Source organism: Amborella trichopoda, chromosome 2 (assembly GCF_054954075.1).
Source record: "Amborella trichopoda isolate Santa Cruz 75 chromosome 2, AtrichopodaSantaCruz75HAP2 v2.0, whole genome shotgun sequence".
Lineage (NCBI taxonomy): Eukaryota > Viridiplantae > Streptophyta > Magnoliopsida > Amborellales > Amborellaceae > Amborella > Amborella trichopoda.
Genome location: NC_142337.1, coordinates 53,848,874 through 53,909,821, shown reverse-complemented (window position 1 = coordinate 53,909,821; position 60,948 = coordinate 53,848,874). Strand labels below are relative to the sequence as shown.

At 35.6% G+C, this 60,948-nt stretch overlaps 2 protein-coding genes and 2 long non-coding RNA genes across 7 annotated transcripts; all 4 read left to right on the top strand.

The window, feature by feature from the left end:
* The first annotated feature begins 9,277 nt into the window (after positions 1 to 9,277).
* HEB2 (condensin-2 complex subunit H2-like protein) lies at positions 9,278 to 33,074 on the top strand. 4 transcript variants are annotated; one of them, XM_088858562.1, is made up of 12 exons: positions 9,397 to 10,022; positions 10,138 to 10,237; positions 16,609 to 16,712; positions 16,792 to 16,931; positions 17,015 to 17,092; positions 17,174 to 17,423; positions 17,565 to 17,740; positions 17,830 to 18,003; positions 18,130 to 18,210; positions 31,719 to 31,820; positions 31,923 to 32,081; positions 32,488 to 33,074. In XM_088858562.1, exons 1-12 carry the CDS (start codon positions 9,863 to 9,865, stop codon positions 32,848 to 32,850), a joined length of 1,887 nt encoding a protein of 628 aa, XP_088714688.1. In that variant the 5' UTR covers positions 9,397 to 9,862; the 3' UTR covers positions 32,851 to 33,074. The 4 variants fall into 4 exon arrangements, with proteins under 4 accessions (XP_088714686.1, XP_088714688.1, XP_088714687.1 ...); XM_088858561.1 differs by having other exon boundaries at positions 16,606 to 16,712; XM_088858560.1 differs by having other exon boundaries at positions 9,278 to 10,022; positions 17,015 to 17,423.
* A 2,044-nt stretch (positions 33,075 to 35,118) lies between these two features.
* Positions 35,119 to 35,872, top strand: LOC148783350 (uncharacterized). The gene is made up of 2 exons (XR_016049605.1): positions 35,119 to 35,203; positions 35,303 to 35,872. It is a non-coding gene; the product is annotated as an uncharacterized LOC148783350 (long non-coding RNA).
* Positions 35,873 to 40,818: 4,946 nt separating this feature from the next.
* Positions 40,819 to 46,178, top strand: LOC148783349 (uncharacterized). The gene is made up of 2 exons (XR_016049604.1): positions 40,819 to 40,973; positions 44,589 to 46,178. It is a non-coding gene; the product is annotated as an uncharacterized LOC148783349 (long non-coding RNA).
* A 3,057-nt stretch (positions 46,179 to 49,235) lies between these two features.
* On the top strand, positions 49,236 to 51,930 carry LOC18431461 (condensin-2 complex subunit H2; the record flags this gene model as incomplete). Its single annotated transcript, XM_088859867.1, has 4 exons — positions 49,236 to 49,304; positions 50,566 to 50,667; positions 50,770 to 50,928; positions 51,334 to 51,930. Coding segments are annotated over 4 exons (717 nt in total), but the record flags the coding sequence as incomplete, so codon positions are not given.
* Between the last annotated feature and the right edge of the window lie 9,018 nt (positions 51,931 to 60,948).

The window sequence follows — 60,948 nt, the reverse complement described above, 5'->3', positions numbered from 1 at the left end:
AAGTCAAAAAGAAGATAGACTCATTAATATTAGATGAAACTATTAGAAATAAAATATATGATATTATACAGATATATCATGAAGATAGTTCTGAAATAAGTTTTTCAGAAAGTTCTAGTGACACTTCATTAATAGGAAATATAGAAGATGAGAATCTTATATGGACTAGTACTGAAGAATCTAACAAAGAAATGTGAGAATGCTCATGCAATATGCTATTTAAATAAGATAATTTAATATTAGACTTAATAGAAAAAATTACAGACCCAGATGAAATTTTCCATTATTAGATTGCGGATGAGTGCTTTTTAACTACCTATTACGTCTTTTGGACCTCAGCGGCTCTCCTGGCCTTAATGGTCTCTTGACTGGGTGTTTTTAGCCTCAACTCTCGGACCAACTTTCTTTAATGGGAAATTTAATTTACGCCAAGATCATCCCTTAATCTACTTTTATGCTAACAATTTAAAATATCCTAGATATACTAATATACTGATGATTAGAAATAATGAAAACGGAGATATGTCAACTAATAACCAAGTAGTATAAGAAGATTCATAAACTTTAATGCTAAACACAACTCTAAATTGCATTATCAAACATTCGCAATATCTATATGGACTGTATTACAAAAGGACAGTATGGACAAATACATATAACATACTGTATATGGATAGGCAAACTGTATAAGAGACAAACAGACTTTCTTACAAACACATGAAAAGAAATAAAAGAAAGAAAGAAGAGCTTACTGTTTACAAATGCAGTAACTGCAGAAAGCCTTCCACTGACTAGGACAATAACTTGGGAGATTATCCCAATTACAGTCACACATATATTTTATAAGGAGAGATAGAGAGAAGAAATTTTTAGAGGCTAGAGAAAGCCAGATGAGGATAAGGAAGAGCTTCGAGGAGAGACTTGAAGGATGCTCTATGTCGTAGCCAGGTCTGCTATTTATAGAGGGCGAACTTGAGCTAGGATTATTCTTCGGTTTGTTGCTTTTGCAGGTGTCTCGGATGCATGCCAAGTGGATGGTCTTCAAGAGGTAATTGTATGTCGGCAGCTAGGTGGAGTACAGATGGTCGGCTGGGATTAAAAGGGAATCTCCTTTTGCTAAAGGTACTCGACAGGTAGCATCTTCTTTTAAAAAGGAGGACAGGTGGAAAGAGGGAATCTTTTTTTTCATTAGCTTTTTCTTTTTACTGTAGCTGACGAGATATTTGGCGGCTATCGGCTTTGGTGGAATCCACGTGGCTTTGTAGTTGAGTGTCGGCAGGAATCTTTTATAGTAATTGGTCATTGTCTTGATATGATATATTGAAATTGATTGATATGACTTCTTTTGAATCTGTTAGGGTAATTGGACCGGGCCGGGTCAATACAGGGTGTGCTTCTGCAAACAGCCATGAGCAGATTGATCTTCAAATTGGTCTTCATTATGTTCAAGTTCTTCTGGTTCTGCTTCTTCATTATGTATTTGAGCAGTTTCTGCTTCTTCAGAAAAGATCTTTAGCAATTCTTTTTCTAGCTCTGCTTTATCAGCCTGAGGGTTTTTCTTTTTCATTATTGATATATATTCTGAGTGGCTATTTGAGTTTATATATGAAAATGAATTATATGCTAGATGTATTTGTTTTTATCAAAATATTATTAGGCTCAAGATGATGGCAGACAAAGACGTCCCACCATTTTATTGAAATTTGTTTACCCAGACATGGTATATATTGATAATTCTGAGTAATATTTGGTATTATAGTTTTGGATTTTTCTATATTAGTTTGAAATAAAATAGTTCTTCCTTTAGTATCCATTTGTACTACTTTAGGACATAAAGTATTCATAACTTTATAATATATTCTATTTATGATGGCTATATTTTGTGATCTTGGGATCATATCAAAACCTTGGGTTTTTACATTTAATGTTAAAACATTAAGAATATTAGGATCATTTAATGGTACCGAATAATTAGGAAAACAGTTAAATAACATGGATCCATTACATAGACTATATTCTAACATTCTTAGTAGTGAATCAGAAAACTTATTATGTCTAGTATCTCTAAGACATACTAAGATTGAATTATTAAGTCCTAGTCTTGTTAATGGTTTGATGGCTACTTGGATAAGTCCTATATGTAAGTGGTTATAATTTTTTGTCTTATGTGCTTGTATGGTCTGATTGGATAGTAATTGAAATTTTTTTGAGTACTTGTTACAAATAAAGATTGTTCTACTGTTTTAATAGCATAACTTATTTTTAAATTAAACGATCCTTCCTGATATATATGAGATATAAGTACCTTAGGTATATTCCAGTTCTGTAATTTATTTTCTATATCGTCAATAATAATTTCTTCCTTGTTTTTTATTCTAAGAATATTATTAGTTTGAGGTAATGCTTTGTTAGATAGATTCCTAATGAAATTTTCCATTATTAGGTTGTAGATGAGTGCTTTTTAACTACCTTATACGTCTTTTGGACTTCAGTGGCTCTCCTGGCCTTAACGGTCTCTTGACTGGGTGTTTTTAGCCTCAACTCTCGGACCAACTTTCTTTAATGGGAAATTTAATTTGGTTTATGCTTAATAGAGTATTTCTCAAATTAATAATTTCATTGGAATAATAACTTAGAAGTTTCTTATACGGGATTGGCTCTAGTACCAATTTACGCCAAGATCATCCCTTAATCTACTTTTATGCTAATAATCTAAAATATCCTAGATATACTAATATACTGATGATCTTGGCGTAAGTTAGTATCAGAGCCTGTTTCGAGGAGAAGCATCGCAAATCATTCTCTGATTTTTATACCATAAGGAGGGTTAAGATTGTTGCATAGATAATATCAGGCTATTGTATTTGGGTCATCAGTCATATGGATATCTTCTATTATTATGTCTACAATGAAATGTAGTATTTAAAATATCACTTTGAAACTTAGTAACACAATGAACTATGGCTAAAATTTCTTTTTTAACAGTGGAATAATTCTGTTGAGTAAAATTACATGTTTTAGATGTATATCTTACTAATTGTTCTTGGGAATTACGTCGTTTTTTTAAGGATTCCTCCTAATCCTATTTCTGATGCATCACACTCAATTATTTTAAAAGCATCTGGATCTGGAATTGAAAGATAGGGTAATTCCTTAGATTTAAGTTTAAGTTTTTTAACTGCTTCAGTATGAATATCAGTCCACTTGGGAGGATTCTTTTTTAGTCTATCATATAAGGGTTTTGCATCTATTGCTAGGTTTTTATAAAAATCTACTATATAATTAAGACATCCTAAAAATCTTTGTTGTTCTTTTTGTCTAATATAATATCTAGGAATTTATCAACAAATTGAATAGATCTATCTATGGGTATGATTGTTCCTTGAGATATATTGTGTCCTAAAAATCTAATTTTTGTTTGAAATAAACTCATCTTTTTTGCTGAAACAACTAGTCCTGTATGTTTAACAGCATTGATAAATACATTTATATGTTTTATATGTTGTGGTATATCTTCAGAAAAAATTAAGACATCATCAATGTCTACTATCATAAATTTTAAATAAGGATTAAAATCATCATTCATGATCCTTTGGAATTCAGATAGAGCAGTTTTTAATCCAAAGGGCATGACATTCCATTCATATTGTCCAAAAGGGACATTAAAAGCTGTTTTATATCTATCTTCCTCTTTTATTTGGATTTGTCAATATCCAGATTTTAAATCGAATTTTGAAAAAATATAAGCATTTAACAATCTATCTAATAAATCTTTTTTGTTTGCTATAGAATATCTAATCAATTGAAGTGCCTTATTTAATAGTTTATAATTTATTACAAGTCTTGGAACTCCTCGTTCTTGCTCTGCATTTTCATTAACATAAAAGGCAGCACAACTCCAAGGAGAGATACTTGGTCTAATTAATCCTTTGGTCATTAATCCATCTATTTATTGCGTGCAAAATTCTAATAATTTTGTATTTATTTGTATTGGCTTTGCTTTTGTAAAAATTTTATATTCATGAAAAGTGGATTCATATGGTAAATTTACTATATGCTTTTTTCTTTCCCAAAAAGCATTGAGTAATTCACTACATACTTCATTTTCTATTTGTTTTGTTAGTTTCTTTATTTGTTCTTTTATTTCAATACTTTGTAATTTTTCTTCTATTGATTTATATTTAATTTCTTCTTTTAAAGAACAAATAAAATTTTCCTTTTGTTTGATGTTATGTTTTACTCTGTTTATTTTTTTAAATTTTGGTTTATCCACAAATTCAAATATTATTGTTTCTCCTGCTATATTTGTTTCTATTCCCTTATTATTAATTATGATTGGGTATAAAAGAGTAAGAAAATGAATACCAAGTGTTACTGCTTGGCTTAGTCCTTTTACCATTATGAAATGAGTAGGAAAACAATGTCCATTATTGCATACAACAGAATTAGATAATTTATATTTGATAAATAGTCTACTTTCATCAGCAGTATTCAATATTTGAGTAGTTTTATCAAAATATTTTGTAGGTACTAATCCTTCATTGATACAGTTTAAATCTGCTCCATAATGTACTAATGCTAAGGATTGAAAATTATAATCATCATTAATTAAAATTTTTACTAGTACAAACCATTTTTGGATAATAATTTTATTTATTAAATTTACACTTTTATCATTTAATTCTTCTACTTTTGTTCTTGAGGATTCAGGTTTTTCTGTTTGACTTATTAATTGTTCAAATTCTATTTCATCAGTATCAGTTATATTTTTTGAGACTTCACTCTGTAGTTCTAATATTTTTATTCTATCTTTTAACTGTTGTATTTCTAATTTTACTTCATTTATTTCTTTTTTTAATTCTATTATTGTTGGTTCTTTTTGAACTATATCTTTCTTATTTATTCTTTTAATTATTTCAGCAAAATTGTATTCATCCGGAGTTTTTATCAAAGGTGCAGGTTTATTTTTTGCTTTAGTAATATTAATAAATTGAGTTATAGTTTCTCTTTTTTCTCATATTTATATTTTTTCTTTTTATAACTTTTATCTTTAGAATTCTCAATATTATAACCGAATTGTTCACAGAAATCTCCAAGCTCTTTCTTACCAGTCATTTTCTGTTTATCTAATTGTTTTTTAAGTTTTATGTTTGTGCATAAAGCTAATCCCTCTGCACATATTTCAGCAGATAGCTCGCCTAGTGTATAACCAAAACAAGGTATTATACCACCATGTTTACTTTTAAGTCTATTTTTTACTTTTTCAGCAAATAAGTACGGTAAACCAGCTATAAATTTTTCCTTCCAATGGTCTAATTGACTATCTTCTCTACTTAATAATCTTGAGAAAAATACATCCTTATACCATTTATAATGTGATAATGTTGAACATTTCAAATTGGATAATAAGTCTTCAGTTCATGCTTCAAGTAGGGCTGTACTCCCCAAAAAATGCAGAGTGATGGTATAAATAAATGTATTAACACCATCGCTTTCGGAATATAATATGTCTTGATTTTGTTCATTTTTAACAGTCCATTGTCTAGTAGTATTTAATATTTGATTTTTTGTATTTTCAGGTAAATAAAAATCCCACCAACCACGAAGCCAGCCAGTAAATCCACAAACTATGACTTTGGTGACTTCCTGATCATGATATCCATATATATATATGTATGTATGTATGTATGTATGTATGTATGCATACATATATACATACGTACATATAAACATATATATATATATATATATATATATATATATATATATATATATATATATATGTATATATATGTATATATATATATATATATATATATATATGTATATATATATATGTATATATATACATACATATATATATATATATATATATATATATATATATATATATATATATATATATATATATATATATATATACATACACACATATACATACATATATATATATATATATACATACATACATACATACATACATATATATATACATACATACATACATACATACATACATACATACATATATATATATATACACACACACACACACACACATATATATATATATATATATATATATATATATATATATATATATATATATATATATATATATATATATATATATATAGCATAATATTGTATTATTTATTTATTTTATTATATAATATATATATATATATATTTATATTTATATAAAATAATATGATATATTATACATTGCATATTTTTTATTATATAATATTGTAAATATCTATTATATAAATAAAATATAAAATATAATAAAGTATATTATATATTATACAATAAAGTATATTGTATATTAGACAATAAAATATGTACATTTTATATGGTGGGGAGGGTGGGGGGGGGGGGGGTCATAAAAAAAAAAGTTCCAAGTTTAAGTTCCAACCTTTGGGTTGGAACTTTTTTTTTAAAGCAAGATTGGAACTTGAACACTTCCTTGAAGTTTTGTTTGGAGTTCAATTTTTTTATCAAATATGAAACTTGAACAGTATTAAGAAGTTCTAAACTTCTAGAAAGACACTTCCTGTTATCAAACACGCTCTTATACTAACACTATTGTAAATATGGCTAACAATAGTTCATTCAATATACGACTTTCCTTCTTTAGAATAGATGCCTAAAGGCATGGTTGTAAAAATATCTTTAAAACGCAGTTTTTTGGTTGAAAAAATATTTAGCTGTATATATAATTTTGTAAAGGGTGTGGTTTCTATAGGGTTACAACCCTAAACAATCCAATTGAGCTGCACCTCCAAATTTGATCACAATATGTAATGTTGGTGTAAAAAAGTATTAAGATTTTCTTAAAATCTATTTTCGTATCTAATTATAAAATTTTAAACTCCAAAAATGGTTAAAATCAAGTAAGTCTATAAATAAATAAAAATCTTGAAAATGGTCGGTCTAGATAATGTGTTGCAATATGCAATATTTTTGGAACTCAAAATCTTTTTTTTTTTCATGTTCATACATCTCGATGTCGAGATGATCAATTAGAGTGTTTTTCAACATTAAAACAACAATTTTTGATGGAATTTTTTGGCGCATATGTAATTCTACATTTTAAGGTTGCAACTTTATATAGACTTTTTTCTTTTGTAAAAAAGTTATGAAAATATCTTCTTAAATTACATCATAGTCATTTAATTGCATCTATCTCTCTTGGTTAATTAGACAAAGTCCTGGTCCCCTCTCTCACTCTCCCTTTCCCTCTCCTTTTTTTTTTTTTGTGTTGACATTTGATCTTCTAGAGTAAAACTTAGTATTTATAATTTAGCATTCACTAATTTTTGTTTGTGGGATAAGTTTTAGGTTAAAATTCACAATGTATCAGTAATAATTAAGGAAAAAGTTAACAATAAAACATCGACCTTATACTATAAAAGTAAGTGCATCTCAAAAGTTCCCATTTGAAATCTTTCCAACTGATCGTCTCAACTTCGAGATATATAGTTACCTAAAAGTAATTCATCATGGAATGCAGTATTTGGTCGTTCATTTTTTTTAGATTTCCAAGTATTTATAGATCTAGATTTTTAAATTTTAAACAACGGCAACACTAGATTACTTGACAATTGTAGGAGTTTTATGTATCACTACAACATCTTCCCACAAGGTTTGGAGGTATGCCTTGCTCTATTTATGATTGACCACTCATATAAACCTCAGCCTTTAATTAATGAGAAAGTCTTCTATATGCCATTAGTTATAGGGAATTTGTATATGCCCTTCCTCTCCCATTCGTCAGATCTGAATGGATGGTTGAGATGTCCCAAATCACAATGTCACACCTGAACACTATTTTATTTTTTATTTTGTACAAATTAGATTGACATAAAATTTGGGCCGTCCAATCGTCTCATAGAATTGTACCTACAAAAAATGTAAAAATATATTCCTAAAAATTGAAGCGACCATAATACCCCTGAAAGTTTCAGGGGCAATTTGGTCAATTTATTTTTTTGAAAATATTTTTTCAATGCAGCCCATTGAGATGATGACATGTACCAAAATTCATATTAATATGTTTTGTAAAAAATAAATATATAACACTTTAAGACGTCAGATCTTAATCAACTGGTCAGGTATTTACTTGTGATGTTATGGGTAAAGGTATCCTAGCCATCCATTCAGACATGAGTGCTATGTGAGAGTAGGTGGCATATGAAAGGCTTTTCCTTAATTAATTATAGTATCAACATAATATTTAATTTATTTTACTTGTAATTCACTTTTTTTACTAATCCCGTCCATGTAAATTCACCGTAAAATAATACATATTCCAAGTGTAGTTTTTGAGGCCAAGATGAAATAAATCACATTTTCTTCCAAATTTTTTTGGCACTCATAGTTCGTTTTTATTGGAATTGTATACAAAGAGACCATTTATCTAATGTATACGGAGGTCACCATCATTTTTATCTCTTAAATTTTAAAATGGGTGGATGACACAAAATTTCAAAAAACATTTATCGGACTTCCTGACTCGCCTCAAATCAATGAGACTGATTGTTACCGCCCTTTACCAATAATCTCATTTTTTTTTTCACTATTTGTACGGCCCAGAACCGAATTCATACCCACGTTGTTCTCATTTTTGCCATTAGATGACACGTGTTTAGGCGGGCAAGCGCGCTCAAACTACCAGTGGAGGTTCCATACAGACTAGCTCACATGAAACGATTGACCTTTGATAATTACTAAAAAGTAATTCATGCGTCTGTGGACGCATTCTTACATTTGCATCCCTTAATGCATAAACCATCCATCCAAAGATGGATATAAATAATGGTCCCTCCAAAAAAAAAAAACACAAATAATCAATGATTCAAGTTCAAATATTTTATTCTAAAACATACCATTTTTATTTTTTATTTTTTTACATATTAATAATCTTCATATTAGGAATTATATTTGAACAATTGTTTCATGCAGGCTGGACCGCTTTTGTACAATATACAATCCAGAGGTATAAAGCATCCATCTTAAAGATGGATGCAAATAGGTAGTCCATCTAAAAATAATTGTAACTAACGGTCCAAATATTTTTTAATACAATTATTATTTTTAATTTTTAAAATTGATTTATTTTTTCACATTCATGATCTCCATGTGAAATATATATTCTCTAGAAATTAGAATCAAATTATATTTCAAAAATATATTTATTGTCAAGTCTATATTTCTATATGTCCAGGCTTGGCCGCATGGTAATATAGTCCATTATATATTCCTTAAAAATCAGAGTCAAATTTTTTTTAAAAAATATTGTTATTAAAAGGGGACGCATTTCTACATATGAGTGGCGCACACAAACCGTGTTGGATGGTCGTGACTCGAAGTTATTTGAAAATTGAAAGGCATTTGAATACTCACTGATGGTAAACTCGTAAATACGCAACTACTTTTCCGCAGTCCATGGCAGTCCAATGTCGAGTGTGAGGTAGAGCGGGAACAAGGCCAGAAAGCGGTTTATTTGAAAACACGGAGACACACGCTCTCTCTCTCTGTAGATTTTATCCTCTCTTCGTTGCTCCTGCAAGAGCTATTTCTCTCTGAGAAAGAGAAGAGGTGAGCGGTATTCCTTTTCCCGAGCTCTCAAGACCAATCAAATCTCAAAGGACTTTCGTTCCATGCACCTCGCCTGCTTTCTCGATCTAGAGTTTCCCCTCTGGCCAAGTGTTTTTTTTCTTCTAATGGTTCCATTGTCTATCTTCCAATGGATGATTTGCCCAAACAGTCCGACCTAGGTTTCCCCCTGGTACAGGGATTTGGACCTAGGGTTTTCTCTGTCCTCTGGTAATGGGCGTTTCAATTACAGTTGCTGAGAATGGACGAGAATGAGCGTAGGTTCCAGTTTTTGCAGCCTAATCGAGACTTGGAATCGAACTGGGCTCTTGATGTGGCAAAACAGCTTGAAGAATATTTGCTTGAGATCTGTTTGGGCCCTGATTTGGCCAATGGCCATGTTCCTATAAACTTTGCAGAAGGTTCTTCTCTCTTATCATTCACGTTTCTCCCTTTGAAATCTGTAATGCTTGTCCCTTTGTTCTTTTTTTGAATCCTTTGGGTTTTTGAGTGCTTATTGTTCTTGGTTTTTTGCAGCTGCTCTATTGCTTCAGGGTTCTATACAGATTTACAGTAGAAAGGTTGAATACCTATATTCTCTGGTCTTACATGCCTTAGAGTTTATCTCTCAGAAAAGGTTGGTTGAATTCCTTTGATCTTGGTCTCTACCTTTAGTTTGTTAGGTTGGTTATGTGCTTAGTGAGAACGAGTCTTCTTGTTGATGTTCATCTTATCACTGACTTTGCGAGTTCTATAGATACTCAAACGCAATGAACTGAATTTTGCATAATGTCTCCTAAGAACTTGCATTTTTTTAAAATTTAAAGTGTTTAATTACTCTATAGGATATCATATTGACAGACATTTTGTCATCTATTCATAACTTTTAGTTGGTGTATTTGTAACTTTGTTTTGGGATTCTGGTTGTGCTGAATTGCGTGTGTCTCTCTTCCTTGTCCTGTTAAACAGAGCCAAGTTTCAAGTTGTAACTTAGTAAAATGAAATAAAGTTAATAGATTATGGTTTGCATATGAATGCCAAATACCAAGTTAACAGTGCACTCGGTGGCTAATCTATATTTAGTTTTGATGGCCCAAACTCTCTAACCTTAGCGTTTAACACTCAGGCTTGAACCTAAGTCTCTGCAAGTTTATCTTAGGGCCACTTGTTATGAGAGCAACATTTTAAACACACATTGTTCAACATGGAACTTACAAAAATGTTCCCTGCACAACATATATGTACAATAAATAAGAGGCGGTGTGTCACCTCCAATTTTCATGCACAACATATATGTACAATAAATAAGAGGCGGTGTGTCACCTCCAATTTTCAAGAAGGCGGATACGACCGCCTAGGCGCCAAGGTGGGTGCCCAGATACCTGGGCGGCCCTAAGGGAAGGGGGTTGGGATGAGGCCATGTGCAATGTTAAAAAAAACGGATTCGGGTGTCTAGGCGGTTTGGGTGCCTAGCCGCCTAGGTGGGCGCCTAGGGACAAGGTGCCCTCACCAAAATCAAACCCCCACCCACCCACCCACCCACCCACCCACCCACCCTAAACATAAAAAACAGGGGAGTTCTTACAGCATGGTTTATAGCCTTAGGGAGTTTTTAGGGCAATTTTAGAGCCCCAAACTCCTCATGATCATGAAATAGGTGAAAACATAATAGGACAACAATACATTACTACAATGAGTACAATCACATTACATATTTACGGATGAAGCTATCATACGAGTCTCAAAGAGATTGTAACTTGTAAGTTGTAAGACATTAAAATGCTTGAAATCTCAAATGTCATTGTAGGAAACTAGAAGTCCATACTAGAATCAAATCAACGCTACAGTTATACACAAGTCAACAAGGCAAAATCAAAAACGAATACATCAAGTCATCATTCATTAACCAAACAACTCTATGGCATCAGCGGCGTCACCACTCAGGGTGTTCAATTGGATCGTGAGGAGCATCTGATGATGGTATTGTTACCATGCCATCGACATCAGAGTCATTGCCCTCCTCAACATATTGAGCGTCATCCCTCGTCTCCTCTGAATCTACTTTTTCCTCTTCATTATCATCTCTTAATGTCAATGCCCTCTTCCTCTTCTTCGTCATTGCCTTCTCCTTCTCGTTCCCCTTCCCCTTCCTTTGGCTCTGACTCTAAGTTTGAGCACGAGTGGTGTGCGCAAGGGGTATTGTTGTCCCAGCATCCTCACGAACCTGGCCCCAGGTCAAGCCTCTCCAGGGAAAACCTCATCATCACTGGCATCGACCATCCACTCGCATGTGTCATCAATATCAAAAGCTTCAATAGCCTCCCTTTGATTGTGTTCTAGCTGATGATGGTGCTCTTGTAACTTCTGATTATACTGAACAAAGACTAGGTCGTTCAGTCGTTTTTGCTCTAGTCTGTTCCTCTTCTTTGTATGCACCTAATAGAAAAAAAATTCACTTAGTTACTAACTTACTAACTACTAACTAGTCTACTAGTAAGTATGCATGACATTAACTTAATAAGTAATATTACCATTTCAAAGGTGCTGAAGTTGCGTTCACATCCAGAAGAGCTGCAAGTCAGATTCAGTATTTTCATGGCCATCTGTCTCAAATGAAGGGTGCTTCCACCATGGCCCATCCACCATGCACCTATTTCTTGTAAATGTAAAATTATGAATATAGTAATTTAGTAAATTAGGTAACTGGCCATCTGGTTAATTGAAATTAAATACTCAAATTATAAAATCAAATTGAAGAAGTTCTAAACTTACCAAGAGAGATCTTGGATCTTTGCTTGATTGCCACCTCCTTACCAAGAGATCTAGTAGCGAGCTTATACAAATCTAACTCCATCATTGCCTTATCCTGCATGTCAGGATCAGGGTTGAGCTTCACATTGCACTGGTTGAAAGCATCCCTGAACTTAGGCCTGCTATGTACTTCAACATCGGTATAAAAGTGAGCAGTTGAGGTAGTATCTTGCTAAGTGTAGGGGCCTAACAAGCAAGGAGTTCCATTTGTCTTTAATAATCTTCAAAAACGGCCCATTCCTCTTTTCATCCCCCAACCATCTCTTTATTTCTTCCTTCGCATCCTGCATGGCTTTATAGATGTGCCCCATAGTAGGTTTCTTCTCAGCATCAACCAACTTGAGAACCTTTACCAAAGGGTGAAAGACTAACAAGGCATAATGGACATGGTTCCAAAATCTTGAGTCCATGATAATGTAAACAACTCTTCCATCAGCTTTCTTGCACCACTTGGACTTGGTCCAATCCTCAAATACAAACATGGACCTCAATTTGCCCTTTTGTTCATATAAAGATTGCAAGGATAAGTACGAGGTGGCAAATCTAGTCACCCCAGGCCTCACCAACTCTCAGTCCTCAGTAAACTTTCTCATCATGGCTAAGACCTGACCAACGTAGAATTTCGTAAGTTAAGTAAATTACCCTCAATAAATCAATGCATTAAAAATACTCAAAATAAGTAACAAATAACTAAAAAAACTAGTATAGTACTAAAATGTATACCTGAGTATGACTGTACAAATAAACTGTGACTTTCTTTGCCTTTCGATGGTTGTCTTGAATGTCTTCCTCTTACCAATGACTTCGAGCATGAGGTCTATGCAATGTGCTGCACAAGGGGACTAGAAAATATGTGGCCTCTTATCCATCATAATCTAGCGGCCGCTATATTAGTAGAGTACATATTGGTCACAACTTGGACCACTTTATCCTCCCCTATCTCTTCTATACATTGGTCCACCAAATTAAAAATGAACTGTGCATCATGGGACTTGTCTGAAGCATCAATAAACGTCTTGAACATTGTCCCTAATGGACAATTCACCAATCAAATTCATGATGTTTCTATGTCTCTTATCACTCCGGCCATCGGTCATTACTGTGCAACCATATACACCCCACGCATCAGTGTGGGTCTTCAAGTAGTTGTTCATTGGCTCCACTTCTTTCATGAGTACTGGTCCTTTAAGCTCATAAGCAGTTGGAGCACTCAACCCTGGTCGAAACTGGCCCACTGCTCTCAACATAGCTTGGAAGCTACTCAAGTTAGCGGCATTAAAATAAATGCCTGCTTGGAACATCCACATCCCCAGAAATTGGATTACCCTTTCTTTTTGGTCCTTCTTCATAGCTGTCTCTAAGCTTGTCTAACACCTTTCTCGTGGTAGTACCTCAGGATCAGGGTGAGTTAAGAAAACATACATAGGCTCCCTTGTTCTTGGCTTACTAGAAAAGCCAACCTCAGTGTAGATGTCTTCTTCCTCTCTTTGATCTCCACTTATATTTACAGCCCCTACGTATTGATCTCGTGTTAATGTCACCTCATGTTTTTTGGCTCTCACCCCCTCCAAGTTCTCTAGCATCTGTCTCTTGACCTCAGCAGGTACTAGAGTGCATGACTCCACATCCCCTTTAATACCGGCTAAATGCTTCTTCAATCAGTTGATGCCGTCATTATAACAGTTTTTGCAAAACTTACACTCGATTTTATTCTTGTCAAGAGGATTTGGACAAGTTCCATACTTCCAACCTAGATTAGTTGGTCTACTTGATGCATTAGAAGCCATTATCCTCAATGAATAATAATTGATCGAGTATCAATCAATGTAATTAGTCAATCACCTAATCAACAAACTTGTAAAATACATAAGATTAAAGAATTAAGTCACTAAGACACTAACTATTACTTTACAATAAGACTTAAATGAATAGTTGAATATATAAGACATTTTAAGGCTTTAGTTTCACTTTCACATAAGACTTAACCCATTAAGATATCATATACTCAATTATTTATCAAATAAACTAAAACAAAAAAAATAGAATATCAAAATAAGACACAATGTACAAAAAAAGGAATCAATTATTTATAAAAGAATGCGATATATGCTCAATTTCATAGTCCAAGTGAGAAAAAAATCAATAAATCACCAAGAAAAGCAATTTTTTAACTACAAATATGTAAATATATCTTAAAAAAACAAAAAGTAAAAGAAAAAACACATGATTCATAACATAATATGTTGTAGCAAAATAAAATTAAAACCCTCTTTCAAATATGACAATACTTTAAAAATATCAAAATCAAATCGATGTCGGTGCAAACCTCGTCTATTGGGTCACCAAAAGTTCTCAAAATCAACTATTAGAAGCTCCAAATCCACTCACAAACTATTGCCTGTTTTGGGAAGAAATCGAAAAAATAAAAAAATTTATCGATCTTTTAGTAAATCACAAAAGAGTGGTTTGTGAGGGATTTTTCTCACCCTAAAGGCCACAAATTTTCTATTGGGGGCTTAAAATACTTCCTCACCCGAGGGTTTTTTTCCGCCGTTCGCAAGTTGTCGCGAGGTGCCGCCTAGGCGGGCGCCCAAACAATAGTGCCCAGGCGGGCTCCTAGAAGCAAAACGCATAATGCCCTTGCCTAGATTGTGCTTAGGCGTTTTTAAATTTTTTTAGCCTAGGCAGTCGGGCGGCGAATTTTCGAACATTGGCCATATGTTGTTTTGTGTGTGTGTGTCACTGTTTCAAAAAAGCGGACCACCCAGCGCCTGGGTAGCCGCTTAGGCGGATATCCCTGGGTGCCGCCTGAAACCGTCTAGGGCCTGCACCCCACCCAGGAGAGGAAATGCGGCTCCTTGAGGGTATTTTTGGGTCATTTTTTAATACTAAAGGGGCAAAATTGTGGGTTTTAGGTTAATTTGAAACCTAAAACCCATTAGAGGCTTTATAGAGAGAAAACCTAAAAAAAAAATTTCTATTGGGCCGCCCAGGTTCTGGGTGCCCACCTGGGTGCCCACCTGGGTGCTGGGCAACCTGGACCTCCCCGACCTCCTAGGTGCTGCCTTGCGCTTTTTGAAACATTGGTGTGTGTGTTTTATTAATGTGTATGTGTGTATATGTGTGCGTGAGGTCTTGTATGAAATTCTTAAAGATCATCATTTTTTTTCTTTTAGATCTGTATTTGTGAGAGAGAGGTCTTGAATACTTGGAGGATATGGAGAGAGAGAGAGAGAGAGAGAGAGAGAGAGAGAGAGAGAGAGAGAGAGAGAAGGGCAATACCAAACCTTATTTTTATTTGGGTGGATTTGATTTTTTTTAGATCGCCTAGGCGCCCGCCTTAGGCATGCTTGCCCAAACCCCACTGGCTAGGCTACGCCTAGGCGGTTTGTCGACCAAGCCGCCTAGGCGGCGAATTTTCATTCACTGGTCACCTATGTTCGCATCTGTTAAAATAATTTAAACAAATATCTCTGAAATACATGTATCATCGGACTGAACCACGTTTTGCAATGCAAAATTTCAAGACATGTCTTCTTTTCTTACGCCGCAAAAATTTTAGTATACTAAAACTTTATGGCAGCCCTGGGTGTGAAGGGGCATGTTTGATTTGTTGCAACGTGTTGGTGTCGAAGAAGCTGAAACATCGCCAATATGTGTCTTTGTTTCGTAGTCTATAGTTATCCTAGGTGTAATTTATTCAGTTTTTTTGATGAGTATCTATTTGATTGTGATGTCAGCTTTCGTAAAATAGCATTTCATGTGCAACAGTTGCTACAAGTCTTATTTTGGTTGAATTTTTTATTGTGATGAAACATGCTTCTATTTTCTCAAATCTGGTTGGAGTAGGACTCAACTCAAGTGTGATTAGAGCAATTTTATATTGGTGGGTAAATTTTGTCTTCTTTATAACGGTATGGAGTTCTTCCTTATTCCTTAGTAATGTAAATCTATGAAGATTTAGCTTTAGAGTTATTTCCATTTGAGAACTTAGTTATAATGTGAGGATTTGTTTGGTCATTGATAATTTGTTCTCCTTTATGACTTAGGGAAGCGACCTATCGTAGTAATTATCTAAATTTGTTGTGATATTTTTGTGCTTAGTGTCCTGTAATATATACTTATAAACGCTTTTGTTAACTATTTGGATTTCATTTTAATGTGTTCTGTTCCTATTTTGATCATTATATTTAGCAGGCAGGATCAACAGGAAAAGTCATCGATCCATCCTGATGGAAGTGATGCTGATGCAATTGTTGATGATGAGAATGAGGAATTTTTAAGCCTAGATGATGTGCCAGGTAAAATTTTCTGGAATGATATCTATATTTGATGGGTTTAATCCTTTATTGCATATTGACAGCTTTATTTTATTGGCAGTGGAAGCTAACATAAACTTGGATGAAGATATAAGTAAAGATGATCAGTTGAGCCATTTCGTGAAGCCCCCTGCAAGCTTGCTTGTACTAGAAGGCGATCATCTTGATATCGGAGATTCAGGGGATCTAACTTCGTATCAGGTAAGATAATTGTATTATAGAACCCATTAAAGAAACAGACTCGTGTGAAATTTTTTGAAATCAATTTATATTCATGAATGCAGATAGCCACGAGTAGTCTTCACAGGGATTTTCTTTTACTAGATCCTTGTGATGCCGAATCGATCGATTGCTTCTTAAAGGTGAATAAGTCTACATTAGGGAACACTTCTGTTAGCGCAGGCAGCTCACTGAGGTCTAAATCTCGAAGAAGTTTTTTCCAGTCTCCATCTCGGAGATCTGCATCGGCCCAGAAATCAGGTCTTGGAAAAAGTCAGGATATTGATCCAAATGCTAGTCGCGTTGATAGTAATAATAAGTCACCTCATGGCCAGGACCTTCCTGAGGATAATACGTTTTTTGGAGGAGACCTATTTGATGAAGACGACGTTGGAGAAGATTCTGATGATGATCCTTGGAAGCCTTTGAATCCCCATGAACCTGGTACTTTGAAAGTAAAGCCCTTTAAAAAAGGTGACTTAAAATACTCAATATTTCTCACTAATTATCAATTAAAATAATGAATATAGCTTCAGCCTTCCACTCTGTTATCTAATGTAGTATATTTTGTTTGTGTTATTATTGGAATAAATCACTGTTATTCATATTGCCCAGGGAACTTTGTTAGAGCTCGGAGAGTGAGGCACACTGAAGAGTACTCTATATCATTGCAGTTTCCTGTGGCAAAATTGCATGGAACAATAAGCCCAGAGTTTGCAGAAGCATTGGAAGCACTGACCAATGCTTTGAAAAATACACCAGCATCTCACTCTCCTCCACCATTTGAGAAGGTTTGTTTTTGCTTTTCGTGTCTTCAGTTTGGATATTCAATATAACATCTATTGTTTCATGTGAAGGAGATATTGTTTTGTCATTGCAGCTAAGGCAAACCCTAGTTTCTGCTAGTAATGGAAATTGTGGTATTCATGGTGATCCTGTGAATGAAAATGAGGATTTTAAATTTGAGAATGGCTTTGATGATTTTGAGGACGCTGACATTGACTTGCCGAATGATAATTATAAGGAAAATGAAGCTCCTTTGCAACCTGAACAGGTGGGTTCAGTCTTAGTTTGTCAGGTTGAATTTAATTATTTTTTGTTGGAAGTTACTGCTATGAACTCTGAACTGGATTTTGGAAAGTTTGAAAGATTGGTAAATATTTATGTACGTCAACTACAGGAAAGTGTTGGTGGCGATGCTTTTGTGGACAAAGATCTAAATGCTCATGCTAGTCTTGAAGATCTGTGCCGTGCACATCTGGTATGCTTAATACAATTAAATTAATTAATCTTTTTTGGATGAATTAAATTAAATTAAATTAATTATTCTTGCTACATAAGTTTTGCATATGCAGTCTCATTAAGGCCATAATAAGTTTATTGCTATGTGTCTTTTCTATTATATACTTGCTACTTTCTAGTATATATGCCTTTTAGAAAGTGCATGAAAATATTACGAAGATTGAAGTTTCTTTTATGTGACTGGTAGTCTTGAGTCTGAATATTTTATATACAGATTGTCAAAATCCTACTTTGTTTTCAATGACTCAAGTGTTATTTTGGTTTGAAAAACCATCTTCACTTGTGATTTGTGTTTTACATCATCATGCTGATTGGTTGAACTGAGGTCCTGTGCCGGTTGCATGCCTGGTTCTTCTCGTCTTAACCAATAATGAAAAAAACTGAAGGCATGGTTATTACAATGATTTTTTTAGCTCTTATTACATTCATTCTAATTCGTCGAAAGCTCACATGTCGCACTGTTAGTTTGACCTACACCATGGGAAAGCGCTTTGGAGCTATGCCAGGGGACTGCACTTTGCTTTTTTCCACTATGCATTTTTATTTACACTGCTAATGCTAGGCATAGTAAATTGGTGCAAGAACAAGCTTAATAACATGAAGAATGGACCTTGCAAAACAGATTTAAAGGGTGATGAGGTTCGAAACTCAGAAAACAACTGTTGGATAGGTGGGATGATGTAGGCTAGCATGGGCCCTGATTGCCATGTAAGGCAGTTTGTGAGTGACTTGGCAGTGTGGGTTCCCCAAGTGTGTCATTTTACATTAATTTTGTTATCCCAAAATTTGTTAGTATGATTTGTATTTTCTAGGGTCATTAATGTCTAGGGAAGTCAAAGAGATTTGTATTTTCTAGGGTCATTAATGTCTAGGGAAGTCAGAGAGAGTTTTTGCTTTTTTTGGGTAATTCAGTGGGGAAGACAGGCCCCTACCTGTTTTTTCAAGAAGATTAGGAGTTAACTTTTTGAAGGTGTTAGTGGGGTGGTGTTTGTGATGGGAATGGAAACCACAATGTGTTGGTTCTTGCGTGTTTGGAAGTTGAAACCACAATTTTCTTGGGTCAATGTCTAGGGAAGTCAAAGAGAGTTAATGTATTGGTTCTTTCGTGTTTGGAAGTTGTGGTAGATTTGGAAAATGTGGGATGACTAATAGTGTCTTGGGAAGTTATAGATTTTTTTTTTTTTTGTAATGGGAATTGTAGGGCTTTAAAGAATGTTGGCCATATGGTAAAAGCAAGTTTAAAGGGGGGGTGTGCTGCGCCATTTTTTGATTTATGTGAAAGCTTGAATTGACACTAATGAAATTTGAATAGAAAATCTTAGATCTTGTCTCCCGCTATCACTTCCTCTCACCTCTACCATTTTGCTTGTTGTTTTCTCTCTCTATTTGTTGTATTGTTTTCCCCTAATCATTAAGTATTAGAGCCTGGAAAAGAACCTCCTCTTTTCTTAGAAAGTAGTCTTCTTTCATGGCACAAAGAAGGGCTAGAGGTAGGGAGGATGTGCAACTTTTTCTGGAACAATGTGCGAAATGACGAGTTGCGTCACCAAGTTGAGCATTTGACTACACAATTTAAGTGTTTAAATGCTCGAAATGTGCTTGAATCTAGTTGAGACTCCTCTAACAACGAGTCTTAGGTTAAGCCCTTCGTACAACAACATTGGCGTGAGGAGGGGAGTGAGGACATATTTAGATTTGATCATAGTTACCAGAATATCTCCACCAACCTCGTGTTTTCGATTCCGAAACCCGATTTTGCGTTTCTGTTAAGGAATCTCAACGGACACTGTTTTTTGGAATCAAGGAAACTCGATTCCTTAATTTCGGAATCTTGATTCGACACATCTTTAGAAACCTTTTTTTGGAATCAAGGAAACTCGATTTCTTAATTTCGAAATCTCGATTCAACACATCTTTAGAAACCATTTATTGGAACCAAGGAAACCCGATTCCTTAATTTCAAAATCTTGATCCAACACATCTTTAGAAACTTGAACCCATTAATTGTGGGTAGACGTTCCCAAATATATCGAACCTGCATTCAACGAGGATTAAATCTTGAATCCACGTCAATTGGAGTAGAAATCTTCCTTTCGAATGTTTCTAGTGGTTGCAGGGTTTCATTATTTTACTTATGCCACCTTGGATGACCTTTATTTTAAATTTAAAATATAACTGGTAAATACAACATATACAATTAAAAGTAAAACCATGCTTAGACATAGTCCTATTATCTGTATAATAATGAAGCCAAAATCATAATTTAGAAATACTTGCCTTTTATACATACTGACCGTAAGTTCAATAGTCAACACATTCATTTTAAAATTTGGGAAACCTTCTAATAAGAGACACCCAATATAGGTTCTAAAGTTGATGAGGCTCAAGATGTGCTTGTGGCTTCCTTCTCCAAAAAATTGAAATCTCGATTTCTGGTAGGGGTCATCAAATTCAAAGGCATTCCATAGTCCATATTATTGTAAATCTCGATCTCAAACTAGCATGGATCTCTGATCCATATACTTCAGAAACTTGATTCCAGATATGTTAGAATCACGATTTGAAACAACAATATATCTTTGTTCCACCTATATTAGAAACTTGATTCCATAGATATTGGAAACTTGATTCCAAGGGGACAGAATCTCGATTCCATATGTGGATGAAGCTTAAATTTATTTCGGTTGAAACACGATTCTCAAAAACTAGGATTCTCATTCCTAGCGATTCCTATTGTATGGACAACGATTCCTAAGACAAGAATCTTCTAGCCGGCTACTATTCTGCGATTCCGGTTCCTAAAACGATTCGGCTTCCCAAGCATTTCCAACAATTATGAAGTTGATTGAGACTCTATTAAATTTGACATACTGGAGTTCCATGGATAGCTACATCTCAAAGAATTTTTAGATTTAGTGTCGTCAAGAAGTTCTTCGACTATAAAGAAATCTAGAAGGAGCTTCGTGTGAAGCTTGTAGCCACTAGATTACATGGCTATGCCTCGGCTTGGTGAAATCAAATCCAGCAGCTTCACCTTCAAAAAGGGGAGCCTAAGGTTGCCTTTTGGGAAAAGATGAGGTCTAAGATGAAGGAGAAGTTTTTGCTAATATATTATTCATAGGTTCTCTTTTCCCAATTCAAATTCTCCGGCAAGAGACTAGGAGTGTGTCTGGATACAGTGAGATGTTTTAGAAGCTCATGGTGAGAAATGACATACAAAAAATGAAGGAGCAGCTCGTTCCTAGGTATGTTGGTGGCTTGCAACTAGCCATTAGAGATAAGGTGGAGATGCATCATCAATGGAAAATTGATGATGCTTATCGATAAGCGTCAAAAGTAGAGGCGAAACTTAATCGAGGCAATATTAGACGGTTCACTGACACCTGTGTCTCTTTTCAGAGTGAGACATCCAAAAGTAGGGGAACACGAAGGGAGTAAAAGAGTCTCCTAAGATCCCCAATTCTGGCCGTGGTGGTTCAGCCCCACTCCATCGGCCCTCTAAGCTCCCCCATAAGCCTATAACTTGCTTAAGTGTGGCCAAACTTGTCACTTTTCGAGTGAATGCCTTCGGAGGAAGTTTAATTTCACGAATCAATTTTGTTGAAGACGGTGAGGAAGAGGATTTCATTGAGAAAAGTTTTGAACCCACCTGTGATGAAGAGTCTGAGCTGGTACATGAAGAGATTGAGCTCGATGTGGGAGAAAGCTTGGTAATTCGCTTAGCTCTAACCAACCCTAAAGATGATATCGGTGAAGATTGGCTTCAGTGAAGCATTTTTAAGACCCGAGGCAAAGACGGTGGCAAGGTATGCACCATTATAATCGATGACGGTAGTTATGAAGTGGGCCGCATATGAAGCCGTTTCGCATTTCATGGTTCAAGAAAGGCAATAAGGTTAAAGTCTCTCTGCATTGTGTTGTTTCTTTTTCTTTGGGAAAGACATATAAGGATGAAGTATGGTGTGATGTATGGATGTATGTCCCATACTTCTTGGCTGGCCATGACGATTTTAGAGGGCCATAGTACATGATGTTTGCAAAAACTATTACACTTCCGAATGGGAAATGTGGAAGTGGTACTCCTACCTAACAAGGAGGAAAGTGCTCCCAAATCTGGTCAAGCAGAGTTTTGTAGCTTTCTTACCTAGTCTATTCTTTTTGAAGAAGTAATGAGAGTGGAGTTGTGTATGCTATGGTGGCTAAAGAGGAGATTTGGGAAACAACATGTCCACCCACCTTGAAGCTTGGCTGGGTGCTCATGCTGGAAACAACAAATCCACCCATTGAAGCTAGGGTTGGTGTCTATGCTAAAAACAACATAGCCACCCACCTTGGGGCTAGGGTGGGTGCCCATGCTTGAAACTACACATCCACTCACCCTGGCGCTAGGTTGGCTGCCCATGCTAGAAACAACATGGCCACCCACCCTGGAGCTAGGGTGGGTGGCCATGCTGGAGACCACACAACTACCCACCTTGGAGCTAGGGTGAGTTCCCATGTTAGAGGCAGCGTGACTACTCATGCTGGGACTAGTGTGGCTACCCACACTAAGGACAACATGGCTACCCACGTTGGGAGCGGTGTGGCTACCCACACTAAGGACAACATGGCTACCACGCAAGGAGCAATATGGCTACCCACACTGAGGAGGATCATAACGACGCTAGCTTGAGTGTGGGTGCAGGGAGCGAAGAGGATTATGGTGGCCGTATGGTCTCCGACTGTGCCAATTTAAGGGAGGCAGGGATAGACCCGACCAAGATAAAAGTCTGGTGGTCCATGAGGGTTATTGTTCTGGTCTGAATAAACTCGAGGGTTAAGTTAGGTAGGATTTGAGGAAGTTTGGTTTGGGGTGGAGCGGTCCCCGGTGGAGTTGCCAAAAAATATGTCGCTTTAAAAGGTACTCAAGTGTGTGCTTTGAATGACTCAATAACTCAGATAAAGTCTAGTAACCAAAGGCACACAATTAAAGTGACAATTTTTTATTGCTTAAAATAAAGCATGTACAAGGTGGGGACATTTGCTCCTGGGCCCAGCATAGCCGGCCCTCTTAGACCACTAGTTTAAAGAATACTGGGGATGCCCCTGCTCTTCAGGATATCTGGCAAGGGCAACCCTCAAGCCGTATGAAGAACCTCGCTTCCCAGAACAGCCAGAGTACCCTCAAGACCTGCCTGACCCACTCTGAGGCCAAGGGCTAGAAGTGAAAGGTTATGAAGTTTGAGTTGTTTGGAAGTTTTAGGTGCTTTATCAGAGTTGAGCTTTTTTGAATTTTGGACTTCCTAAGAGTGAGAAGTTCTTGGGAAGTTTTGGGTTCTTTTTGGACTTGAAGGGTATTTTGGAGATTTTTGAAGAGATTAAATGGTAAATTGGGTGGTGTGGGAAAGGCTTAAGGTAATTTGGAGAATTGTATGCACTTTCTTTCTCTTAGATTGGCTCTTAATCTCAAATGTCCAACCCATGAAAATGAGAGTTAAATGAGTTTATGTAGACATGGGAAACCATGGGTGGAATATTAAAAGTGGGTGGGTGGAAAATAAAAACTGTGATGCAAAGGAGGTGGATTATTCAAAGTGAATTTGGGCTACGGTTTAAGATGACCAAAAAGGGAATTTGGGCTAGGGTTTAAGATGACCAAAAGGACCTTAAACTTTTGAGTTTTTGATGACCTGCCCAGGAGGGGGTTTTCTTCTTCATCCACCACCAAAACCCATCAAATTAGATTGTTTTTCCGCCATTTCGGCCCACATTGAGTTGGGAAGCTCTCTACAAAAAGATATTTCTCCTAGAGTGTGGAGGTCATGGGGACTTAGACACATCACTTTCTATGAACCTCCAACTTTTTGGATTGGTTTGACCTTGATCCGAGTGGAGAAACCAATGGATCCTTACATAGATGAAAAGCCCATGTAGCAAGGAGCAACATATTGAAATTTGGGCTCATTTGGCTGCAGCTCATTTGGCTGCTGGAATTGGGAGATATGGCCTTCGACTTTTTGCAAAATATTTCTTTGCTTGCTGTAATTCCCATGAAGATGATGAACTCTAGGCACAATATGGTTCGTTTTTCTTTTTTGTGTGGTCCCCTTGCAGTGCACTAAAGATGGTGCCTTTTGAGGCACTTTTGGACATTAAATTTGTCTAAAATTTTACCAAAGGCTTTCCTCATCATCACCTTTGTCTCATAAAAATTTGAAGCTTATTGGCCACTTATTTCTTGGGTTGCTTGTTTACAGTTGGCCTGATTCAAGTGGACCCTACCTGCAGTTTAAGGCATTGAGAAGTTATCTCTCTTTCGCCCTACATCGAATTGGGCTCAAATTTGGACTGTGGCCTTTTCATATTGATACCTTCCACCCATGAAGTTCTCGGACCATTTATCTATGTATATGTGGAGGAGGCTTTGTAAATTGGTTGTAGATCAATGTTGTGAAGTGGACGGTTGAACTTCACCGGACCATATCTTCGTCATTAGGCCTCATGTTGGCCTGATTTTAAGGAGATTAGCCATGGGGTACCTTGGATGAAAGTTTCAACAGTTAGATTTTCATTTTGGGCTAGTTTTACCTGAGTTTCATTGTGCCTCCTTCTGGACCGTTGGATTGCTGGTTTGGTCATGATTGGCTTAGATCTTTCTCCTTTTTTGGCAAGGATCTTGCTTACATCATATTAAGGGCATTTTCATCTTAGAATTTATTATAAGGCTGCTTTTTACTCACTGTAACCATTACCAGTGGTCCTTGCAATATTCGAGGAGGTATTGTGCTGGGGATTTATTTCTCTGGAAATCGTGAATTTTTGAGTCTGGTGTTTATTATATTTGAGACAAAATGCTCCCAAACACCCGTGTGCGGTGTCAACAGTGTTAACACTGTAGAAAGTTAGGACATGGTGGATGTGCATTGACAATCGTGCCATTGACCACATTAGCATCAACTCTCGATTTACCATCCCTAGGCTCGATGATATGCCACACATGTTGGGTGGAGCCCAAGTGTTCTCTAAAATTGATCCAAATAGTGGATATCATCAATACTGAATCAAACTGGGAGATGAGTGGAAAACTGCATTTAGAACTCGCGAGGGCTTATTTTAGTGGCTTGTTATTCCCTTCGGCCTCACAAATGAACTAAGCCTCCGACCTTTTATTGGCAATTTTTTTGTTGTTTAGTTTGATGATGTACTTGTGTACGCCCCAAATCGAAATGATCATGTAAATCATCTAAGGGCAGTACTAACCACACTTATAGGTGAAAAACTCCAGATTCACCTCCAAAATTGTGTTTTTATGATAGATTGCCTCTTTCTAGACTTTTTTTTTTTTTTTTGACTTCTTCAGGTTTTCGTGTGGATGAGGAAAAACTTCATATTCACTTCAGACAAGAGTGGCCAATGCCTCAGAATGTCCATGAGGTATAGAGTTTCCATGGGCTGGCCTCTTTTTATCACGGTTCATAAAAATTGTTGGGACCATTGCTGCCCCTTTGGAGTGTACAAAGCGAGGTGAATTCCATTGGACAATGACAACCAACAAGAACTTTGAGCTAATCAAAGAAAAGCTCTTAACAACCCCGTACTTGCATTACTTGACTTTTCGAAAGTGTATGAGCTTGATTGCGATTAAGGTTTCAAAAGATGCTCGGTGGCCCCTAGGTGGCCCAGCTTGGCCCCAAGCGCCCAGCGCCTCAGTGGCCGCTCATAACCTCAAGAATCCTGTAGTGAAATTTCTACAGATATATGCATAAATGTGTTTTCCAAATGCACATATATGCATATATTTATGTTAATCTTTCTATGTTTTGCATTTATATATATTGTAACAAACCTTTTTCATACGAACATTTAGCATGTTAAATTATGGAAAATTTAGTGAAAAAAACTTAAAAGAAGTATCAAATGTGTGATAGTATTAGTTTCCGACGCTCTATGTTCCATTCTCACATGGACTCCAAGTCTTCAACAAACTTATAAAAGTAAAAAACCAATAGTCCAAAAAGGCAAAAACTCCAAAATCCAAATGTCCAAACCAAGATGGTGCAATAAAGATGAAATACAAAAGTAGCAAGAGGACATCTTCATTTCTCCTCCAATTGTCATCAATACGAATTAGAATCAACTTCATCACTATCATCTCCATCTGACTTGAGGCCGTCATCATCGGAATCGTCATCCTCTTCAACATATTTCTCATCTTTCTCAGTTTCCTTAGAATCTGCCTCCTCTGTTTTCATCACCCTTGTGAAGTACTAGTAACAGTTGTTGCTTGAGTGGCCCTCCTAGGATCAGAAGCTGGACCCGAAGCCTCCTCAACCACATCCTTGGTCAAACCCATCCTATAGAAGAGTTCTTTAGTACCTGGATCTTCGTCCAAACACTCAACTGCATTCTCCTTATCCTTTGTAGGCATGTGGTCCTTCTTCTGCTGGTTGAACTTATCCTTAAGCCTTTGATTCTCTTTGACAAATACCAAATCATTGAGTGTCCTCTGCTCAAGCCTATTTCTTCTTTTTGTATGCACCTATAAGAAAAAAATGTAGGAGTACAATTTACTTCTACATCTACTTGTGCCATTTAAATTGGTATTAATGTACTCTGTGTTTGTAGAAAAATGAACTTGTAAACAACTAAACATGAAAAACTAAATATACCATTTCAAACAAACTCCAATTCCGCTAGCGACCAGAAGAGCTAGTTGTTAAACGCAAAACGCGAATAGCCATTTCTGGAGGTTTGGATAGTACTTTCATGTATGCTCCACCATTGGGCTGCAATTTGGGTGCAATCTCTGTAATTTAATGTTATCATAATTCATAAAGAATTTTGAAGAATTTAAAATACAACTTAAATGAAGGAACTTGAAAGAAAACTTTCAAATGAAATATATCTACCGGGATCTGTTTTAGTTCTTTGTCTCACCGCCATGTGTTTCCTGAACGACTTTAGAGAGCATTTATATAGAATGAGTACATCACCTGCTATTTTATCTTTGATTTCCACCGCAGGGACTAGTCTCTCAAGGCACTCACTCAAAATTCATGATTGCATCTTTTGTCTGAATATCCATGTCTGCATGCAATGGTCTATGAAGCTGCTAAACACACTTATCATCTACAATTCCCCAAATTGGTGCATCATATATAAAGCCCATAGAGGGCTTTTTAGCATCAACCAAGTGTAAGACCTTGATAAAGGGTGGAAATACTAACAATGAGTGCTTCACCCCACGCCAAAAAACTTTAGAAAGAGTAATATCTTAGGCCCTCTTTCCTTTGGGATCTCTGGACCACCTACACCTATTCCAATCTTCTAAAGTGAACATAGATCTTAATGCGATCCTCTTCCTATAAATGCTCTTAAGACTCAGGTAATCAGTGTAGCAAATTTAGTGATCGTAGGCTTCACTAGTTCCTTCTTCTTTGTAAACTTGTGCATCATGCTAAGGTTAATGGTACGGTTGTATATGAAGATTGTGACCTCCTTAACATTCGAAAGTGTCTCTTTAATACTATACCTGCCCACAATACCTCAAGCATAAGGTCGATGCAATGTGCATCGCAACATGTCCAAAATATGCGAGGTGAAGTGAATAAGCTGTAGGCAAATTAGGAGTACATTATTTGTGACCATTTGAATTTCATGCTCCTCCTCAACCTCCTCAATTGCCTTATCAGTAAAAGAGAATATGTAATATGCATCATGAAGATCTTCAGAAGCATCAATGGATCTCGACTATTGTACCTAAGGAACAATTCACCAACATAATATGCCTACTCCTCCTCCAATCACTCTATGTGCCTGTCATTATGGAAATCCCGTATTGAGCCCACCGTTCCTTATGGGTCTTGAGGTGCTCCTTTGTGTGCTCCACTTCCTTTATTAGTGGCTTTGAAAGTCACAAGTGGTTGGGCCTTTCGACCCTGGCCCAAATTGGAAAATTGCTTCCAACATTGTATGGAAGCTGCTTAAGTGTGCAATATTAAAAGAAATGCCATCATGATAGAAGAAACTAGTGATATACCGAATTACCCAACCTCGATCTTCCTTATACTGATTTTCTAGTGTCGCTTCTTCCACTCGTCTTTCCCTTTCTCAACTGCACTCTCTGGGTTAGGTGCAAAAAAAAAACAAAAAAAAAAATTCATACAATGCCTCCCAAACGCCCCCTAGAACTTTGAGATACTGCCTCTTGGCGCACCTCCTTTTCCCCTTGATCATCCTCATCACTATTTCCATCCTGAAAAACGCTAACCCCTGCCTTCAATTCTGATTTATCCTTCTCCTTTACTAATTTTTAATTTTTTTCAGCTTCTATGTAGTCATCAATCTCTTTCTTTACAAAATCAGGAACTTTTTATGTGGGGCAGCATCCCCTCTTCTGCCAGTGAGATGTTTCTTAAGTCTATTTTTCCCGGCATTCGAAATATGTCCTCAAGAATTGCAGATTATTTTATTTTTGTTATTTTATCCGGGTTTTTGCAATACTTCCATCTTGGATCCCCACTTCTATTAGACCCTGATGAAGACATGCCAAATTTGAAAAAGCATTCTCAAATATTGAGTGTAAGCTAACCTTTTAGCTTGATCTTTGTTATTCGATGTTTTTGATATCTTTCAAGCTAGAAAGCACCGCATTAATATTCAAATCTCTTGAAAAAAAATTTGAACAATGAGAAGTAAGTTGATGGATGTTTCTTGTAATTTTAGAATTTTTATTTTTTTACTTTTTTCGATTCGCAGAGATCTCAAAATCAATAGATTTGGTTCCAATGGTTTTTTTTTTTTTTTGACTTTAGGGGTTTATAATACCCCCAAAGGCCTTTTAAGAAGAAAATGTGGGTAAAAAATGACCCAAAATTGCCCCCTAGGGGCACTTTATTCACAAATAAAGGGCGTAGGGCATGGCCCTTGGTGCCTACCTAGGCTGCCTGGGTGGGCACCCAGGTACTGGTGCCTACGGGGGGTTGCCCATGCTTGGCCGTGCGCCATGGGGTCCGGCAGGTGTGCCTAGGTACATGGCAGACCGTTTTTCGAAAACACTGATTGTAATGCCTTGCACGTGAGCATTGACGGTTTGTTCAACCAAGAAATTTCCCTTCTCAGCAAAAAGCTCAATGAATCAAGGAGAAATTACTCCAACTATAACCTTGAGTTGTATGCAATAGTGCAGGCCCTTTTGCTGCAGCACTATGTTATTCCAAAAGTGTTCATTTTGAACTTAGATCATGAAGCCTTGAAGCACATAAACAACTAAGGAAGTCTTAGTTGCCGGCATGCCAATTGGGTTGTCTTTTTGCATGAAAATAGCTTTTTATTAGCACAAGAGCGGGCAACTTAATCAAGTGGCTGATGCACTTAGCTGGTGTATTACTCTCCTGAACACCATGGGTATCCATATCCGAGTATGGATTTTGTTCTTGGATTGCCAAGGACCTAAAATGGCATGGATGCCATTTCTGTGGCCGCTGATCAATTCTCTAAAGTAGCTCATTTTTCTCCGTGGAAGAAAACCATGGATACTTCTTAGATTGCTAATCTCTATTTTCATGAAGTGGTTAAGCGCTATGGCATTCCTAAGACGATCACATTGGACCAGGCACCGAATTGCTTGGCCGTTTTTGGAGAGCCTTGTGGAGGAAGTTGGAGACTGACTTGCATCATATTAGTGCCTATCACCCTCAAACGAACAGGCAAATGGACGTGGTAAAACAAACCCTTTGCAATCTTCTCCGGAATTTGTTGGGAAAGAGGCCATAATTGTCGGACCGTGCTGCCCCACGCCGAGTTTGCATACAACTCGATGGTGAACCATTCGACGGGCAAGGCTCCTTTTGAGGTGGTCTATGAGCAGGTCCCTATGGACTACCTAGACCTTGTTCCGGCCAGTTCAACTCCACCAAACCATACTTCCCAAGACCTCACCAAAAGTATGGTTAAGCTCCTTGAAGTCTATAAAAAGTTCGAAGTTACTAATGCCAAATACAAAGCAATGACGGATGTTTCATTGACGGAAACATGTTTTCAAAGAAGGAGACCTTGTGTGGGACTTCCTCGAAAGGAGGAGTTTTTGATGGGAACCTATAAAAACCTCAAAGAGAAGAAAATGGACTCTGCTGTATCTTGAAGAGATCACTGATAACGCCTACACCCTCGAGTTGCCCCTATCTGCATGCATCCAACATTTAATGTGCAAGACCTAACCGACCACTGCAGGGTTGCCAATATGACTCATGGGTGAGTTCTTTTGCACATGGGAAGACTGATGTAGGCGAACGTGGGCCCTCGTTGCCATGTAGGACAGTTTATGAGTGACTTGGACTGTTGATATGGCAGTGTGGGTTCCCAAAGTGTCATTTCACCTGATTTTTGTTATTCCACAGTGTGTTTATTGTGTTTGTTATTTTCTAGGGTCATTTATGTCTAGGGAAGTCAAAGAGAGCTAATTTATGGATTCTTCTGTGTTTGGAAGTTATGGTAGATTTGAAAATAAGTATGATGATTAATAGCGTCTTAGGAAGTTGTAGAATTTTTTTTTTGGATGGAAATTATATGGCTTTAAAAAATGTTGACCATTTGGCAAAAAGTAAGTATAAAGGGGGTTGTGTCGTACCATTTTTTGATATATGTGAAATCTTGAATTGAAACTAATGAAATTTGAATAGAAAATCTAAGTGGTAGAGCTTGTCTCCCACTCTCTCTTCCTCTCATTTTGCTTGTTTTTTCTCTCTCTATTTTCTGTACTGTTTTCCCCTCATCATGGGATAAGTGGAATTCTTCTGCCCTATTCCATGGCAAAAATAAAAAAAGACTATTTCCATGGAAATATTTACACTCTTAACTTTTATTTTATATATATTGGATGAAGTGGCAACTCCACCATGGCCGGTCCCATGCCGGTCATACCGGTCCAAAGCCTGGATTAAGGAGGAGGGATGTGTTAAGTTGGGCAGCCGGAGTAAAACTCTGCCATATCTTTTCATGAAACTGATCACAAATAATTGGGATAAGGCTTGGATGATGATGAAGATAATGATGATACTGGATCAGATGTAATATTGGAGAAAGAGTTTGAGTCTTTTTGGTATCCGTTCGAATATGGCTCGTCTATTCTCATAAAATAATATGTAAACCCCTCAAAAGTAAGCTATGCACTTTTTTCTTTTTTTTTGAAACTGTTAACCATTCTGTTCTATTGAGTAAAGAGGAGTACAACTATGCACATATTATATGCTTCTGCATGCCATATCTGTGTAGCATGCCATGCGTTTGTGTGTTTTGTCAAAAGCTGGGCCTTGGCTTCCGGCTTTTTCTTTTCTTTTCCTATTTTTTCTGTTTAATTTATGAGATCATGCCACTTTCCATGGTGAATGGGTGTGAAATCATCCATGCAAGTTGTATTTAAAGTTGTTTCTTCCTACTAATTTGTTTTTCAGCCGTAAAAGATAATCTGACCTCAAAATTATATTTTAGGATGCCCTCCTTGCTAGTATAGCAGAGTCTGAAAAGCAAACAGAATTGGCTGCCCGTGTCTCAACATGGAAACAGAAGATCGAACACAACTTAGAAGAACAAGTAAAATGGGGAGCCATGCCCCTCTCTTTATCTCTCTTATCTTTCCCATGTTAAAACTCTAATTGCTTAGCAGTCAGCGATGTTATCCTTTTATCTGTTCAGGATTCCCACCCACCTTTTGATATCCATGCTTATGGTGAGAGACTTATTGAGAAGCTGTCCTTAGACCCTAAGAGGAACAGTGGTTTGCCCTTCACTGATATTGTTGGGGGTCAAGAGAAGCATGAGGTTGCAAGGAGCTTCTCTGCTCTCCTCCAACTGGTAATTGTTTTCTTTGTGATTTCCTGTAATTAGTGATCTTAGCAGTCGATTTGCTTAAGAATTTGATAGTTTTGTGGATAATGAGGTCATTTAAATGATCATCTGGATTATAAATTTTCCATATTTCCTCCTTTGTTAAATAGCTGCTAGTTAAATGCTTGCACAGGTAGCAATTTTGTTGCATTGCTTGGGAAAGTATACTTCAGTTTGACAGGCATTGGTATATTGTACTCTGAGCCACCTCCAACTGTTCTAAATGTGGTCCCAATCCTGTTAATCCTTAACTATCCATCAGTTGGAAGAGATAGTAGATCTGTGGATGTAGCTTGGGAGTGCCATGTAGTTTGGCTGGGATAGGAATTTGCCTCTTATTTCCCCATTTGTAACATTCTGTTCTCTTTCCCAGGTAAACAATGGGAACGTTGTTCTAGACAAAGTTTCATCAAATGGTGCAGCTTTTTGTTTTAGTGCCGCCAATCCCTTCTATGTGAGGCTTCTTAGTAGTAGTAAAAAGCATGAGGAAATGCTGAGTTATAAGGCCCCTTCCTTCGCTGGAAAGCACGGCATGTCATTGAAGAGATTGAAGTCTCCCTTAGGCAAGGGATGTCAGAACCAGGCTAATGAAGCCTCTCTCACTAGTTCATCCTTTCAAGAAGTCACCTCATCTGGTACGTTTTCTCACTCTAACTCCAAGTCTTCTCTTAACACTGGAAGAGTCAAGTGCACACCAGAAGGTAAAAGAAGGCGAAAATCGAGGTTGACCAAATAGATGGACCTGCATTCTGTTAGTTGAACCTCCAACCGTCATTTTCTCTATAATATTTAAGCATACTAACTTAGAAGCAGGCATTGTAACCCACCCATTTAATCAATGAATGCTTACGATTTAATCAATGAATGCTTACTTTGATCCCCTTAAATGTTGATATTGTAGTTGTGGGGTTCATCTATTATGTAAAACCAGTGTTTCGATAATGTTCTGTTTATGTTACAGTATTTAGTATATTTTCTTTTTATTATTCTGTCTTGGTTCGCTAAGTATCTGCACTGCATGCTACTCTATTATTATTATTATTGTTATTATTTTATTTTGTTTGTATTTTCTAGTAAGAAGGCAATTAAGTTAGTGGTTCAGCTTCGAATGGGTGGTAGTCCATTTCTCTAATTAATGACAGGGAAGGACTTAAGATTAGGCTTTCAAATTTAATGCAGGCTTAAACTGAAATTGTGCTTTCATTATTTATTTTTCTTTTGAGGTTTAACTTATTTAGTGAGCAATTCAATTTGCCTAATGACTTCCTTTTCGTTTAATGATAGTCTTTCCCTCTAATGATTTAATTTATTTTGTCGAATGACCGCATTTTTAGCTTCACCTTTCATAATAATCTCGCCTGACAACCTGAGAGTCATTAGCTTTTCAAAACAACCTCTCCCAAAGGTTTTTAATTCTCAGGCCATCCACAATTTCTTTTCTAGTTTCAATATCTTGCATCCCTAAATAGTTTGCCGGTTCATTTTCCTCCATAGATTAGCTTGGTTAATGCTCCAAAGGCCATGGGATAAATGGGACAATTCGGATATGCTATCTTGAATCTGCCCAGCTGCAATGGTCATGGCCTTGTGAGTGGGTCGTGGTCATTTTTGTTTGCTTTATTGAATTTTAGATTGTACAGCGGTGGGCCTTGCCTTTGTTCCATCTGCAGGAATTAATTATATGCAAATTAAAAGTATTTCATATTTCTTAAAATTAGTTTTGAACCAATTTCTTATGAATTTTATGTGAGTTGAATCGAGCAATGCAGGGTGTTCTTAAATGATGCGTTCGACTTTTGATATGAAAGTGTATGCATGTTATTTTGAAGGTGCTGTTAATATTGCAGTACTTTCTACCATTAAAGTGTGAAAAACAAGTTATATCTTTAAATTGATATTTTTTTTTAATTTTAAACATTTATGAAATGGGTATTTTTAAATAAAATTGAATTTTCTATGCATTTCAATATTTATAAGCTTGGTAACTATTTTCTTTGGGGTAGATATGCCTATAGATTTCCCTAGAGGGAATGCAAGAGTTATATTTGGAAAGAGTTGGGACTACTTGCATTATCAGCATGACTTTGTAACATATATTAAAATATCTTGTGAAACTTGTCAACTGTTGTGGGCCACTAGTAGGCGGGAGTGGGCCTATTGTTGTATGGCTTGGAATGTATACTGTGAGAAGATTGATTCAGAGGACCAGAGTACAGCAGACGATCCTTCAAGATCTTAATCTTAGTTTTAAGAATTCATTTCTCAAATGATTTTGGAATCTAGATGTCATGCAGAACATTTGATGTGCACCTGAAAGCATAAGAGAGTTGATGTGCCTGTGTATAACTAACCATCCCTTCTTAAGAGTAGATCTCAACTCAAATCAACGATCTTGAATACATAGTTGAGACCCATATGTTGTGAAATGGACAGAAGAATGTATAGTTAACTAGTATTCATGGAGTCATAATGTTGTTTAACATTAGATGTTGTTTCTTTGTTTTTTATTTTCTCAGACAATCACTACAAGAAAGAGAAGAGACACCTAATATGGAGCTGCTTATTAATGCTAACCTTGAATTTCATAATAAATCAACCATGACCAATGTCCAATTTTTCGTCCAATTTCACAAGTTCCCACTGATAACATCTCTGACTGGCAGCCTTATTGCCATAGAAAACAAACAGCACTTTAACCAGCAAGAAAAACATGGAGTTAATTATAAAAAAGCACCTATACGGGCTGCAAATAGTGTTGGAGCTTTCCCACTATTGCAATGGGTAAAGACCAACATCTTTACTCACACTGCAAAGAAAGATAACAAACAAACGAATCACCCACAAGGGGAATTAGAACCATGCTCAAGATACATCAATGAGCTTGTTGAGTTCCTCATCTCTTTGAATGTGTGGGAAGTTCTGAATTAGGCCCCCACATCACAGCTTCACAAATCTGACGACCAACTGCAAGGCTTGCATCCCCTTGACGTCTTTATTGCTGCAGATTTCTCGAGCGCATTGGCTTAGTTGTGCGCAGTCTTAAGAATATACTGATGATCTTCATGACGGTTTTCTTGCGCCGCATGGGGGTACATGTCGTGATTCTTTTCCTGAATCTTCATATTCTCATGGATATAGTCCAGTGCTTCTGTAGCATTTGTTACTCCAATTTGAGTGCTCCCTGCTAGGTTGCATTTTGGTCGGACCTATGTGATGTTATGCTGAAGTTGTAACACTTGGGTGTTGCGAGTTTACTCAGAAGTTGTAGTGCTTGGTGTGATTGCAATGCGTGCTTGACAAGACTTGGTTTGTCGAGTTTACACAGAAGTTGTAGTACTTTATGATTGGTGCTTGCTGCGCGCGCTTTGGTGGCTCAGAGTGTGGTTTGAGAGGGTGCAGATCTAGGGAAATTGTGGGGGTTAGAGAGAAAAAGGACAGAGGCAGCCATGCCTTATGTGGAAGGGGCATTGTTTTCTTGAGAGGATTTTGGTTGTTGGTAGCCATTTTCCTCTCTTTCCCTCGCCAGTCTCCACAAATTGGTCTGAATTGTATACATTTAGAGTTGTGGTGAATGGAATTTTCCTCTCTTCCCTCTCCAACCTCCACATTGGTCTGAATTGTATACATTTAGAGTTGTGGTGAATGGCGTCAGGATGGGATGCTGCCTGCAGTGTGTAGATTGAAGAGGCAGATGAAGATGCGGACTGTTTTTGAGATGCATGTGTTTGAAATTTATTGCATTTGATTCCTTTCTAAAATTGAACTTACAAACGCCCTTTATTCTTCCCTCTTCAAAATTGAATTTTGTATTACCCTTTTACTTTCCTGAAATTGGGCTTTCCTTTTTCCATTTAGTGTAATACCCTTTATTGTTTCCAACAATATTAATCGTTCAACGTAATCATCATAATTGGCATTTTCCTTCACATTTTAGCATACATGTTATTTGGAGCGTGTATGCTATGATCCATGGGAGCGTATCATACATCTAATCCCTCGGGGATAAGACTTATTTGCGAGGAATTGTTTAGTATGAAACTTTGGAACCTCTTAACAATCATTAGATGATTGTTTTAAAAAGAAAGAAAAAGTACGTTTTCTAACACTTCGATCCCACCCTAAAGTGTTTTTTCAATTTTGAGACATTTTTTTTTGAAGTGCATAAAGAGTGTGATTTAAAAGTTTCCTCTTTTGAGGTCCGTCTATTAGTTGTAAATGTTACATTCCTAAAATTTGGGGTCCTGAAGTTGCCTTTGGATAGGATTTTACCCGAGGAAGTTAATAGACAGTATAAAATCTTTTACCATTTGGTGAATTAGATGTACATTACTTCAAACAAAAATAAAATACATGTGCCTTCCCATCCCTATATTTTTCCCTTTATCTGTCCATTTTTTTTTGAAATGATTTCATGGTCAGCGTTCTTTTTGGAGAAAATTATTGAGAGGTTTAATTGGATTTTGCACACCTAAATAAATAAAAAGATGGGAATATTTGATAGTTTTTGTTGTGGCAAGGCACATCGAGCAATTGAGTACGGCCACCGGTCCCCTTTTACTGCAGTCAGCCATTTCTGCATTTCTCCGGGAGGCGTACTTGAGCTTTGGTTTCCTCCTGTGTTGTAGGTGTCCTTGACTGTCTTTTTATTTCTATTTTTCTTGGTTTGTGTTGGACCTAGACCTGGCCCAGCTCAGCCATGCCAGGGCTAGGGGCTTATGGTCCGGCCAGGGCAGGATCCAAAGGTGTGACATCTTATCACCTAGTTGCAACATAATTCACCCCAAAGGTGCGATGTTCCACAGAGGAACCCTATTAAGAGCAAGGTGGTCCCATGCTCCCCAGTGGATCGTGTTTTAGGCAAATCACATAATCGTGCGACACGCCATGGGTTTATTGCACCCATATTGCCCCCTTAAAAAAAAGAAGAAAATAACAAAAAACGTCTGTTAAGAAAAAAAAAAAAAAGGAAAAGAAAAAAGAAGGCAAAAGGGAAAATGATGGTTGTGATAAAAACCCTACAACGGGTGCTCCGGGCAAAAAATGTCACATCACATCACCTAAAATTGCATGACATATGGTCCATGCACTTCACCCAAACCTGTATGACATCTTATCAGATGATGTTAAACTGCTTGGACTCGAGGTAAAACTTGGTTATGGTCGCCCATTCTAGGAAAAAGTTTATACAAGGATGCTATCTTATAATGTAGAACTACGGATGCCCCTCAAAAATCCATAGAAAAAGGTAGTTTTATAGTTGAAAAACCTTTTGATGGATCATCTCGACATCGAGATGTATGACTATGAAAAATAAAAAGATTTTAAATGTCAGAAATAATGCATTTTACAACATATTATTTATACCGTTCATTTTCAAGATTTTCATATGTTTATGGATCTACTTGATTTTAATCATTTTTGAAATTTAAAATTTTATAATTAGATATAAAAATAGATTTTGAGATAATCTTAATAACATTTTACATCAAAATTATATACCATGGTAAAATTTGAAAGGCACCGTACCTCTACACCTACGGAGGCATCTGTATGCCAACTGTACCCCCATTCTATGTCTTGAATGTGTACCCCCATTCTCTTTACCCCCATTCTCTTTACCCACCCCTTTCTACCTGCCCTCTCACTCTCTTTACCCACCTTTTCTCTCTACCCCCTCTCTCTCTACCCGCCTTTTCTCATCCTTTCTACCTACACTCTCTATCTCTCTTTTCCTCTACCTGCCTTCTCTCTTTCTCTTTGGCTACCCGCCCCCTCTCTCTCTTTGTTTATCCGTCTCTCTCTATATACAAAATTTTGGAATTCAGAAAAGATCGTCCTGCAACTGCAAAATTCAAAAGCGAACTTTTTCTCTCTAAATTTCTTGAGTTTGTTAAGCAAAAACTGTTAAGCCTTTTTCAAAATCAAAGAAAACTTACCAACTCTATGTCTAGTTACAGTTGGTGTCAAGAAGCGCGCAGGCTCATAAATTTGTTACAAACGCATAATTTTTGCCATTGAAAGCATGAGTTCTGAAACCATAGATTGGGAGAGAGAGAGAAATGGAAAAACCATTTTTTTCTACTCATTTTGTTTTTTTTTTTTTTCTGCCTATTTTTCTGCTCTCCCTCCCAATTTTTATTTTTAGAGATAGAAAAGCGGGTAGAGAGAAACAAGACAAATCTATAAGAGAAAAAAAGATCCATAGGAGAGAGAGGGCGGTTATAGAGAGGGCTGGTAGAAGGAGAAAGAGAGGGCAGATAGAGAGAGTGTGAGAGAGTTGGGTAGAGACTAGATACAAAGTCCAAAGGAGAGAGAGCGGGTAGAGAGAGACGATAGATAGAGAGAGGACAGGTAGAGAGAGAAGGAGAGAGGGTGGATAGAGAGAAAGAGAGAGGGTAGGTAGAGAGAGAAAGATAGGAGCAGAGCATATTTATCTTAATTTTGTGTCTTCCTGATTGGGGGGGGGGGTAAATAGAAAAGAAAAGAGTGTTGAGTCTAGGATGTGATATTACAAATAAGGAAAATTATGTAAATATCCACTATAATTTCTATTATTATTAAAATACCAAATAGTTTTCATTATTATTGGTATGTTCGTTTTTTAACTTCATAACGATTTTTTTTAAAAAAGATGGTTTTACCTTTTTTCGATTTTTTTTAAAATAGAAAAGAGCTTTATTTCGATTTTTAAAAAACCGAAATTTTTTAGTTTCGATTTTTTAAAATCGATAATTTTCGTGCATAAAACCCAATTTAACCCCATCATACAAGCTCCTAGGATCATTTTTCTTGATATTTAAGGGTTCCAAAAATTTGTGTCCCCGCAAAGCAGTATCTTACAAACTTTTCTATCCCCCAATACAATATCCCACAAACTTGAAGAGATTGGCTCTCAAGCTGGTCTTGATCGGTACCTTTCTTATTCTTTCCTTATACTGTTGATTAATTTTGTCAAAATTAATACAATATTTTATTTATGTTTAACTATTTCTTGTGTATTGTTGAAGTAGATTTTTTTTGGGTAAACATTGTTGAAGTTGTTTATTTGTATAATTATTTGTTGTTTATTTTGTGTTTGTATTAATATTTGTTGTTTTGGGTCGTTTATTGAACAATTGATTTATTTACTAGTATATTATGTTGATATATATAGTAGTACACTATATTGTATTTGTTGTTTTGAGTAAATATTGTTCAACGTGTTTGTCTGCATTAATATTGGTTATTTGTTGTTTATCGATTTACAAATCAATATGTACGTACCTTCACTATAAATCATAAATCCATGAAATACCTTCAAAATACGAGAAATGCCGTCAAAATCCATAAAAAATCTTGAGCTTGTAATATAATTCAAAATCACTCTACCCTAAGCAGCCCGAAGCAGTTTGAACCTGACCGAAGCAATCCGAATCTGACCGAAGCTGTCCGAATCTAATCAAAGTTGTACCAAGCTTTACTTCGCTTCAGTTTATGCCTAAACTCCAAAGGTTTTGGCCTCTTTTTCCTAAGCGAAGTGAATTTGATAACATTGAGTTCGACCATTCTTTTCACATCGAAAGGTCATTTTATGGTATACATTTTGAGCATAGAATAAATTTTTACTTCTTTAAAAGTACGAACTAAAGGCAGCCTCTATCTTCATACAAATAACTAATTTGGGGATTATTTTCATGTTGAACCAAATGACTCCTAGGCACAGATGATATGGTAAATGTTTTGACATGCAACATGTTAGGATTTACTGGCCCTCTTAGATGTGGAAACAAAAAATCCATGAAGTTAGATCCCACTAAGATCTTGTACTTATCCAGCTAACCGAACAAAATTTTGGGAATTATTTTCATAGTGAACTGAATGACCCCTAGGCACATACGATGATGGAAAATATTTAGACACGCAACAACATGTTAGGATTTAACAGCCCTATGTTGAAACAGATCCATAATGTTGGATCCCATTAGGACCTTGTACTTATCCAGCTAGAAATAAAATAGACGAGAATATGAGTTATAATATAAAAATAAAACATGAAACACAAACGCCACAAGAAGACAAAGATTTACGTAGTTTACCTCAAGAAGGGTACATCTACAAGCACTATCTTGACCAACATCACATGTCGATCTCTCATCTTTTTTCCACAGTTAAACCACTATCCAGAAAAAGACAATCTATATTCCACAATTAAACTGCTTTTTAAGAAAATATTTCTATTCCACAGCGAAACCATCATTATTCCACAGCTAAACTACTGTTCAGGAAAATAACCTTGAGAGCAACTGAGACTTTCTCTAGCTACGAGGAAACCATTTATATTCCACGCCTAAACTACTATCTAATAAAAGAACCTTGAGAGCAACTGAGACTTTATCTAGCTAAATGAGAAAACCACTCGAACATGAGATGCAGAGGGTAGAGTAAATAAAGTTTTAAAGTGTCAAGGCTATTTTCGGTGTTTCAACAACTGAAATAAGGCTCATTTCGGTTTTTCAAAAACTAAAAAGGACATGACAGTAATAATAAAAATTATTTGGTATTTTGATAAGAACAAAAACCATAATGGATATTTACAAAGTTCGTTTTTTTGTTTTGGGTATCTATCATTTTATCTTAAAAAATAAATAAATAAATAAAAATAATAAAGAAGGAAAAAAATAAAGCAAACGTTTATTGTCCGCCTAAAATCGTTGAAGTTTTAAGTTTGGGAAGGCCTTCGAGTTCAAAACCCGAAGGAGACGTCGTTTTTTGATCTCTCGCATCTCTGACGCTGCAAGCCCTAGGCGCTTTCCTCCCTCTTTCTCTTCCATCCAAAGTGATTTGTCTCCAAGCCTTAACCGCTCTCCTCCCTGCAACCAGGTACGCCTCTCTCCCATCTTCTCTCTCACATTCCTTCTCTCCCTCTGATCTCTCTCTTCTGCTCTCTCACTACTGAAACCCTAGTTTCCGCTATTAAATGTTCGGTGGAGCTCAATTGTCTTCTGAGAAACCAGAGAGTTAAACCTATCGAGAAATCTTAGCGTTTCCTCAATTAAAAGCCTTAAAGCTACAGAAACTACTACTATTTCCTCAATTAAAGCGCTTATTTTGCTTTTTAAGTATAGTTTCCAGGACTCTCTGAAGGCCCTTTCCACATTAAAAAGCTTTATGGAAATTTAGGTTTAAAAAGGCCTAAAAACTTAGGTTTAAAAAGGCCTAAAAACTTAGGTTTATGGAAACTTAGGTTTAAAAAGGCCTAAAAACTTAGGTTTAAAAAGGTCCTTTCCACATTAAAAAGCTTTATGGAAACTTAGGTTTAAAAAGGCCTAAAACTTAGGTTTAAAAAGGCCTAAAAACAATTGGATTAACTTCATTTTTTATTTTTGTTTTTTCGTTTTGTGTTGTAATTTTTGTTGTATATTTCTATTGTTTGTCTCGTTGGTCTTTTTTATTTACTGTATTTGTTTCTTTTCTTTATTTTACTGTATTTTGTTTTCTTTTGTATTCTTATTTGGCTTAGTACTCTTATTGGGATTCATGTGCGTGTATCATTTATTGATTTCTTAAGCCTTAGATCCCTAATTATATGTACTTCGAAGCTCAATGCTTCAGCTAGTATTTGTTCCTGAAAGTTTATATAGTAGTTATTGAAATTAATTTCAAAAAAATAAAGGGTTGTTACTATATAATCTTGAAGGATTTGCTCTGATAATGTGTGAACGGTAGGCTTCATTTTCCCTGGTTTTGGATTCAAATTTGTTCTTACAGCCATGACAGTAAAAGTAAAAGTTTTTGGGCTACTCATTGTGATGGATTTTGGCTTGGTCTTTTTTTCTCTTTTTTTTTACTGATTTTATGGTCATTATCTTAGGGAATTGTATACAATGGGACCATTTACATGAGGTCGCAATTACTATGTGAAATTTGATAGCTTGGGTGTTCGAAAAAATTTCTTTTGAACTGTGTGCATGGTCATTGAAATAAATGCAGCCACTCAATTTCACATCTAATGGTCAAGATTAATTGTGACTACCTTGTAAGGAGGTAAGTGGTCTCTTTATATACTTTTCCTTATCTTATTCTTGACTATCCATTTTCTGTTTTATTGTTGTTTTTGTGTTTTTATTAGTGAGAAAAAATTAAAATCTGATATATGATGTTCCTCATTAGGCTTCTATTTACGTGGATCTTGGATAGTTTTTAAGGATCAAGATAAATGTTTTTTCAAATCCATCATGTTGTCTTCATTCTCAGTTTTTTTTAGTTCTCATATGTATATTTTCTTCTGTTTTTGGATTTTGTTATTGTTTTTTTTGTTTTCCATCTCCTGTTTTTCTTGGTTTTGTCTTTTTTGGAATTTATAAGTCTTTTGTTTGTTTTTTTTGGGTCTTGTCATGTGAAGCCAAGCTATTTATATATGTACCATTTATGATTTTCTTTTCAAAATCTGGTTCTTGAGTTTTTAAAACTAGTTTATTTTTAATTTTCTTGCGGTTAGGGCTTTTCCTGAATTATTGTCCTTTCTCTTGCTCACGGAAATTTTATTATGTTTTAATGCCATGGCTTCTTTGAATTCAGTCTCAGAGATATTTGTTAGATATCTTCCATTTATGATTTTTTTTCAAAATCTGGTTCTTGAGTTTTTAAAACTTGTTTATTTTTAATTTTCTTGCGGTTGGGGCTTTTCCTGAATTATTGTCCTTTCTCTTGCTCACCGAAATTTTATTGTGTTGTTAATGCCATGGCTTTATTGAATTCAGTCTCAGAATTATTTGTTTAAGTTATACTGGGAGCATTGTTTAGATCCCAAATTTTGGAGATGTGATCTCTAGAACCTTTCAATCAACCTCAAATAAAATAAAATACTAAAAATAAAAATAAAAATAAACTCTCGCTCTTTTATGTGCAAAAAAAAAAAAAAAAAAAAAAAAAACATCCAAGGTTGCGCTAGAACTTTCGAGTTTTTAAATGGAATGATCTAGAATTTCAAGAACTTAAAATTCAATTTTTTTGTTTGAAAATAATCATTTACTTATAGTGAGATGGATTCCATTATTTCAAGTAAAACAAAAATATCCCCAAGTAAGATAATTGAAGATAAAAGTCCTTCCTATTCGAAACTTGGCCAAGCGCCTAAGCCAAACAAATTAGGTACATCGCCTATTTCTTGAATATTTAGAGTGATTTACGTAGGGACCCTAGAATTTTAGGTAAAATATAAAATGCTCCATTTATTGGCCAAAATTATAAATAAGGTCAATCAACCCATATTTTTTTTTTTTCAAAATTGCTTCTTGGTCAAACTGAATTTTGATTTATTTTAGTTTTTTTCAGTTTTTTCATTAGTAGGGTGGCCCCTTAAAGCTTGGGGCATTGCCCTACTAACGAAAAAACTAAAAAAATAATAATTCAAAAGTTAAATCGATCGAGGGGCAATATTGGAAAGATAAAACAAATGGGTTGACTGACTTTCTTTGTAATTTGAGCAGAGCATTTCATATTTTACTTTAAATTTTAGGAGCGACCTTACGTAAATCACTCTAATTTTTAATTTTTTATTTTATCTATATATTCTTGTAACCCCTCTCTAGAAGCCGTTAAAATACTTTCAAATGCCTATGTCCCTTAAATATCTTCATTAATTCTCATCCCGTTCCTTTAATACCTATATCCTCCTCTCCGTGCAATCCAAGAAACATTAGGAATTCTTTCTTAGATCTATCTCTACAAAGCTTCCTAACAGAAAATTTAATTGTCATAGGAAGCCTCCTAATCGAAATTAAAAAGAAAATTTAATTGTCATAGGAAGCCTCCTAATCGAAATTAAAAAGAAAGAAAATAATAATCTTTTATCTTCCCGTATAACGTCCTAAATAAATTCGTATATCTCCTCCGGCCCTTTTTTTGGTGAGTACAACTTTGAGCTTCATTTAATATCAATCGATCACATATATCATAGGATTCTTATGGAAAAAGTTTAAATAAGGTTGTAACCTTAAAATGTAGATTAAAGATACACCTAAAAAATCCATCATAAATGGTTGTTTTAGATGTTGAAAAACTCTCTGATTGATTATCTCGACATCGAGATATATGAATATGAAAAGATAAAAAGATTTCGAGCCCGTGAAATAGTGTATCTTACAACATATTATTTGAACCGTCAATTTTTAAGATTTTTATGTGTTTATAGATTTACTTGATTTGAATCATTTTTAAAGTTGAAAATTTTGTAATTAGAGATGAAAATAAATTCTCAAATCATAATAATAATTTTTGATATCGAATTACATTTATGATAAAATTTAGAAGTGTCCGTGCCCTTAATTTTTTTTTGGGTAAATATTGCCCTTTAATTGGATTGTTTAAGGTTGCATTACAGTTTAAATTCAAATTTATTGCGTTTGAATTCAAACTTAAATAGGTTGCAACTTATTGTAGTGTTTTTTTTGGGTATCCCCATTTCTAACTTTTATGTATCTCTCTTTTATTAAGGAAACACCGGTCCAACGCCACACCCACCTACTACCTCTTATCATATTCAACCATGGTGCAGAAGAGGTTCCCTAAGAATTCAAAGACAAAGAGAGCAACGGCAGTGGGGAAGAGATTGGCCACGGTTCCTTCCCTCGAAGTCCTTATTCTCGAAGAAGTTTCATACCCAAAACAGAAGAGATCAGTATTAAAAGGAGCATTGGACAAGGTTCCTACCCTCGAATTTCTCATTCGTGAAGCTCTTTCATACCCAAAAAGGAAGAGATCAGCATCCAAAGGAGAAAGGAAGAGAAAGTTTCTTGTTTCTGAACAGAAGAAATCGCCGCCTGAAGATTCAGGCACCGAGCAAGACTTTCATGTGTGATGATATTATGGAACAAATTTTATTGGGAGTCCCTTTAAAAGCCCTTGGCAGGTTCAGATCCGTTTCTAAACAATGGAATGAACTACTCTCCTCTCTCTCTTTCGCACGAACCCATTATCTCGCACCTCCGTCGGCATCCACTCCCTTTGCTCTTATTTTTACCAAACCAGATTCTGGACAATGCTATTCCCTCTCTCTCTTTCCTTCTAAACTCAATCGAAACCCTCCCATCATTTAGGCTCCTGGCTTGCAGCAATGGTATGCTATGCGGAAATAAGTTCGGCTTTGGCCTCAACGTTTTTAACCCTATCACCCTTGATTTTATGACCGTCGAGAAGGATTTCAAGTTCCGATACAGTTTCATGTTTGGATTCTATTACAACCCTGTGAGCACCACATTTTATATGCTGGCATCATCACTCTTTTGGATGCTATACTCATCGAACGCTGGAAAGTGGATGGAAGTGAGGTCTCCGGGCCGCCGTCGATGGCCTCTCAATGTATTCCGCAACATTCTCACATGCATGCTCGGAAAATTCTACAATGTTTTCTATGCAGGAGAATCCGGAGGGTATAACATCGAGGTTTTCGACACAGCGAGAGAGGAGTGGGAGGAGAGCCTTCCATTGTCCACAGGACTCCCACGCCCGGATTACTCCGATTTTGGGTTTAAATTCCTTGAATGGGATGGGCACATATGTTTTGTTCATGGTTGGTTTCATGAGGGCAATAGAAAAGAATGCAGAATGGGAATATGGGTTTTGAGGCCCAGGAAAGAAGATGGGATAAAATGATAGAAATGGGCCTTGGGAAAAACTGGACAAATTTTGAGAACTGTTTTGCATATCTCAAAGTGACGATGATGATGCACGGTGAGTTTCTCTTTATTGGCATGCTGGGTCATAGCATCTCCTTATTCAATTTGAGGAGCGGACAGAGAAGTGAATTGAAGTGGAGCACCAGAAAGTTTGGGTATTTGCACAGGCTGATTCTTTACAAACCCTCACTCCTTAGCTTTAAACACATTGCTCTGAGGGATCCGTCTCTAATTGAACTGTTGATGCAAATTTAATTTATTGGTAATGGTCTATGCTTTCTTTTTCTAATTTTATATATTTGTTCGTCCTTTGAGGTATCTATCTATAATTGAAATGTTGATACAAATTTATGTGTATAAAGTTATGGAAATGCATACAATGAGAGCATTTGCCTTTGATACAAAGAAATCATAATTAGTTACAGCCATCCGAAATGAAATCTAATAGTTTGGGTGTATCACAAAGTTCAAGAAAATTTGTTTTAGAGTTTGAGATTGGTCAATAGAATAAAGGCAACCATCTACGTTTGCATCTAATGATCAAGATTAATTGTGATCACCTTGTACTAAAGACGAATGGTTTTATTGTATACTTTTTCTTAAGTTCTTGGTATGGGTTGTGATTTCTTTCATGAGATTGTTTACAGAGAGGCCATTTATCTTTTGTACGTAAAAGTCATAATCATTATTGTCTTTTACATTTTAAAATGGGTGATTGATTGTAAGAGTGTCATTGGATAGACACAATTTCAAAAACCAAAATTAGCATACTTCACAATTCACCTCAAGCCATCCAATTTGACATTTTATGAGCGTGAATGGTTATGATTTTAATGTATAAATTATAAATGGCCTTTTTGTAAAAAATGCTTTCACCTCAAGCCATCCAATTTGACATTTTATGAATGTATATGGTTATGACCTCCATGTATAAATTATAAATAGCCCCTTTGTAGACAATGCCTTCTTTTATTCTAAGGGCTTTTTGTTTCCTAATTTGATTTTCATTTGTTTGTGCTTATGAGGGATCTAACTTTAGTTGAATTTCTTACAGCCCCAAATTGGTTTTCTAAACCAATGGTTCACAACTTTAAGCTCCAAAACATTTTATTTAAATAAAAGAATTAAAACTTGAAGTTCCAAACTGAAAACTAAGCCAAAAAATAAATAACCCCAATTCAGACAACGTAATAAGGGTTATTTTGGAGTAAATAGAAAAACTAAAGGAAAATTGTTTCATGAGGCAGGGACTGCATTCTACATTTGCGGTTCCCAACGTATAAAGCATTCATTTTAAAGATGGATGCAAATTGGTGATCCATCACAATTGAAATTCACAGTGCAAATGTTTTCTTAATAGAATTATTATTTCTTATTTTTAAAATTTATATATTTTTTCATATTCATGATCTCTATATTAGATAAAATTTATATATTTTTTCATAATCATGATCTCCATATTAGAGATGACTTGTCCTTAAACATTAAGTCCAAAAATCTATCTCAACAATATATTTTTTCCCGATGTATAAAGCATCCATTTTAGAGATGAATGCAAATAAGTAGTCCATCTAAAAACAATTGAAACTAACAATCCAAATGTTTTCTCACTAGAATTATTATTTCTAATTTTTAAAATTTATATATTTTTTCATATTCATGATCTCTATATTATAGATGACATGTCCTTAAAAATTAAGTCCAAAAATCCATCTCAACAATAGAGTTTTAAGGGATGACTCAGTTTTACATAGACTCATAAAAACCGTGTCCAAAACTATGTGCATAGAAACGAAAATACGTGAGATCTATTTAATGTTAGAAAGAGAAAACCTATTTTTCCTACGGAGCTGATGTATAGTGTGCACTTGCTAAATTATGCACGCGCTAGTGGAGCATTGTGTGAGACCATAGGTATCAACTAACCAAAAGAGTAATAAGCCAATTTTGGTCAAAAGAATTGGAGGCAAAAAAAATAGGGATAAAAAGGGAAATGACCTTGTGAGACTCTCCCATATCTATGTGTGTAGGATTTCAAAAGATCACCATTAAATTTGACATAGATCTCTAGAAAAATCAAATTCCACACCCATGTCATAACTTTATAGAGATTTGTGTCAAATTTAATAGTGATCATTTTGGGTTCTACATACATAGGTGTGGGACGGTTTCATAGGATCATTAATTGAACAAAAATATAGATCACCAAGATTAGGTAAATTTAAAAATATAAATATTTGAGATTTAGCAAAAAAAAAAAAAAAAAAGCCCAAATAAAAAATCAGATATGTAAAGATGACATTGGATAAAATTATGATTTGTACTTATTATAAGGATACACTAGAATCATCGAACAATAATTCTATTTCCTTACTTTCTACCACTTAGGATCCTTGACAAATATTTTTGTCTATATTTCTATTAAATACAACATCACTTCAATAATTTTATTCAGAGCTTACAATGAAACAAAAACAATATCATAAATACAGCAATTACTTTGATTAATAATAAAAGAGCAAGCAACAAAAAGGCATACTTGCACTGAATAATGTGTTTGCAAACTTTAATATTCGAGCCTCACCCTCAATTCCGAGCGACCTAAATTTTAGTAACTGAGCCCCTCTCTTTCCTTTTGATGCCCTTGGTTTAAAGGAAATTTTTTTTTTTATTATCTTACTTTTCTCTATCTCTACCTAATATTTTGAGATATACATTTGTTTTAAAAGAATATTTTTTTTAGAAATACATTGTTTTTTATACAATTTTTAAGTGAATCATTGGCAAGAATATTGAATAGATTTAAGACAAAAAAATAAAAACAAAATCAAAGATATCAAATCAATGAAGTGAACGGAAGTTTCCGGAAAGTTATAAGGAAGAATTTTCTTTGGGAAAGTCTTTTTGTAAAAAGGTAAAATATGCTTTATATAGGTTCCATAAAGACGATGATTTTCTGAAGATCTCATAAAGAAATTGGAGTTTTTAATATATCGCGTTTTAGTTGGGAAAGGATCGGTCGCGGTAGTAGCACCCCACATCTTAGTCACCATGTTGTAGTTTTCATTCCCACCACTAACACCACCCCATTAATACCTTCAAAAAGCTAATTTCAATTCTACTTGAAAAATAGGTGGGGCCGGTCTTCCCCATTGAAAAATATTACCTTAAAAAAACTAATTTTTTATCTACTTGAAAAGTATTAATTGGACTGTCTATTTTCAAAATATTCATATGTCTATAGATTTAAACTATTTTTTGAGTCTTACATCTTATAATTAGATATGAAAAAAGATTATCAAGCTATACAAAATATTTTCAACACCAAAATTATGTTATGATAAAATTTAGTTGTTCACCTTTGTTTAAGATAACCTTATGCAAACTACGATTTTCTTTGTTTTTTTTTTTTTTACGAATTTCATCATTTTATTTAACAAAATGTACGTCTATTAATTAAAACAATTTCCCTCTCTCTTTTCCTTTGCAGGCACAAGCTTTCTCTTCCCTCCCTCACTCTTTCTCTCTAAATCAGGTACAGACTAATTGATATTTGTCTATTTTTAGAATTTTTGGGCTTTCAACTTCTCTTCTATCCAATACTACACCGTAAAATCCTATACTCTTAATCACTGACTCCCAAGATCCTAACCCTAATCGTTGATGCTTCTTGAATGAGTTGCACATGATTATTGTGCATTGTTTAAGTGGATTTGGATTACAATAGTTTATTCTAATGATCGATTCACTTCTTGAATGACTTTTTTTTTTTATAATTTCTTTTGGTGTTTAATTGATGCAAGATTTGAAATAGAGTTATTTGCAAATAGGCTATCATATGGTTTTATATTCATTTTTTTGGACTTGAACATTTAATTTTTTGGGCTTAACATTTAATTTGAAATAGAGTTTTTTGGGCTTGACATTTTTTGGGCTTAATATTTGGGGTTCAAGGATTTGCTATGGGAGAGTCAAAATTTCAGCAATTTACATTTGCAAAATCCATGTGAATAAGCTACATTTGTTTATGCGTGTTAATTGACCTCAAAATGATGATTATTCAACAAAATATTTATTATCTGTTGATGTTATTGAGGTTTGTTTCAGTTAATTGCTTGTGGATGAAGGTTTACAAAGACTGCATTTGTGTTATTTTTTAGGAGGTTTTGTTAAAAAAAAAAAGAGTACTAATTTTCCTCTTTCTAATTCTTTTATTTTTGTCATCGATTAAATGTTCGATTTTTATGAGTGATTCTTTTGGGTTTTCATATGATTATGACCTCCTCTGTTCAATAGGCTATTTTGGAATATTGTGATATGATTTTTGTAATTTAGTAGAGTTGTTAGCACGTGGATGATTAGATGTTGCAAGGTATTTATTTACATCGGTGTCTTTATTGAAGCTCTATGCAAATATGAGATAGCTCGCCACTTCGAATTTCAATATGTTAAAAATGAGAGCTATCGAGTGTGGGCTAAATGCACTAAAGAGGGAAATACTAGCATAGAAAACTTGGTCAGACATGAATATTTCGAATAAAGACATGGAAAAGAGAGCACTCATGTGACATTGGTAGTAGCATTAATGTTCAAATGAGAGCCTCAAAGAAAATTGCCTTGGCTTCCTGCTTTTTCTTTTCTTTTCCTATTTTTTCTGTTTAATTTATGAGATCATGCCACTTTCTCATGGTGAATGGGTGTGAAATCATCCATGCAAGTTGTATTTGAAGTTGTTTCTTCCTGCTAATTTGTTTTTCAGCCGTAAAAGATAATCTGACCTCAAAATTATATTTTAGGATGCCCTCCTTGCTAGTATAGCAGAGTCTGGAAAGCAAACAGAATTGGCTGCCCGTGTCTCAACATGGAAACAGAAGATCGAACACAACTTAGAAGAACAAGTAAAATGGGGAGCCATGCTCCTCTCTTTATCTCTCTTATCTTTCCCATGTTAAAACTCTAATTGCTTAGCAGTCAGCGATGTTATCCTTTTATCTGTTCAGGATTCCCACCCACCTTTTGATATCCATGCTTATGGTGAGAGACTTATTGAGAAGCTGTCCTTAGACCCTAAGAGGAACAGTGGTTTGCCCTTCACTGATATTGTTGGGGGCCAAGAGAAGCATGAGGTTGCAAGGAGCTTCTCTGCTCTCCTCCAACTGGTAATTGTTTTCTTTGTGATTTCCTGTAATTAGTGATCTTAGCAGTCGATTTGCTTAAGAATTTGATAGTTTTGTGGATAATGAGGTCATTTAAATGATCATCTGGATTATAAATTTTCCATATTTCCTCCTTTGTTAAATAGCTGCTAGTTAAATGCTTGCACAGGTAGCAATTTTGTTGCATTGCTTGGGAAAGTATACTTCAGTTTGACAGGCATTGCTATATTGTACTCTGAGCCACATCCAACTGTTCTGAATGTGGTCCCAATCCTGTTAATCCTTAACTATCCATCAGTTGGAAGCGATAGTAGATCTGTGGATGTAGCTTGGGAGTGCCATGTAGTTTGGCTGGATATGAATTCGCCTCTTATTTCCCCTTTTGTAACATTCTGTTCTCTTTCCCAGGTAAACAATGGGAACGTTGTTCTAGACAAAGTTTCATCAAATGGTGCAGCTTTTTGTTTTAGTGCAGCCAATCCCTTCTATGTGAGGCTTCTTAGTAGTTGTAAAAAGCATGAGGAAATGCTGAGTTATAAGGCCCCTTCCTTGGCTGGCAAGCACGGCATGTCATTGAAGAGATTGAAGTCTCCCTTAGGCAAGGGATATCAGAACCAGGCTAATGAAGCCTCTCTCACTAGTTCATCCTTTCAAGAAGTCACCTCATCTGGTACGTTTTCTCACTCTAACTCCAAGTCTTCTCTTAACACTGGAAGAGTCAAGTGCACACCAGAAGGTAAAAGAAGGCGAAAATCGAGGTTGACCAAACAGATGGACCTGCATTCTGTTAGTTGAACCTCCAACCGTCATTTTCTCTATAATATTTAAGCATACTAACTTAGAAGCAGGCATTGTAACCCACCCATTTAATCAATGAATGCTTACCATTTAATCAATGAATGCTTACTTTGATCCCCTTAAATGTTGATATTGTAGTTGTGGGGTTCATCTATTATGTAAAACCAGTGTTTCGATAATGTTCTGTTTATGTTACAGTATTTGGTATATTTTCTTTCTATTATTCTGTCTTGGTTCGCTAAGTATCTGCACTGCATGCTACTCTATTATTATTATTATTGTTATTATTTTATTTTGTTTGTATTTTCTAGCAAGAAGGCAATTAAGTTAGTGGTTCAGCTTCGAATGGGTGGTAGTCCATTTCTCTAATTAATGACAGGGAAGGACTTAAGATTAGGCTTTCAAATTTAATGCAGGCTTAAACTGAAATTGTGCTTTCATTATTTATTTTTCTTTTGAGGTTTAACTTATTTAGTGAGCAATTCAATTTGCCTAATGACTTCCTTTTCGTTTAATGATAGTCTTTCCCTCTAATGATTTAATTTATTTTGTCGAATGACCGCATTTTTAGCTTCACCTTTCATAATAATCTCGCCTGACAACCTGAGAGTCATTAGCTTTTCAAAACAACCTTTCCCAAAGGTTTTTGAATTCTCAGGCCATCCACAATTTCTTTTCTAGTTTCAATATCTTGCATCCCCAAATAGTTTGCCGGTTCATTTTCCTCCATAGTTTAGCTTGGTTACATGAGGGATAGACTTCCAAGAGGCAAGCACTGACCTCATGCAGCAAATTGTGTCAACCTAATGCTCCAAAGGCCATGGGATAAATGGGACAATTCAGATATGCTATCTTGAATCTGCCCAGCTGCAATGGTCATGGCCTTGTGAGTGGGTCGTGGTCATTTTTGTTTGCTTTATGAAATTTTAGATTGTACAGCGGTGGGCCTTGCCTTTGTTCCATCTGCAGGAATTAATTATATGCAAATTAAAAGTACTTCATATTTCTTAAAATTAGTTTTGAACCAATTTCTCATGAATTTTATGTGAGTTGAATCGAGCAATGCAGGGTGTTCTTAAATGATGCGTTCGACTTTTGATATGAAAGTGTATGCATGTTATTTTGAACGTGCTGTTAATATTGCAGTATTTTCTACCATTAAAGTGTGAAAAACAAGTTATATCTTTAAAATGATAGATTTTTTTAATTTTAAACATTTGTGAAATGGGTATTTTTAAATAAAATTCAATTTTCTATGCATTTCAATATTTATAAGCTTGGTAACTATTTTCTTTGGGGTAGATATGCCTATAGATTTCCCTAGAGGGAATGCAAGAGTTATATTTGGAAAGAGTTGGACTACTTGCATTATCAGCATGACTTTGTAACATATATTAAAATATCTTGTGAAACTTGTCAACTGTTGTGGGGCCACTAGTAGGCGGGAATGGGCCTATTGTTGTATGGCTTGGAATATATACTGTGAGAAGATTGATTCAGAGGACCAGAGTACAGCAGACGATCCTTCAAGATCTTAATCTTAGTTTTAAGAATTCATTTCTCAAATGATTTTGGAATCTAGATGTCATGCAGAACATTTGATGTGCACCTGAAAGCATAAGAGAGTTGATGTGCCGGTGTATAACTAACCATCGCTTCTTAAGAGTAGATCTCAACTCAAATCAACGATCTTGAATACATAGTTGAGACCCATATGTTGTGAAATGGACAGAAGAATGTATAGTTAACTAGCATTCATGGAGTCATAATGTTGTTTAACATTAGATGTTGTTTCTTTGTTTTTTATTTTCTCAGACAATCACTACAAGAAAGAGAAGAGACACCTAATATGGAGCTGCTTATTAATGCTAACCTTGAATTTTATAATAAATCAACCATGACCAATGTCCAATTTTTCGTCCAATTTCACAAGTTCCCAATGATAACATCTCTGACTAGCAGCCTTATTGCCATAGAAAACAACAGCACTTTAACCAGCAAGAAAAACATGGAGTTAATTATAAAAAAGCACCTATACGGGCTGCAAATAGTGTTGGAGCTTTCCCACTATTGCAATGGGTAAAGACCAACATCTTTACTCACACTGCAAAGAAAGATAACAAACAAACGAATCACCCACAAAGGGAATTAGAACCATGCTCAAGATACATCAATGAGCTTGTTGACTTCCTCATCTCTTTGAATGTGTTGGAAGTTCTGAATTAGGCCCCCACATCACAGCTTCACAAATCTGACGACCAACTGCAAGGCTTCCATCCCCTTGACGTCTTTATTGCTGCAGATTTCTCGAGCGCATTGGCTTAGTTGTGCGCAGTCTTAAGAATGTACTGATGATCTTCATGACGGTTTTCTTGCGCCGCATGGGGGTACATGTCGTGATTCTTTTCCTGAATCTTCATATTCTCATGGATATAGTCCAGTGCTTTTGTAGCATTTGTTACTCCAATTTGAGTCCTCCCTGCTAGGTTGCATTTTGGTCGGACCTATGTGATGTTATGCTGAAGTTGTAACACTTGGGTGTTGCGAGTTTACTCAGAAGTTGTAGTGCTTGGTGTGATTGCAATGCGTGCTTGACAAGACTTGGTTTGTCGAGTTTACACAGAAGTTGTAGTACTTTATGATTGGTGCTTGCTGCGCGCGCTTTGGTGGCTCGGAGTGTGGTTTGAGAGGGTGCAGATCTTGGGAAATATTGGGGGTTAGAGAGAAAAAGGACAGAGGCAGCCATGCCTTATGTGGAAGGGGCATTGTTTTCTTGAGAGGATTTTGGTTGTTGGTAGCCATTTTCCTCTCTTTCCCTCGCCAGTCTCCACAAATTGGTCTGAATTGTATACATTTAGAGTTGTGGTGAATGGAATTTTCCTCTCTTTCCCTCTCCAACCTCCACATTGGTCTGAATTGTATACATTTAGAGTTGTGGTGAATGGCGTCAGGATGGGATGGTGCCTGCAGTGTGCAGATTGAAGAGCCAGATGAAGATGCGGACTCTTTTTAAGATGCATGTGTTTGAAATTTATTGCATTTGATTCCTTTCTAAAATTGAACTTACAAACGCCCTTTATTCTTCCCTCTTCAAAATTGAATTTTGTATTACCCTTTTACTTTCCTGAAATTGGGCTTTCCTTTTTCCATTTAGTGTAATACCCTTTATTGTTTCCAACAATATTAATCGTTCAACGTAATCATCAAAATTGGCATTTTCTTTCACATTTTAGCAAACATGTTATTTGGAGCGTGTATTCTATGATCCATGGGATGAACCTAAACCTGTATGACATCTTATCAGATGATGTTAAACTGCTTGAACTCGAGGTAAAACTTGGTTATGGTCGCCCATTCTAGGAAAAAGTTTATATAAGGATGCTATCTTATAATGTAGAACTACGGATGCCCCTCAAAAATCTATAGAAAAAGGTAGTTTTACAGTTGAAAAACCCTTTGATGGATCATCTCGACATCGAGATGTATGTCTATGAAAAATAAAAAGATTTTAAATGTCAGAAATAGTGCATTTTACAACATATTATTTACACCGTTCATTTTCAAGATTTTCATATGTTTATGGATCTACTTGATTTTAACCATTTTTGAAATTTAAAATTTTATAATTAGATATAAAAATAGATTTTGAGATAATCCTAATAACATTTTACATCAGAATTATATACCATGGTAAAATTTGAAGGGCACCGTACCTCTACACCTACGGAGGCATCGGTATGCCAACTGTGCCCCCCATTCTATGTCTTGAATGTGTAGAATTTTTCGAAACATCGTCTAATAACCTCATAATGCTAAACTGTCGGTCTTGGTACTAGTGACCTAAAAGATTTTGCACATGTCCTAGTTTTCTGACCTTAAAAGCATTATAGATCTTGGTTTTAGTTGCATGAATAAAAGACATTAGACATGGTACCTTAAAAGGCATTACGCGTTTTGGTCTAAGTCGCATGACCTTAAAAGATATGGATAGAGTGAAAACTCGAATGAGCATTACATGCAAAATATGTCCAAATAAGAAAGCAAAACAAAGAACAAAAAGAAAGAAAAATGGACATGCTGAAAGCCTTCAAATGCTCCATTTAAAGGTAGCAATGTGGTTATTAGTTCTAGCACAGTCTATATATTTAAAAATTTTCTCTTTCTGTCTTTATGCCAGCTAGTCTACTTACATACGCCTTTTATAACTCAAAAATAACAAAACAAGCTTCATAAAACATAAATCAATAAGTAAACATGGAAGCATACTTACCCTTCTTTTTTTAACATGGCAGCACTGCTTTACATAGATTCTCAGATCACCTCCAAAGGACTCAGCACACCCATTCTAGACAACCAAACTCAATGGCACACTTGTTGGGGTTCTGTAGCCTTTGCAAGCCTGGAGAGCATGTAGTGGAGTGATGTCTGTATAGGACCTGTATGGTAATTTTATTTTTGTTTGTTGAATCTTCTGGTTTGGGTGGTCTAGGGCTGGTATTAAGTTTAGAACCCTTACTTTGGGCATACGGCACAACTGGAGAGGGTTCTGTTATACGGTCGTTCTTCGTTGAGGTTAGAGAGACGCCCAAGTCTATTTTAAAAATAGTTTTTTTAAAAAAAATAGAATTATCTTGAATTAGACTATGTAAGAATCATATAAGGTTTCTAGAAAAGATTTACTAGAAGGATAAGATAAGGTTCCTAACAAAATTGTTATGTTCCATTAAGGTTAGCTAGGCTGGTATGGTCCCCTATGATTCAGGTTTAGAAGTTTTAGGATTTTAATAATTAAAAAAATTAGCCAATTTCTTAGAGGGTATTTATCGTTATACATGGTTCGGACTGAATTGGATGTCATAGGAAAAGGGCTGGATGCAAAAGTTTGGACTCCTTCGTTGCATTTCAATTCTATATTTGGGAATCTGTTGTAATAAAGGTAAATATCCATTTATGATAGCATGATGGAGACTTATTATAGCCATGACTAAGCGGCTGTAGAAGCAGTAACTAATACTTAAGGGTCAATATCTAAGAGTTAATACTTTGTATAGAGCAGAGGCTCTAAACAATCAGATTAGAGCCCAATTCAAAAATTCACTAGAAGAAGTTGTTCTGGTGTTCAACTATCTTCAAATCGATCATTTCGACATCATGATGCATAGGCATGAGAAAAGAATGGATTTCAAGTTTGGGAAATAGTGCATCTTGTGACGCATTTTTGGACCGTCAATTTTCAAGATTTTTAAATTTTCATAGATCTACTCGATCTACACTATTTTTGAAGCTTTAAAATTTATAATTAAACATGAAAATATATTATAAAACTATTACAAATATTTTCAATATTGAAACCATATTTCTTGACGCTATTTGAAGGTGCGCTTTACTTTGATTGTTTAGAGCTTCGGCTCTATATAAATTGCACCCATACTTAAAAATCTAACATCGATGGCTCATGCCTTTGGCCAATGTCATACATACGATCAATGCCCTGCGGCTCATTCCTTGTGGCCAATGTCATACATACGATCAATGCCCTGCGGCTCATGCCTTGTGGCCAATGTCATACATACGATCAATGCCCCTGCCGCTCATGCCATATGACTAGATGACTAATGGTTAAATACTTCCAGAGTTTGATTTCTCAAGGAAATGTTGCTGTATGTCAGGCCTCGTACATGTAGGTCAGGTCGGAAATATTAAAGGTGGCATGTTAGGGTCAAGTGGGATTCCAAGTTTTTTTGGGTAGTTCAGTGGGGAAGAGGTCTTTATCCGAATAGAAATGGAACACAAGACATCATATTGTGGTACCTTGTTAACTTGACCAGTTAGCCTTGAGTCCATTCCTAAGTGGGTATGAGTTAATGAAGCACATGTTAGGTTCGAAAGCCCAATGGATTAAAGAATGTTCCGACTTCCATAAAAATAAAGGAAGTTATTTGCATAAAAATAAAGGAAGTTATTTGTAGTATTAGACATATTTGCACTTTACCGGCATGGTGATTTTTAGGTTTTTTATTTTTTCTAATTTGGCTTCTTTTCGAAATTCCAAATTCCAAACTAGGGTATTTCATTTCTAAGCTTGTTTTTTTTTTTTTTTTTTTGATCAATATTCAATCTCTTTATTAATAGGTTAAAAGGAGATTACATCATCAGAAATAGTAAAAGAAGAAAGATACGAACCACCTTTAGCCATCGCATCAGCGATACTATTTGCTTCTCGATAAATATGAGAAAAAAAACGGATAAATTGGCAACCGCATCCAAGATATGTAACCATAAAGACTGTAATTCCCACAGTATCTTCCGTTCCTTCTTGCACCATCTGATAGCATTTAAAGAATCCCCTTCAATCAGTAAGTTTGTACCCAAATTCCTCCCAATGAAACTTTCCACTCCCTTTAGCAAAGTAGTAAGTTCCGCACAATTAGTCGTGACAACACCGATTGGGCCCACATATGTAAACAAAACATTCTCACAACAATCACGTACAATGCCCTCAATACCTGATGGTCCCGGATTCCCCAAAAAATTGCCATCGAAGTTTAACTTTAAATTGCCCAGAGGTGGAGCATGCCACAATCCTTGAGGCCTGTTGGATTTAAAACCCATAGAGAAAAGGTTTGACAAATTTATAATGACATCAACCTTAGTGATACCCCACCCTCATTAGCCACAGACAGAGAAGACTAAATTGAAAGCTTAATTAAATGAATAAGCTTATCAACTGACATTGCCATATCTTCAAAGGTCCTTCTGTTTCTCTCCTTCCAAACTTCCCAAAGTATCATTCCTTTTGTTATTTTCCAAATCGTACTTCCTACCACGAGGAGAGAAGGAACACCGAATTGCGAGACTATCCCAACCACCCTTTGAGGCAATACTAGTAAGAATCCTACTTCGCCAATTAGCCATTACCAAATCCTCAGAATAAAGGGACAATGAATAAGCAAGTGGTCAACTGACTCCCCATCTTTTTTACTAAGCAAGCAAATATTAGGTAAAAACTTACCCATTTTTTGCAAATTATCAACGGTCAAGATTTTGTCTTGCGAGGCTAGCCAGATAAAGACTTGTATTTTATGTGGTATTGGCCACTTCCAAATTTGCACGATATTAAGGGAAGATCATCTCCATCGGTCATGGAAGAACATATTATAGCAGGATTTTGGCGATATGAATATTTGCTAAGAGCATGTATCTACTAAAAAAAATGTTCAACTAGAAGTTTAAGTAATCAATTAAGAACTTAAGTTCCGAACCAAGAACTCTAAATTCTAAGCTGTTTAAAATATTAAATTAGATTTTGAGGCTGGCCAATGATTTTTTGAATGCTAAGTCTAGTCAATAGCGCTGTTAGATCCACTCGATTTGAAATCTAACGCGCAAAAATGACTGTGACTTCTTTGTATCAAAAGTAAACAATTCCGTTGTATACTTTTCCTAATAAAATTGCATAAAAATAGTCAATAATGGATATGTAGTTTAATAGTAGGAGCGGGGGAAGAGGGTTGTTGGATTGGACAATTTTTAAGTTAGGATATTTGAGATGAATTGCAATCAATGTTTTAAAATTCGGTGATATCTGATCTGGAACATTGATTCTAATAGAAATAGATTGAGCTAGTTTTGGGATGACATAGATCCAATCTTGAAACCCTCTTTTTAAGCACATAAAATGAATTTGCCCTTTTTTTTCTTGTTGAGGCTAGTGGCTGAGTTGTGGAGGTTACAATCCCATAGTTCAGGGTTTTAAAAACACTTCACAATAGGATTTTGCTTGAGAGGGTTTTAAAAACACTCCAAGCTTCTATGCCGGCTGGACGTCATTTCTACAATATGCGGTCCAGAGGTATAATGCATTCATCTTAAAGATGGATACAATTAAGCGGTCTAGACGTATAATGTTTATTTAATATAATTATTATTTTTAACTTTTAAAATTTATTTATTTTTCATATTCATGATCTCTATGCTGAAGATTATATATTCTCTAAAAATTAGGATCAAATTATATTTAAAAATATATATACTGCCAAGCCTGTATTTCTACATGTGCGGGCTTGACCACATGCTAATTGTGTCCTTATTTTGTTATATTGTATTTTGTTATCTTGTATAAGATGGAGGAGCAAGGTCATTGTCAAATCATGTCAAAATTGAGAGAAGCTCTACCTCGATGATACAGAGTAGATCTCACATCTTAGGTTTTTGTCTCAAAAACTAATATTAGGAGCCTCTCTCTCTCTCTCTCTCTCTCGCACTGCGCACTTAAATATATTGACTGTTTTTTTCTCGCTCTAATGCTTCTCTCTCTACACAAATTCAATTGTTATGTTTTTTTTATCTAACCAAATAACCAAATTATTACTCGAGGCCTCTCCTACTTTTACTATTTTTATACATCCTAGTTGTCATATTATGGTTTCTATTTTAATTAACACTATCCCATTAAAACTTTAAAAAAACTAACTTTTAAACTATTTGAAAAAACGTGTAGGTCTTCTCCCCTAAATTATCAAAAAAAAAAAAAAAAAAAAAAAAAACGAATGTAAAGCTTTTAGATAAAAATGTTACCTTTAAGGCAGAGAATATGGGTTCAACGTGGTCCGGTTAGATCGCCATATATGTGCCTAGAAGGGAATAGATTAGGTGGTCCACAAGTCTAAATTGTAAGTTGAATATGGAAGAAGGCCCTCCATAAAATGAACGATTTCACCTAATACTGTAGCACTCGTGCGTTTCGTATCTGATGCTACTGTCAACTTTTTCGGTAGATACACTTTCAAAACAAACTTTGTAAACATCGTTTTCCAATGTTTTTAGTATCACATTTTAAATCCAATAATATTGGTTTTTTTTTTTTTAACCTTTAATAAAAAATATTAATAAAGTTAAAATAAAAAATACCTCTCTTCTCTCTCACTCTCCTTACCCACCCCTTTCTACCTGCCCTGTCACTCTCTTTACCCACCTTCTCTCTCTACCCCCTCTCTCTCTACCCGCCTTTTCTCATCCTTTCTACCTACACTCTCTGTCTCTCTTTTCCTCTACCTGCCCTCTCTCTTTCTCTTTGGCTACCCGCCCCCTCTCTCTCTTTGTTTATCCGTCTCTCTCTATATACACAATTTCGTAATTCAGAAAAGATCGTCCTGCAACTGCAAAATTCAAAAGCAAACTTTTTCTCTCTAAATTTCTTGAGTTTGTTAAGCAAAAACTGTTAAG

Excerpts from the sequence above, each read along its gene's own strand:
- HEB2 (XM_020665432.2), top strand. The coding sequence starts at position 9,863 with ATGGACGAGAATGAGCGTAGGTTCCAGTTTTTGCAGCCTAATCGAGAC. Across the intron at positions 16,713-16,791 it reads AAGCCTAGATGATGTGCCAG|TGGAAGCTAACATAAACTTG; the intron begins GTAAAATTTTCT and ends TTTTATTGGCAG. Across the intron at positions 16,932-17,014 it reads GGGATCTAACTTCGTATCAG|ATAGCCACGAGTAGTCTTCA; the intron begins GTAAGATAATTG and ends TCATGAATGCAG.